At 39.6% G+C, this 72,089-nt stretch overlaps 1 protein-coding gene and 1 pseudogene across 1 annotated transcript; both read right to left on the bottom strand.

Moving 5' to 3' along the window:
• Window positions 1-3,599: 3,599 nt before the first annotated feature.
• Window positions 3,600-5,301, bottom strand: LOC148027589 (endochitinase 4-like). The gene is made up of 3 exons (XM_087688921.1): window positions 4,631-5,301; window positions 4,321-4,429; window positions 3,600-4,146 (listed from the first exon to the last, which is right to left on the bottom strand). Exons 1-3 carry the CDS (start codon window positions 5,112-5,114, stop codon window positions 3,837-3,839), a joined length of 903 nt encoding a protein of 300 aa, XP_087545047.1. The 5' UTR covers window positions 5,115-5,301; the 3' UTR covers window positions 3,600-3,836.
• A 33,972-nt stretch (window positions 5,302-39,273) lies between these two features.
• On the bottom strand, window positions 39,274-39,688 carry LOC148027588 (elongation factor 1-alpha pseudogene; annotated as a pseudogene).
• Between the last annotated feature and the right edge of the window lie 32,401 nt (window positions 39,689-72,089).

Raw genomic sequence — 72,089 nt, 5'->3', positions numbered from 1 at the left:
TGTGTCCTCGAATTAAAAGATGCTCTGCCCGTCTTCCAAAGGTTCACACACGGGGGATTCACTAGTAGTAATAAGGAGACGTCACCTGCGTGCAAGAAATATATGAAAATACCCCTTATCTACCCCTATTTATGGGACCTTACCTTATAAAATGTACCTTCCTTCCCTTAATAAACCCCCCTTCCTTACACTCACGTGGTACCATACGGTAAACCCTAGTGGATCCCTTGGGGGTTCACCAACCACTTATGGAACCATGATTATTGCTTATCAATGTTGTACTTGGGCCATACTGTGATGATGGAAATGTACCTGCACCTAAATTTGAAAATAGCATGGGCTCCAAGATAAGAGGGGTGTGCAAAGTTCCACCTCAAGCTGAGTTGTGCACCCCTTCAAGGTCTTAATTGGGAAGGGAGGGTCACTTCTCTTTTGTCTTTCCAACTTGCCTAGCATCCGCTTTTCCTCGCGCGGACCAACATGGCAAGTACATTATAATGGCTAATCAAACAAGGATGCTATGCATTGATTGAAAAAGCCTTTGAACTTTTAATGAAATGAAAGTGGGTATTGGGAAATGACTGAATTGAAAAGGCTGTGAATAGGACATAACCTAGATATGAGTAAAAGCTTATAGATGATTTGCATGACATAGATTAGTGATTTGCATATCCAAAAATTGAAGAGAGTTTTGGAATGTATGTATTGAACTCATCTATTTTTTGCATAATATAACTTTATATTAAGTCCTTGGATTTTCGTGACTTAACTTTAAGTCTTCTTTTAAAGGATTGCAACATGGAGAATGTGAAGTTCTAACATGCATAGGATTCTCTTTCATGGAATACCAATCTATTTATATTACACCGTTTGGGGTATATTTGGAAGCTTGATTTTGATAGACATATAGTGTACATAGACTTGTACAGTTTGGCTATGTAATGAGGTTGGAAAGGCAAACTAGTCTATCTTCAAATGCTTGTAAATAATGATGGTGGATCAAGCTTGTACCTTACTTTATCGATGCCTATCATTGAGTGGGTTTAAGTGAGTGGTGGGTCTCAACTACAATAATAAATTACATTATTAATTCCTTACCCCCTTCCTTGGATGTTAAGACACACAATCATATCAATGATTGCCCAATTCCCTTGGATCTTAAATCTGAGGAAGAGTTTCAAGAGTTTAACACTACAATAAATGGCATTGATCATGAAGACCTATTGAATTGGGATGCATAGTTTGTATTTCATGCATAGGTATAAAATAACACTTTTAGTTCTAGCACAATTTGGTACTTAATTGTAATTTTGAAATATTTGAGATAATGTACTTCTTAATCGCATTATGTTCTTTTTCATATTGTTGATAGGTAAGATGTCTCATTTGTGTAGGTAGAAGATATTGAAGCAGGAGACTTGAAAGTTGGTGGAAGGGAATCAAATGGTTTTGCCAAGAGAGTTGTGGATGGTCAACAGTATGCTAGTTTGCAAAATTTGTACTTTGTAATCCAAGTTAGGATTTGGGAGCATTAAGTTTCCATATATTGCATACAAGCCAAACCTTGGGTTCCAAAATTTTGTTTGTACTCATATATATATTTGATATAAAAAGCAATATTATTTAGTCTTTCAACATTTCATTATCTCAACTATCTTATTGTGTGTAGTCTTTCATAATCTATAGATCATTATCTCAACTATATTTGATAATGAAATTATCTTTTAATGATCTTTCATATCCATCAAGCATGGAAGGGACAAATTAGGAAACCCTAGGGAGCTACTAGTTGCAGAACTGTGGCTCCAAGCATTGTTTGCAATTAGTAGCTCCCTTTTTATTTTTCTCTATACTTGGTGTGTTTAAAATCTCACAATATCTCCTAAATATTGTGTTAAAATGGTAGTTTTAGTGCATTTATATGCACGTTTAAAAGACTTGAAAATTACAAACCAAGATCATTAAAAGTATGCATGAATTCATGCTTCATTTTTGTATTGCAAAAAAAATTTTAAAGTTCAAGAGATGCATCTACAAGGCTATCTACAAGTGTTATCCGTTGTAGTGAGTGCAGGTGATGGGGGTGTTGTAACTGGCCTCTACTTTTACTCCCACCACGGTGTTCAAAAACAATAAAACACCCATTCTTCCTCCATCTTTAAAGTTCCTTATTCTGCCATGGAGGTTGATTTCTTACCCCTTTTTTGGAGGATTCATAAGCACCATGTGCTTGTTGGATGGTCAGTACACTACTTCAAGAAAAATGTTGCCAAGGCTCTTCTTATGAAGAAACAAGAGCATGGGTATACACGTGTTCCAACTCTTGCATCAACATTTTTAGAAAGTTGTCATGTGGGAGGTGAACAAGGACATCAAAATTGCATGCTTGGTGTTGAAGTTAGAGATCCAATGGCCTTTCCTTTCATAGTCCATCCCTATCTTTCAAACTATTTTTTCTTGCTAGTACTAAATGGTTTAGACACTTTTGACCAATATGGGTTTATGCTTGTTTTAGCCAAGACTTCCAATTCTCAGGTTGTGGAACACTTACTATAGTGAGTTGTACAAGTGAGTAACGTATCTGACATGTCTCATTAAAAGTATTATCTATTGCTCGAAGCATGACAGTTGTCAGTTAGCTCATTATTTATGTAACCTCAATACTATCTTGCATAGTATAAAGCAAGTGCCATGGTGAATGCTTTGTGATGTAACATGCATCTGAATATATTGGATTGTTTAATTGTTACAAATGTATGCACTTATGTTGTATCCTTTACAATCGGTTATTATTTTGTCTATGTAATTGAGAATGTAATGTTCTCTATCCATTCTTATATATTTGCCAATAATACATTAGCGCGTTAGATCAAGATGTGGTATACCATATACAAGAGTGGCATTTAAATAAGGGTTAAGAAAGGGGATGTGCCAAGTTACTCTAATTCAAACTTGTCACTTTCCATGTGGCCTCTCCAATTAGAAGTCTTTTGGGCTGCTTTGGTGTGAGAACTTTTCATGATGTTGTTAATGATGATGTAGTTAGCTCTTTGTTTCGTTGTGTCGAAATTTGTAATAAACAACATTATTTAATTAAAAGAAAGATTGTAATATGAATAACCATTGGGACTATTGATTATTGAGCCTTTATTTAGTTACATAACTTTTGTTTTATACTTTATTATCTAGCAGGTCACTTTGTATGTTGCTTTATCATTGTTGACCCAACCATTGAATTCCTTAAAATTTTTAAATTCTAAATCATATTGAAAATTGAATTTGTAAACAATTCATTGACTTGGGCAATTGTTGAAAGTGTTGAATAAGCAAAATCAAAGTACTTTGAGACACTCTTACCCCCAAAAGAAAAAGAAGGGCTTTGCTCTTGCACAGAATAGTGTGCCCTTGTTCTATATGATGAGATGTAGGAAGTGCCATAGCGATCTAGTTTATAGGTTTCCCAAAGTGCAAAATGGAGGCTAGCATATCCTTTGTTGGACATGTTGGCTTTTGATAAACATTTTGGTCCCTAATAAGAGCAACTTTCCCATGGCTTCAACTTGCCTTAAAAAGCCTTAAAGTATAGTGTTCTTAGGAAATTTAAAAAAGATCCCGAACTTTTAAACTCGTTTCTTTTATATTTGAGCAAATGCATGGTTACAGCGCACTGTCGCGAAAAGAAACGCTTTGCAGTGAGATCGAGGTTAATTATTAGGCATCCAAACAACGACAACCTGTAGGCTGCGCATGGGGCCATCACATGCCATGTCCATTGTCTATAGTTAGTTACACATTGTACTGCGCCAAGATGAACAGCTAACTAGGTAATGTTTTCATTAGCAGGTCAGATTGCTGCCTGGGTCAACCCCCAGGATGGAGCAGAAGGACTGGTAGCGGGAGATGCGATCTTGCTGCTGGGCAACATTGGCCGAGCTGCCGCACTCCAGCCCGCCGTTGATGGCCCTGATGGTGGCGCCGAAGCCGCCCTGGTTGTTGGCCATGGCGTCGTGGCACGTGGGCGATTGCTGCGTCATCCAGAACCACAATGCCGTCTTGAAGGAGATGGTGGGGTCTTGGGCGACGACGCCTGGGTTGTTGATGCCGTCGAAGCCTACAGCCTGTCCTGCTGCCTGGTAATTGTAGTTCCTGCCACATATATTTGTGCGCCAAGAGATCATCAGATAATGTATAGCAATCTTCCATATATTGTGCAGTATGACAGCGTAAGATTTACTACGTTTGCTCGGCACCTTAGTAGCTAGCTGGTCAACCATAGAGTTATATAATACTGGCTCTACGTTATATGGAATGAGGCTTTACCATGTGAGCTGCAGAGGGCCACGGCCGTAGTACTGCTGCCCGGATGCGCAGGGTACTGTCGAGGGGTCACAGTATGTGCCCTTATTAATCTCCTCCACATAGCACCCACCTGTTAATCATGCAGCGTGCCGATACTCTTAATTAGTTAATGACGATGGTGACGATGATTGTGTTCATGGCAGCTATATTGTCAATGCAATACATATTCGTGATCAGAGTTCGACATTACAATAAGGGCACTACTCTACTTATAGGGTAAAGGGAAGCTAAGCTGTATCAATTTCAAGATGTATAAGCCACAGATGCTTACTGCCAGTCTCGTGAGCGACGTTTGCAAAGAAGGCTGCCAGCTCCTGCTTCTGCACGTCCGAGCCGCCTGTGGTGCCGAAACCGCTGAACGAGGCTGCAGCTGCGATGAAGGCGTCGTAGGTGTAGAAGCCGTTAGAGGGACAGCCGGAGGCGCTGTTCTGTGACAAGAACTGCGAGAACACGTCGCTGGTCACGATGGACGACACGCCGCCGCCGCCGGCGCTACCACCACCGGTGCTGCCGGTGCAAGGGCCGCTCTGGCAGCCGTTGCCGCAGTAGTCGCTGGTGCTGCCACAGAAGCCGTACTGGCTGCAGCACAGGTTGTTGGCGCACGTGGCGCCTCCGGCATCCGTCCCACACTGCGCCTGCGCCCGCACAGCCGTCCAGCTGGCGCTGCTGTAGCAGCAAAGGATAAGCAGCAAGAGAGCTGCAGCCGATCCCAGCTGCAGCTGCGAGAAGTTATTGTGATTACAAGTCTTGTGCATGATTATATCTGCTGCGCACCGCCTCCTGCTAATTGGCCGATTCTTTCTCCAATAATAGAGAGATGGAATGGAGATAAAGGAATAGAATCTACTGTATAACTGAACTTGATTCAAAGTAAGCTAAGTCGGAGCAACTGAGAGCTGGTAATCTGTTGTCCGAGAGCCCGCTCTATCTAGGTTTATGTAGAGAGAGCTGATCGAATCGTGGACGGAGTAGAAGATCTGAGTCAAATTATTGGATTCAACGTTACAAAAAGCAACTAAATGGTTTCTTTCATCATCCTTTCTTTCTCCGCAAGTCTCAAAGAGCATCCTGCGTCGAGACAAATTCAACGCGCAAAATCCTTTTTGTTATTGAAAAGCTAGTTCATATCACTTGGACTTCGCATGAGACGTGGGAATTCTGTAGAGACCAGGTCAACTTGGGTTCTAGAACTCCCAACCACCCCATGGAAGAAAGGAAATGGCTTCAAGTGGGAAACCAGGCTCAGCTAGCACTTGCATCTTCTTTCTTCATCGTTTTATTAAGCTACAGCTTATACAATAACCATGAAAACTGCACTTAAGAATCGTTTTCTATAAACACTAGCCACACACTGGTAACCATAAACATGCAGCCCAATCGCATGAAGGCATGCAACTGCCATGTCCTCAAGTATGGACATCACACATGTAACACATGCCTAGAATGCACCAGGTGGTCGTCTTTTGATCCAACCTATGTGAAGGACATCTTTGGCACCACAAATACAAAAATCACTTACTTCTTTGGAGGGATTCCTAAATGTATTTGCCATCTTTATGGCTAAGTTGGTCAAACCTAATGTTTTGAACTTTTCTTTATGAACACTAAACAATTCTCGGTAAAGTGTGCATCCATTTTACATTGGATACTGCCATGAATGATGAAAAACCTTGAAGTTTCTTGAGTCCAATTATTAATTTATAATTTTCTTGTGACCTTATTGTGTGTTTGTGCAACTTCTAGTGTGGAAGGCCCCTAAATTATATCTAATCGAAGGAAACAATTATAAATCAGAAGCCTCTATTAAGAAAACCTTTTGAGAAAATATTTGAAAGGCATACTAAAGATGATGATAAACTAAGACTACAATGGTGAGGTGGAGGAAATTAATAACAGTTTTGTAAGATATTCCACCTTTGACTAGGCCATAGGTGGTGACCTTTGGTAGTCAACCAGCTTGATGCCACCATGGCTCTCTCAAGCACATGTACTTAACCACCTAGGAGATACTTGATTCTACCACATAGTTGAATGTGGCATTGTAACTACCCCTAATCATGGATCTTACATGTCATCAACTTGGGTCAATCCTAAGGCTATCTGGACTCATCAAACACTTTACTATTGAGGCTTTTGGGGGATCACACAAGATGGCCAAACTTGCACTTGCTTTATAGAGAGTGTGACATAAGGAGTAGAAGACATGTTCCCTTAATACAAAATCGGCAATTGTGTTCCCTACCTATTTGCTAGCGATACTACAACTTTGGAAAACTACTAGACTTATCACATTGACCCATGGGAGGATGTGCAACTTTTGAAATCATATCCAATCACTTTTCAATCTTATGCACTTCTTAACACAATCTTAGTTTTCTACAACGTTACGCACTTCCTAACACAATCTTAGCTTTCTAAACGAGCATGCTACTACACTACAAAACACATAAAGACAAAGTGCTCAATCAATCTTCTCACTACACATGGTTCCCTTCATGATCTTTAAGAAAAATTGTAGTATTGAGTAATCCATTTTTAGATCATAACTCGCCTTCCCTTGCAAGCTCTAAAATGAGCAAACAATCATCAACCAGTGTTATTCCAACCCTTCTATCATCATTGGTTACAAATCTTTTCTATTGAAGGTTCCAAATCTTTAGCAATATTGATCCAAATCTGAATGAAGGATCGATCCAAACCTACTCTTGATTATTCCAATCTTTTTATTGGCGTACTTAATTCAAATGTTTACCACAATTGGTATATACCAACCATTGTTGACAAATAGCAAAGTAATCATCTTTAGGTGGTATCTCCTTGGATAGAGCAATGTTGCTTAGTCAATTAAGATGCGCATATACACCTAGGAGGAGACCCAAACATCCCTGATGTAGATAGATGAATTAAGCTATCATTGAGCAACACAAGAGATAGACCATGAGGCATCTGAACCACACAAAGCAACATTTCCACTTGAGAGAAATACTTCACTAAGGGTGAGAAAACTTCTAGCAGTTCTCTTTTCTCATATTTTCTAGTAGTATTATGTAACTTTGGACCATGGATATATTCTTGCATAAAACATTACCTAGCATCTAGTTTCATAGGTCTATCTTTTACCCTTTCTAAGTGTATTGGTTTGTTCTATATACTCTTTCTAGGCTTTGTGTGTGTGTGTGTGTGTGTGTGTATCATCAACAAAAATTTCCTTCACAAATCCCTAAGACATAGCTACATTGCATAATACTTCATGTGCAAGCAAGAAACAACCAAGAAGGGGAGAGAGAGAGAGAGAGAGGGAGAGAGAGAATTCAACCATAAATTTGTGAAGAGTTTGTGCACTTACCTTGAAAGATGGCACCAAAAGAATGAGCATACTTAGGGGAAACTGTCACATTTATGTAATTTTTAGTAGTGTCGCTATGATCGTTAGTAATGTCATTGATATGTGTGCTGATAGGGTTAAAAAATTCTATGAGTATATTCACTGATACATATTGACATCTGCACTAATGGTAAATAGTAATGATGTGAAATGTTTTCTAATCACATTGGAATCTAATGTCATAATAAGATTCATCTATTATAGTGTTTGAAAGGGAGTCAATAATTGTGGTATAGATATGCTCACTAAGAGCAAAGCTAACTATCCTTATCTTAATTTATTCATAAATAAAATTTATTGGTAACTCCTTATGAGGAGAATGAAGCATTCTAACTCATTTTGAACATCAAGTATTTTTGTTCTTCTTGATCTTCCTAGGGATTTCTAAGTTGGTTTGATAAAATATATTGCCCAACCTCATCTATGATTTTACTATTGATTGTACAAGGTCTGAGGATAGATAGTTTCACTTATACTAGAGAAAAAAAATCACATGCTACCTCATAATTTGCTTCATATCTCGATAAAGAGATAATAGTTTTCTCCTTAATTCTCCATGAAACTACCCCTCCAGCTATTATAAGAAAATATATGCTCCTAGTGTGAGCCTTGTTGCTAGATCAAAGTCCCAATCCACATCACAATAACCTTCAAGGGTAATGACATAATGAGTATTGCCATCATAAGTAATGCCAAGAGATTTTGTGTGTTTAATATAATAGACTAACATATTCACAACCACAATATGCTTATACTACACTTCTAAGAATCTATCTATTCTGAGTTGATATATGTATCCTTATCATTTGATTATACTTGAGAAACCATTATGTAGATGCTTGATATTTTAAGGAAATGGTGACTACAAGGATATACCGGAATAGGGATGGGCAGTTGTGACATAAATTAGTGGCGTTAGCAATGGTACTCAAACAAAAAAAATGTGGTCGAAACCCAAGCATGCCATTTTGGGAAATAGAGAGCGAAATAGATCATGCTTTTTGGAGGGAGAGGGAGAGAAATAGAGAGAAGGAGAGGTTCTCATCGCCGAGTGTACAAAGGGTGAAGAGGAGCCATCGTGAAGAGGAGGTAAATAATCTATCCTCCGGCCTTTGTGGTGAGTACATTGCTCCCTCTTGGTTTGTTCTTGTTCTCTTCTACCACTGGAACAACCCATGGCCACTCTAATCTACTGTCCTTGCATCAAATCAAGAAGAGGAAGATTTGGATTTGAATGAATTTGAAGGATTTTGCAAATTTGGAAGACTCAAGGAAAAAACATACTGTCCATTGACACTCATTTAGTTCTCTTAGCACTTATGTCTTTTGACACATCTCAACCAACTCTTCTACTACTCAAATGTGATAAGTTTGAAGTTGATCTTCTGTTGTTCCCACAACTCTAACATGGGAAAAAACTCTCCAAATGCTCACTTCAAAGGAGTCAGGTTTCATACCTTGCACACCCGCATCAAACTCATCCTGATGAAGAAGGGCCTCTGGGCCATTACCACTGGAAAAGAAAAGAAGCATTGTGATGCGGATCTTGCTATGACTTGGCAAAAGAACGATGATAAGGCTTAGGCCATTATCAAACTGGAGCTAGATTATAGCTATATTCACCATGTGGATAACTATGAGACCTCACAGGATACATGGAAGAGATTTGTTCCTGCACAGTCTAAATCATCAAAGTATGGTCTCTTGATTGAGTTTTTCAAGCTTGAAATGAAGTCTAGCACATCACATGCCACACATCTAAATTACATGGAAGTACTTCTAACCCAACTTGTAGGAATCAAAATGGAAGAAGATGTTTGCATCGGTGTTCTACTTAAGAGTTTGCCTCCTAAATATAATAATGTATCAACAACTTTAATCAACATGCCAAATCCTGAACTTGTTGATATTGAGGAATCACTGTTAGAGGAGGAAAAGAAGCTAAAAACTAAGGAATAACCAAGCACCTCTAGAGATGAACATGCATTATGTGTTGGCAACATGTACAAATGCAAGAGGGATCGTATCTTCTGTGACTTATGCAAAAGGACCGAACACACTGAGAAGTTCTGCCACGCCAAAAAAAGTTCCAAAAGGCCTATCTAGTTGCAGTCAAAGAAGAAGAAGAAAACGGAACAAAGGAAGAAGAAGAAGAAGAGAAAGACCACCAGGAGAAGGACAAACCTCATCAGTTCTTCTATTCAGATAGACATTTTTAGCTTAGCATTTCCTAGTCCTAATGCCTTAGACATAAACTTGTAAACTCCTCAGTTAGCCATGTACTATAACCTCTGTACACTTTGTCAGGCCCCTGCTACAGCCTCTAGATGTCCATCATGTTTTTTGGTACCCACACTTAGCCTCTTTTGCAATAGCCTCTAGAGTTTTGCTATGTTTATGGTGTGCCCACACTTTGCAGGTGTTGCTTTCACTAAAGCCTCTACACACTTTGTACTTTTGGTTATGATTGAGGAGGGGTGTTGAGATATTTGCAATCACACCTACTTCAGTCCCTTTGTAAGGAGTAGTGAGGGCTCAGAACCAGAATCCCATATGCACAGTAGGAAAAAGTACCACCACTCAATTCCTATAAATCATTATACTTGCACTCTTTTTCTAAGGAAATGATAATACTCTTTTCTTTCCAATAAAGTGTCATGTCACTGTCAATACACAAGATTGTGTTTATGAGTCCAAGTCTCAATCTTGGAACCTCATTCACTTGTGTAAAAATTTGTCATTGTCAGGGTCAATGTCTTCATGAGTTTCTTTTTCCTCTTTCAACCTCCACAGCTTCCGCATTTGCCATGCTTTAAATCCCACATATTTTAACAATATGACAAGTAGGTAAATTGACTAAGGTTATCATAGCATCCTCATGGATCATATGGACAAATCAAAGTAAGCATGTTTTCGTATATCATCACAACATGCCGATCTTCTTTGGCTGGTTGTTCATCAGACAATCTTATGACTCCCAATTCTCTTCCCTTCTTCAATGGAGAAAATCTTGTTTGTGCCTTGACCACATTGAAGTTTATCTCCATATCCATCTCCATAAATGGCATAAACATTGGCAAATTATCATCATCCCTTCTAATGTAAGAGGACACATCATCCATTTGATATGATAACCCCACTCAGAATCTGAATAACTGCTTGTACAACATTTGTGCTATGTGAAAAATCCTTTAGAACCTCTGCAAGCATCTGCATCAACTCTTCATCATCCTCTTGTCCCTGTTGCATTAAATCTCGTTTGTCTTTACATTGACTGTTACTCTTATCATCTAGAATGAAAAACCCTTCTAAAGCTTTATAGAGAGCCAAAATTTTCATGTCTTCCTTCACTGCCAAAGAATCCTATAAGTCACCTCTATGATGACCAAAAGAAACCTCATCACATATATCATGCATATGGGTATTATGACTTGCAAAAAACTCATTCTCCTTGTTACCCTCCATAAGATATTTGTGAACTGTAGCATTACAAGACTAAACATGCATCATAAGAAAAGCAATACTTTTTCTTTTCATAGCATCATCATACCAATCCTTCTCACTGAATGCATCAAGAGACTCCATAGTAAAATCACAAGCATATGAACCATAATCAAAAACTTGAGAATAGTCCATGTAGATAATATTTTCCTTTGAGCTAGTCATAAGATAGTCTACACCTTCATCTCCATCCTCAATGGAATAGCTCTTGGAAGTAGTTGTGACATTCATCACCTTTGAAAAATTTTGTTCAGTTTCAATTCAGTCTATATCTTCAACCTATGTAGAATTGTCCATAACGTGGTTTTCCAATTGTGCATAGAGAACTTTGTCCTCATCATGAGGTTCGAGAACATCACCATCTTTGATAAGGAATGCATCTTGATCTTCTTGTTCTTCTAAAACACTTGCATCACCAAAAGATTCCCCTATCTCTAATTCCAAATAACAGTCACCAACATGTATAACAACATCTTCAAAATATGTCCAACTGTCTACATATACTCTGACCGATTCATGTATTTGCTCATGCAAATCCAGAATCACTAGTTGTTTAAATTCTTTGATCATGCATTCATCTGGGACACCTCTAAGTTTCATCTCTGCCTTGTAGCATGCAAGATAACCTTTAGGATCATAACCATCAAATATACACCTTTCCTCATACACTGCATCTAGTGCATGTTCCACTGCTTCATCCTTCGCTTGCTATTTGAGTGCTATCTGAGTTCTGGCTTTCATGTCGGGTTCATGAGGTGTGAGATAGATCTAGGATTCTCATCTTGTGGGTCGATTGCCGGAAGGTGTCGAGCCTCTGATCAAGCATGAAGGAAGCAAAAACTTAAAGAACTCAAAAGGATTTGATTCAAAAAGTTGTTTACCCAAATTTGACTTCGTTTGGCTACTCAATGCTTGGAACAAATTCTAAACACAATTTAGAGCTATGATCCCACTCCATGATACCCGCTTCCAACTCTTTGACTTCAATGCACATATCATGGTAGTCCACTCCAGTCACTCTTGAAGCATTCAAATCTGTTTGATTTCTCACAAGTGCCATGACAATGTTTGTTAGGATCTCCTTATAACCTCCAATGCTATTCCTCCTCCTGGATGGTTGTTAGATGGCTGCAATTTGACACTTCATTGTTGATCATGTGCTTCTAATCATCATCTATATTAGTAGTACATTTGCTATACAGTCTTCAGCTCCTCTTTTTAGCCCTTTGGGTTTAAGCGTGTTGTTGCTCTATGGACAAAAATCTGTTGTAAATGCAAAGCTCTCTAGTCCACAAGAGTTGAATGTATGCGTAATCAATCTATCCTTGAAGCTGCGTACTATCAAAATTTTTGTTGTTGATGGGCAAACACCATCCTTCAAATCCAACGTAGCCTCGACTTGAACATCATCAAATTGCATTGTTCAATGCGATAGTAATAGAAACTCGAGGCTTCGGATTTAATTCTTGGTACTAGTAAAGCTCCACTTAGGGCACCATCTCTTCTTGCTTGATGACCATCCTTCCCAACGTCATCATAGGTGATAGAAAAAAAACATTTAAAAAAACTGGTTTTTTTTTTCTTTTTTAGTCCTGAACTTCCTTTTTTAAAAAATCATCATCGTCCTCCCAAAAAGCTCGTCAACCCTTTTCATGATCAGCTAATAATTATTTCCATCTTGCCAAGCTCGACATTACCCCATTTGCGGCAAGCACCCAAGAGGGCATTCCATACAAGGAGATGATTAGAAGATGAAAACTTCTCAATCACTCTTTTAGTGCCTTCTCAAAGTGGACTACACGGACATAAAGACCCACTATGCATGTGTAATGCTCTAAAGTTGGAATAATCCCATAGGATGTGTTCATAGTTTAAAACCCTCATTTAGAAGACGTGACTTGTGACTACATGCATGTAGCGTAACAGTGAGTGTGACAAGATTTGGCATTATAGCTTCACTTATCATTTTATTGAAGAAATAAAAAAAACAACATCATCCTTTCCAAACTGAGCATACCCAACAACTAGTGTATTCCATGAGATTATATCATGGATTGGAAGCTCATCATGTACTTCTTGAGCTCTTTCAAGCATGCTGCCACATTTGGCATACATATCCACTAACCCATTGCCAATGAAACAATATTTCTCTACCAAACCCTCTCTCACTATTTCAACATGAATGACTTTTCCATTTTTGTGCATATCATGCGATTAATGCATTCCATGTCACAAGGTCTGGACTTAGCATTGCATCAACCTTCTGAGAATCTTTCATATTGCCACACTTGTCATACATGTCTATCAGAGTATTTGCGAGAAGCACTTCATCAGGATCCAAAGTTGGATTTGTATTATAATCCTTTTCCATATAATACCCATGGAAATTTAAGAGGTCCCATTTCATAGCTTTGGCATGTATTTCCTAGCCTCTATCAATCATTCCTTTTGTAGTACAAGCTTTCAAGATGAAAACATACATGAGTGTATCCACAATGTCATCTTCCAATAGCATTTCTTTGAAAACCATGAGCACCTCATCATCAAGAACATATTCGGCATATCCTGCAATCAATGTAGTTCATGAGACTGTGTTTCAAACTAACAGCCTCTCAAGCACACAGTGTGTTGCTTTAAGCAAACCACATTTCTAGTACATGTCTAATAATGAGCTTCCCACATAAAGCTCTCTATGAACTCCTCTGTTGGGTATTTCATCATGTAAAAGATGGCCTATCTCTAAATCTTTTGTAATACCATTTTTAAGCACAAAAAAAAAGTCACAGAATTAGGAGACTTCAAAGTGACTTCACAGTGGTGAATATGTAGCGTCACGACATTGTATACTTCAAATGTTTCGTACATTGGGCATGGTGATCTTGACAACGTGGCATGGGCATAATAGATCCATTGATGGAGTCCAATGAATATATGCGAATTCACGTGCATGGAGCCACATTGACTCTACCTTTCATGTGATGGTTGAAAATGGGGTAGAAAAAAGAATGGATGTTGCAATGGAGGATAAAGTGAATCGTTTTTATATGTTGCACGACACCTCCATGGAGACGTGGCTTGCTAAGTACAAGAAATCCAGGAAATATTGGGAAGAAGCGCGATCCAAATTTTGATGTAGTACGCACCATCGACAGATTCGATAATCCGAGGGCATGGAGGAGATGCCTTGGTTTATGTCTATGCGATGGTTACATGGAGCTTTGATTGCAGCCTCTCACAAAGGGATGCAGGTCTCTATTGAGGAGTGGGAATTCTCGAGGGGACTTTTTCCAAAGGTGACCACATGTTTTATAAGCTATCATATCTAGATTTTATATGTGACAACTAATTAATTGTTTCAATGTACATTACAAAATATACAGTGCGGACAACATTTTCGTGTGAAGCTTATCGACAAAATGTGCTCAACGGATCATGGTGTCATGGCAAAGTTCGCGCAAGAGATCCGACGGCGAGCCACGGATCCAAACACCATTATAGATGAGATGGATTATTTTGGGAACTTGCAAAGTATTATCGCAGTGGATTACCGTAACTTCTCCATGATCCTATTCGATATGTTGTGGTTCAAAGTGATATTGGAAGGAGCCATGGCAACTATTCGATGAGGTCCATCTAGATTTCTCAAAATAGATTCTGAAAAAAGATGGACAGATTTGTATGCACATTTGTCCTACCACCCCATTGTGAACAGGTACATTAACTATTTTTTAAAATTTTATTACAACATGGTATATGTCACAAATGTTAAATCTCTCTTGTATGTGATTTTGAACAAGTAATTTTCTATCCAAATCCCCAACAACCTCAATGGTGGTATGTTGTGCCTTCAGCTCCCCAAAGTCCAAGAGTACAGGATGAAAGAAATGTTCCCAGCATAGATGAGGATAGTATGCAAATAGAGGGGTTGATATTGCAAGGGGTGGAGGTTGCCCAAAGCTTGGAGCATGTAGAGGAGGCAGAATCCGGTAACGATGAATGCCAAGAATTCTTTGAGAACGAGGTGGACTCATCCTTTTGTGGTGACCTTTCTATCGACATTCTAGTGTATGCAGAGTTGTGTTAGGAGATTGACATGGGACCATAGGCTACGCCATACTTGTAGCATCCACCTACTCAATTCGTTGATGAATCGCTTATAATAAGGGTACTCTAGAATATGCACTTTAAGTAATATCATTTTTTTTCGAGTTATATTACCGTGCTTTGCTTGAATCTTCATATTGATTATGTTAACATCAATTTTGGTATGTGTAGGTGACCTTTGTGGATATTTGGACAGCATGATGAGTCGAAGGATGAGCAATGAGGAGTTATAGGATATCTTCACATGTATATCTCCAAATCAGATGGCTCGATTCAAAGATATGATGGACCAAGAGTTATCTTAGACACCATCAGGCCATTCCATTAGATCTACTTCGACACGTTTCGATGGTTCGGTTTCCAGTAGAGGAGGTTGATGCTCCAAACTTGGGCCAGACGAAGGGAGTGGTTTTGGGGAATGCTTTGGAGACGTGGATGTAGTGAGCCCGCAGTCAGCTCAAGATACAGATGCTACTCCTTGCTCTTGTGTAGGTTTAAAACAGAGGGTGGCTCAGGTGGTTATTGTGGAGTTACTGACACAGTATCTCCACCTTGTCGTTTTGCTAGAGTTACATCACCTGTAGGATTTGTCACACCTGTGGGGATGTCTACTCCAATCACTCCCTCAGCCGCCCGCAGGTGGCATCCCTATGGGTGCTACTCTGAGAGATACCATGCACGTGGGTACACTAGATGTATAGGGGTCTCCTAGATATGCTTAGAAGCACGGTCGTAAGTGGGAGAGGACTCATCTTAGACATACTCTAGAGGGGTATAGATACCTTGTAGATGATACAATATGAGCCATCATCATGAATGATGAGGGGAAGAGGGTGATGGCTCATCCGAGAGAGCTATACCAACAAGTTTTTCAGCACAACATCTTGGATCATTGGAAGAACATACCACCGAAGGGAAGCAAGGACTACATAGTAGCATCCTTGCATAAATAGTTTCTGGTACCCACCGTGGCAAATAGGTTTTCCACAAGTTGGATGATGGAGTGCATGCATGCATGCATGTCACAGAGACGATCAGACACATGCAAGGTACTTAAGAGTGGGGCCTCAAAGCCCAAGTGGCTAGATGCGGATGACTAGTGAGAGTTGGATTTTAGGACCCGATTTAGACCCGTTCTTGAAGCCTTGAAGCTCGTTTTGGAGCCGAAAAGTGCTGGAGAGGTGTTAAATAGCCAATTTTCATGAAAAATTAAACGGTGGCGGATGACCAAGCTAGAGTTTTTTGAGATGCATTTCGACATCAGGGATCCAACACAAGTCTCGAGTCGTCAATTGGAGGTCGTTTGACCCTCCATTTAATCCCTGCAAGGTTCGGCGTTATAAAGAAGCTACCAGATTGGGAAGCCGTAAAGTGCGTGGAAGATGGATTTTAACGCCACGAAATCGCCTGTCCGATTGGATTGCAAATCGGAGTTCGTTTGGGCCTTCAAAATTGAAAAATCCACTTGCGGGACAGTGTGAACACAAAAAGATGAACCAGTTATTTTAATGTTTTAAACCTTAGGCTTAATAAAAGCCTTGAAACTAATGCAAAAACTGTCGAACAGAGGGAAGCGTCAATGCGACTCCTCATTTTTGCTCGTTGCCTCTCTGATTCAAACCCGTTTGGAGAGAGAAAGGGAGATTCTCAATCGGAGCAGGGAGAGAAACAAGATGGCTACAAGCTTGCCCGTTTTAATGGAGGATTTAAAAATCTCATTTTTTTTCTTTCTCTCTCCTACAAGGGGCAGTTCCTGCATATTAAGAAGAATGAAGCTCGGTTGGTGAATGCTTGTCCAACATGGTATCGGAATACTTCTAAGCTGAAAATGGGCTGAAGTTGGCAATGTGGAGGCAGGTTGAGCATCAAATAGGGCCTGGTTTGTAGATCCGCAATAAGTTTCAAAACCCAAAATAATAAAAAATACACGGTAATGGCATTTTTACAAAGAAAATGATTTTTTTCGCATTTGATGAGGTTAATAATGTTCGTATGGGATGAAAATTGATGGACATGTTGTTTGTTGTTGGTTTTAGTCTGTCATAATAAAAAAACTTAGCAAATATACACTTAAAGTGTAGAAAATAAATGAAAAAAAACCCGAAAAGCATGGTTTTTAAAGTAAAAATGGGATTTTTGGGCTTAAAATAAAAATATTATGAAACAAAACACCAATAAAATCTACATGGTTGTTGTTTAAAGACTCAAGAGCCATAGATCTAAAATAATGCTAATTTTATTTCATTTTTATTGATGAAAAATAAGGAAAAATAGGAAAAATGTTCTTTAAAAGAGGAAAAAATAAAAAACGAACGAGAAAAATTATGGAAAATTATGGATGTGTCTGTGGGTATACAATGAGGATAAATCATGAGGGTTTGCCTTAGGTTATTCCCATTTATATGTTTTTGTGAGTATTTACTACTTATTTTGTGCGAAATACACATGAAATCACCCCTTTACCTATGTAACGAGGCAAAACCTTAAACGGTAGGAGAGAGGGGAGTTTGAGCATTGAAATATGACATAAATATGATGTATTTGCTGCATTATTCATATAGGATGACATTAAGTTAAATAAAGGGAAGTACAGCACGAGTGTAAGGCTCGGTGTCTTCTCTCATCTCAGCAATTATGCATTAGTATATGGAAACATGAAAATAATGGATTTGCACAATGTACGAGGCTTTTTTAAATTATTTGAGCACTTAATCATATACAAATTTTCATCAAGCACCGTTAAATGTATCAATTACAAGCTCATGGATACATAACACTTGGTTTCTTTAGGACTTAACCCACGTAGAGAGAGTGAGCAACCTGGCTGTAGGACTAGACGGTGGGTTAAAGGGACGGATAAGTGAGGATAAGTGCATTCCTGGAATGTTAAGTATATTGGCAGTAAGAGGGGAGTTTGTTTCAAATGTGTATATGTGTGGAAGTAGTACATCGAGGGGCCAATCCCCAAGATGTAGGAGAGTTGCAGTAGGGCCATGGCAATTAGCAAGTGGGATGCCCTTGTGTCTGTGATATGTGGCATTTATTCCCAATATATGTGTAATCTCCTTGTGAGGAGACGGGAAAGGGAACATTCATTGGACTACAGACTATAAACGTGCAGAGATTAGTGTTTAGGATAGTGTATCCCTCGAGAGATGCTCCTTGTCCACGAGGCCATGTGGTGGGGTTGTCTGTTGAGAGCGTGAGATTCGGCTAGTGCCTTAGCCAGTGCCGGCCCATTTTTGGTCCCATCAACCATCGCCAACTCAGGGAGGAAGCTATAGATTCCCTACGATGTTGGAGACAGTAGTGCGAGATAGCGAGGGCACAACTGAAGGCAGGAGTGGTCCATCATCTTGGGAGTGGCGGCAACATGACTTATCTAGAGGACTTTATATGCTTTTCTTCTGTTCTTCTCACTTATTTTTTTGCAATATCGCTTGTATTGATAATCATGTTTCTAACAGTTGTATTTTTTTTCTTTACAGCACTCCATTACAAACTGCGATCCCACCAGCCTAGAGACTCGATATGCAGAGAGATACGATCTCACTGTATTGATCAATAGACTATATGCACGTGGTGGCTGAGTAAGTTACTCATCTTTCCTATTTGTAGTTACTGTTTTTAATTAAAATGCATTATTCTATAGTGGACTAATGTGTAGGTGTTTCTTTTTTTGTAGAGTCTGTTCAATGGTCCTTTGCATCAACATGAGCTTTCAAATGGCAAGAATCTATAGCTCGTTCTTAGATTCGTGGAGCGCACATCCTCTTATTTTTTGGTCTTGTGATTTATGTAGACATTTTTCTATGCACTATGTTACTATTATCATTTGTATCTTGCCATGATTCCATGAGCGCTTTCGTTAAGCAATCTTGTATTTATTTGATGTATCAGTCTTATGGATTTAAGTATCCTTTACCTTCGTTTTAATGACCATTGTACACTTTACATGTAATCCATTTGTAGAATGTAAATACAGCACATAGTGCTACATGTGGCAGGAAAGCTTTCTGCCCTGCCACTGAGAGCTGAAAAGATGAATGGGTTGCCTCTTACCCACCCAGCCTCGAATCCTCACTAAGAGAGCTAAAGAGAGGCATCACCTAGCCAAAGGGAGGATGGGCTAGGACATTGCTTTCCTCAAAGATAATGGAAAGAACCAAAAATACCATTTTACGAGAGAGAATTTATAGCCCATCTTAATAGAAATGAATATGATGGAAGGTTAAGAGAGGTGATGGCTCCTAAATTCTCCCATGAACATATATATAACATAAGGAAATAAGGATTCCCTACCAATAGAGCATATGGCAAGTCTTACTTAATAAGTTTAAGTATGAATGTAGAAAGAGAATTAGAAGAGAGTACATATGATTTGGACACCATATTAGAATATGAGAGAGAGAGAGAGAGAGAGAGAGAGAGAGAGAGAAAGAGGGAGACAAGAGGAGAAGAGATAGAGGAAGTTTGCCATTATGCTACATAATAAAAGAAACTCACTCATAGCTTACCTCAAAGAGATGGACTAGCATGAGGTATTCTAGAGTGCTCTCATATGCTTGTCATTGTGTTTGTTTCTTTACATCTCCATGGGCTCCTTATATAGCCTCCATAAGGGATTAGATTAAGCTAATCTTTTTAATTAGCATAATCTTATATTATGTATGGCATCTTTGAAAATATGGAGAATAGTGGATGGGACAAGTCCCCACCTTGGTCATCATGGAAGAAGCCAAGGGTGGTGGTAAACAAGCTAGAGAAAGGGTGCTAGATTACAAGAGGTGGGTGCCCAAAGCACATTATTATAGTTATTTACAAGAAGGATAAAATGGGAAGCGGATGTGGTGAATGAGAGAATAAATTTTCATGTAGCCAGCAATGTGCGCTTTCCTAACTTCAAATCGGTGAAGAATCTGAAAAAACATTTCTTCTGCAACTTTGTAGGACCAAGGCAAAACCGATTGGGTCATGCAGGAATTTTCTTGAAATTCGCTTTCCTTTGGGACTCATTGAAATGATAAAAAATATCTTCCAAAAGCTGCTTTGACTTTAGTTCTTGATATATATATATAAATACATATAAGCATGTGATAGAGGGAGTCCATATTTGTAAGCTTTTGTGTAAGATCCAAATGACACCATCATGTGGATATTAACTTGTGTACAAGGGTGAGGTGTCATGTAATGATGGTGATAGATTCCAAATCTTAGTGATGTAGGTGGAACCCACGTGTAGTTGGAGACTAGTCCTTTGTAAAAATCTATGCACTCACTCAATCCCTAGGTGTAATCCATTTCAATCTTCACTAAGATAACCCATCTTTTTACCCTTTACATTGACATTGCTCCTAAGAACTTGTTCTGCCACTTGTTAGAGTTATCATAAATGAGAAGAAATAATGTAGCATACCTAGTGCTTGAAGAGTAAACCCAAAGTGATATGGTAAGGCTCTTAATAGGGGTTTTGGCCAAATTTTGTGGTAGAAATTGGGTTTGTAAAGAACCCGGATCATTAGCCCTCCCCTTAGGCTAGAGTCATTGATGCCTCTAGCTTACTAATGATGGTCCAATAGAGTAAGGAGGACTGCAACCCCTCATTGGTGGCTCTTCGTTGAATGACTGCTTCAAAATGTCCATATTTCTTTGAAAATAAGGCTTGAGTCGCCATCCATTTACCCTTGTCTTGTGAACCCTCCCATCCATGTCACGTAGCTTATAGCTGCCATTTGGATATCTCCTCATTACCATGAATGGCTCTTCCCAATTGAACACAAGTTTAGCATCCTTTCTGTTATCAAAGGGGTTATCATAGCATAGCACAAGTGATCCTTCCCTTATGTGTTTGCTAGCCAGCTTCTTATTAAATGTCTTCCTCCTCTCTTCAGCTTGCATAGAATAGTGTTGGATTGCTGCTTCTCTGTCTAACTCTAGCCTCTCTAGATCATCCAAGATCCTTTCCTCTAACTTCTTATCTTGATTCTTCTCTCGATCGGCTACTAAAATACGTAAGCTAGCCAATTCTACCTCTATAGAAAGCAAAGCATCTTGGCCATAAATGAGGTGGAATGGAGTATAGCCAAGTGAGATTCTGAATGAAGTCATGTAGGCCAAAAGAGCTGCACTCAATTTTTTATCCCACTGCTTGGAGTGCATGTGTACTTTCTTGGTAATTATCTTACAAATCAATCCATTCACCTTTTCGACCAAACCATTATATTATGGGTAGTAGGGAGTAGAATGCCTACGCTTGATTTTTAGCCTTTCCATTAACTCCCTCACTAGATTGGCCCTAGAACCAGGACCTCCGTCAGAGATAATTTCTAAATGTGTGCCAAACCTACAATAAATGTTTTCAAACACACATTTTTCCACTTCTTGGGTTGTGATCCTACTAGTTGTTGAAGCCTCTGCCCACCTCGTCATGTAGTCCACACCCATTATGATGTATTCCTTGCCAGACTAAGTTCGTGGGAGTGGCCCTGTTGCATCAATCCCCCATTTCTCAAATGGGCCATATGTAGTTATGGGATTTTGTTCCTCATGAACTAGCTTCCTTGGTCCTGACCTTTTGGCAAGCATCACAAGTGCGGCACCAATGTTGCACATCTCGATGTAGACTAGGCCACACAAAGCTGGCTTGGAGAATCTTTCAACTGGTTATTTCTTGAGAAAAATGTCCGCCACAAACCCCCTAATGGTAGCTCTTAATCACATCCATCATCTCCTTTGCTGTTGGCACCCTTCTAAGCACTGCATTCTTTCATTTGCAATACAACACATCATTTATGAAGTGGTATTTAGTGGCCTTAGTAGCCAACCATCTTTTCTCACTCTTACTCATATGTGTAGGTGCCTCACCATGCTCAAGAAAATAAAGCACATCTTGTAGTTGAACCTTACCCTAAAACAGGGGGAGCTCTACTACAATGATGCCCACCATTATCTCTTTCAAATTTTCAGTCACTAGAGCATCTGCGTCGTCGTTTATGCACCTTGGAAAAAAATAGATTTAGGCTTTCTCTAGCTTCCTCATGAGAGTTTTAGCTTCTCTCATTTTCACGGCTAAGTTATTATTTTTACAAGCCTAGATTCCTTTCATTTGCTTAACAATTAGCATAGAATCCGCAAAGACATTAAGTCGAGTGACACCATGTGAGAGACACCACCTCAAACCTGAAAACAAGGCTTGATATTCTGCCTCATTGTCAGAATGGACATCCTCCAAGCTGATACCTTCTCCATAAAGTTTTTTACCTTCCGGACTGAACACCACTATTCCTACTGCCGCTCTGTCTTTAATATGCTTGTAGGCCCCATGGAAGTAGAGGGCATGGGCATTCTCCACCCGTGGCGGGTCCTTAAGAGGAGATATCTCCTCTTTTACCTTTCCCTTCTCTTTTTCCTTGTTTTGATGGCATCTATGGGTCAACAAATCAGCTAGGCATGCCCGAATAGAGTCCTCCACCTTGAAGGTGTAGTCAAACTCTTAGATTTGTATCATCCACTTAGCAATTATGGCTGAAATATCCATGTGTTGTAAGTCATTGGGAAAAGGCTCTTCTATTGTGATCACTGTGAACGGCCTAGGGAGAAGATAAGGACGAGAATTTCTTATAGCAAACATTAGAGACAAAACCATCACCTCCATCATCTTGTACCCTCATTCTAATTCTATCATCATTGTGCTAGAAAACTAAACCGGCCGCATCAGGTCAGTTTTAGCATCCTTTTGTATTAGTGCTGCCCCTAGAGCTTCTTCCCCAAAACTTGGGTTGACAAAAAACTCTTCATCCCAACAAGGCTATAAAATTATGAAAAGGGTGTTGAGAGCCTTCTTCACCTCGTGAAAGCATCTTTCACTTTTGTCACTCCACAGGAGCTCCTCAGAGTGGGCCAACTGTTGTAGTGGAAACACTGATTGGGAAAGGAGATGAATGAACCACCCCATATATCGCACCTTCTAAATGAAAGAGGTTAGTTGCTTCATAGAAGATGGTGATGGTGCCATCAATAGGGCCTTAATTTTGTTTGGATCCGCTTCAATGCCCCTGTCACTTACAACATGCCCTAACAAAGTTACACTATTTTCACCAATACGATACTTCTCATGGTTTAGCTACCCCCCATTTGTGCGAGGTGGTTGAAACCTTCATCCACCTTCCCTAGATGTAGAGGCTTAGAACTATAAATACAAAAATAATCAATAAATACCCTAATGGACTTTCCAAAATATGGCTAGAAGACATAATTCATGAATCACTGGAAGGTAGCTGGGGCATTTGTTAATCCAAATGGCATTACTTTGTAAGCAAAAAATCCCCTAGGCGTGATAAAGGTGGTCTTCTATTGATCCTCCTCAACTATTTGGATCTAGAAATAACCTGAATACCCATCACAAACAGTGTATCTCTCATGCCCGGCCACCTCATTGAGTATTTCATCTTGAAAGAGAAGAGAAAAGTGATATCTCTTTGTTGCAGCATTTAGCGGCTTGTAGTCCACATAAATCTACCATTTTCTATTCTTCTTGGGTGCGACACTATAGGTGAAACCCACTCTGAGTCCCCTACTAGATAGATGAAACCTACCTTCAAAAGTCACTGCACCTCAATGAGTAGAGCGTTTTGTTGAACTACTCCCAACCATCAAAGTCGTTGTACCACTGGCCTTGCTCCAACTTTTAGATTAATGTGATGTTGTACTGCTATCACACATGTGATATCTCTTTGTTGCAGCATTTAGCGGCTTGTAGTCCACACAAATCCACCATTTTCCGTTCTTTTTGGGTGCCACTACTACAGCTGAAACCTACTCTAAGTCCCCTACTAGATAGATGACACCTGCCTTCAAAAGTCGCTGCATCTCAGTGAGTAGAGCATTTTGTTGAACTACTCCCAACCGTCATAGTTGTTGTACCACTGGCCTTGCTCCAACTTTTAGATTAATGTGATATACTGCTGTCACACCTGTGATGCGTTCATAATCAGAAATAAAAAGTGCAGAGTGTTTTATCACTACTTCCATGTAGGTTGCCTTCTCCTCAGCTGATAGATCCTTAGCCAATATTTTTTCTAACCCCTACTTCCATGTAGGTTGCCTTCTCCTTAGCTGATAGATCCATCACTTCTAGAGAGCTTTCTTCCTCCTCATTAGAAAACTTGCCCTCTGTCATCGATGACCAATCCTCTTGCTGGAACTCCATTCATAAGTGGTGGTCTCTAACACGAGATCCTCATGTCAGCCCTCCTTCATGTTGTAGATAGTGCTCTTTTTTATTTTTTTTGCAGCCCCTTCTATGGCCTTAGCTCTAAAGCCCTTGTCTCCCAATATTGTTTGGCTTTCATTCCCATTACCCATGGTTGCCCGAGAATGAGTGGATAGTCATCCCCCTTCACTGGCATCACATACATGTCAAGCTCCAATTGCACTCCACACACCTTTACATGGACTTTCTTTATAACTCCCAAATAATTTACCACTATATTGTAAGCCATTTTGGTTCCAAATTCAGTAGTTTCATTTACCTTTAATCCCAAATGATGAGTTAAATTTTCTAACATGACACAAATCTCTACACCTCCATCCATATATGTCTTTGGTACTCTCTACCCATTGATTTTGGCTTCCAATAGAGGCGCAATATCTTTCGTCTTTCTAGTCTGGATTGCATTCACGTGTCTATCCTTCATGGGTCTAATGCTTACCATCTTTGACCATTGTCACCGCACTGTTGAAGATAGATGTAGTAATTGTGGCCATGAAATTTTTGGCCCTTGATCCCTTACATCAACAAGCAAATCATAAGCTCTAGTACCTTTACCCAAGGAAAATTCATTTGGCTCAATGCATCGGCGTGAGTGAGCCCTCCTCTTTTTACTGCTGCATATCTTTGCAACCTTTGAAGACTTTGTCTCTTCTTTCATATTTTCAACCTCCTATGGTGGTGTAGGCTCCATCCTCTCAATTCTAGAGTATTTCTTCATTGTCATTGCTTCAAACTCTACTACTTTGGCCTTTCCTTTGACATCACACTCATCCAAACCGATCATCCTAACGTCACGATTCTCTAGCAGGTGGACATGCATGGCACCTCTGCAAGTGGTCGAGGATGCTGGATAACTTGAACCAACGGTGGAGGCCTTGGATTTGGTGGAACAACCCTCTCCCTAGGTGGTGTCACTTGTCCCCTCCTTCTTTGTTGAAACCCATTTCCTAGCAGACACCTCGTATGAAGACAAAATTACATACTATGGCCAGTCGGGACCCCATAATTATAGCAAACATACTCTCTTTCTTGTCTCCTTGGACCTCCATTTCCTTCATTTGAGGCACTAAAATCATGAAGAGAAAGAGTGAGCCAAGCTTGCAATGTAAAAAAATGAAGGGAAAACACTACGACTTGGCTTGCTTTCGTGTTTCAACATGAAATTGGAGAAGTGTATCAAATTGGTGATTTGAACTTTGAGGAGAACTTGATTCTATGTTGGCTCCATCTTCTTATCCAAACAAAAGTTACCCTTAGTTCATGAACTTACTTTGAGTATTCTCCTTGTATCTAGTCTTCTTCTTCTGTGTATTTTCCTTGATTTGAGTACTCTTCATAATCCTTTGCTCCCATCTCGTATAGTGTCCATGTGACGAGCGACTTTGCAAACTCCTATGCATATTCTGTGTGGCAATGGATGTATTATTTTGTGAGATTTGAGTTCACACATTGTATCTATCTCCCACATTGTATCACACGATGTTGTTACATGGGTTGTACATATGTATTCGCCATTATAACAGTGTAGACATGGCATAATAAGACCAAGATACAAGCATACTTCAAGGAAGGACTAGCTTACAGTCCACAAAGTAGGTAGGATATCCAAGAGAGGGTGCAAAACCTAATTCACAATTGTGAAAACTCTAAAATGCAAAATAGATACAAATCTCCCACCCTAGAGAAATGACCTAATAGTAGCCCTAATTTCTATTTACATAAGGGTGAGGGATCTTAGTTGTATTCACCCTTTTGGTGCATCCATGCTACAGAAGCTCTATCATTGCAGCTATGGAAGCTTTCTAATCTCTTCTTATATTCTATCATCTTGCCTGCATTGTTGAGAATGACTGAGAGAGAGTAAGTGAGAGGTGTGTTGAGTGAGGGACTGAGAGAAGGTAAAGCTGTTTGTCATCTTCTTTCTCTTCTTCTTTTTCTCTACTAGCTTTTGGACTTATTTGTGTGCTCAATGGTGGATGCAAAGAAGGAGTATCATGTTTCTTGGGTCATGGAACCATCTTCCAATCTTCAAGCTTTCACACTAGAATACGAGAAGGTAAGTTGGTGAGTTTACTATACCTCAAGGCTAGTCTTGTATTCCTTGATAGAGAGAGATGATTTTTAGTTAGAGTGAAGTGTGGAGAGAAAAGGTAAGATATTGTCCCCACAGTGAGTTGCAACTTCTGAAACAATAGAAGTCAGTCCAATGTCTTGATTGTTGTGTGTTTAGCTCAGCACTTTGGTTGCATTGTTGGGACCTGGGATGGTGCAAGATTCGAGGTTCTCTCGCTTCTACCATGTGGTAGAATAGGAGGCTTGTGCATAAGCGTGGATAGGATTGGTGGTATGTCGATCATTTGCATTTATGGATAGCATACTTTGAAACCCATGTGACTACTTTAGGAAGGCCAAATTAAGAGGGACCCATTTGTTAGAGTGAGGTTGCAGAGATACAAATTGTTAAAGTAGAAAAAACCACAAAACATAAAGTTAAAAAAATAAGAAACTCAAACTCAAAACGCAAAATGCAAAATGCAAAGCACAACAATCATACTCTTCTTGCTTGGACATGTGTGGTGAAATTAAGACTACTCAATGCATATTTCTTGTTATGGAAAAATATGTGGTGTGTGCATGGAGGAAAGAGACATTGGATAAACTTTAAATCCTAAAAACATAACACCCATAAGCCTAGCCCCACAAGGTAAGTCTAACCACATCTTTGATTTGTTTTTTGAAAAGCTTGATACATGATGAAGATTTGGATATGTTGCATATAGGGTTGCATTGCTGATGGTTGTGGGGAAAATAGGGCATTGCTTGTGCCTTGCATTGCATCACCGTTTCTTTTGATACTTGCATGCTTGCAATAATTTGGGGGGCTATGGATTTAGGGGGATTCTTCTTGCATCTAACTTGATTGAGAGGTTATATGGAGTTGAAGTTCATTACATTTTGAGCTAGCTATCAAGACTATCATCTTTTTCATTTGTGATTCTAGTAATTATTGACTTATTTGGCTCATTTATATTGGTAGGCTGATGTTGCTAGGGAAGTCATCATTATACTAGACATGGTGCCATTTTTCTACCTCTCTTGGAACACAAGCCTATGACCTCAAGTGCCATTGAAGCTCTCATTGTCTTGAGCAGTGATCTTTGAAGTGCTTTGAGTAGCAATCTTGTTTATCTGAAAGGTAACTACTCAAATGAGCCATTGCCAAAGATCAAATAGGGGCCATCGCTTATTTTGATATGATATGGACAATGTCATGGTTGGTAGATTCATTCTCATTCAAAATGTGCTCTCTTGAGTTGTTTCCTATGAGAAGACTTTCAGAGGACATCACCGCCTATGAAGTTGCATAAGTTGGGGAAGATATAACTGAACTTGCACATCAGGTACATTTGGAGTTGTAACATTATAGGCGATGGTTGGCAGGCTCATAGGCAGCAATTGCATTCTGCTCAATGATAGCTACCAAATCAGGTGGTGTGCAACTTGTGCAGTAGGCAATTCGGGGGCTGTGCGGTGATGTTCAATTTGCAATGAACTTGCAGATCAAGTGCATTTGGAGTTGTAACATTACAGGTGGCAGTTGGGAGGCTCCTAGGCAGTGATTGCATTATTGTGCTCAATCATAGCTAGCAGATTGGGTGGTGTGCAGCTTGTGCAGCGGGCAATTCGAGGGCTATGCAGTGATGTTCAATTTGCTAGCATTAGCATGCAAGATACATATTTCTTTCTTTCTTTCTTTTTAAATTTATTTATTTATTTGTTTCTAAAATAAAAACAAAAAATACCCCTTAAGATATACCACCACCATACAAGCACATCACCCACGTAACACATATACCCCCTACCCCTATAAGGGCTTTGTAACTATACCATGGCATTACTGCTAGAAAACACATATTTACAGAGTAGTAGTGACTTTGAGCCTTGCTTAGCTTACACTCTACATCCTTATGCCCAATGGTAAACCCTCACATGTGTAGCGTCACGAGGGTATAGTCCCTAGGATGTGCCTATGTTATACTATTTCTTTCATTGAATGATACAAGAGTGTAGCTTGTTCTTATATATCGTGTTACCTTTATGTGCCATGTTGAGTGACTGATTGATCAGTGCAAGTGCATTACACTTGGTATCAGAGCAACTTTATAGGAGAGAACTAGTGTCTCGAAATCATATTGTGACAACCCATGTCATGACACCCCAATCACGATATCCTATGTCATGTTGCCCCACATTGCATCACCCCACATCGCATCAATCCCAATCACGATGCCCCTAGTGTGATAATTTCTGGTAAAAGTCATCATCTGAAGACATGACATGGATTTCAACAAAAACAACCATTATCGAAAGGTAGATACTTGAGGTATGCTAGAGTCACTAAAGATAGGAAGGGAGAAATGGCAATCATCTACCTAGAGGAGGACACTATTAGTTGGCACCTACTAGAATAGGAGAAAGGACGCACTATCTTTTCATGGGAAGAACTTCAAGAGGAGCTCAAAGACTACTTCATCCTAAATATGGATAAATTCAAAGGTACATATGAGTGGAGGAATCTCAAGCAAACACAAGGAAAGATGAAGGAGTGTGTTAGCAAGTATAGGCAATTGATGCTGCAACTATCCAACAAGGACACAGAAACAAAGTTATATGGATTTCTATTCAGCATGCTAGAGTGGACCAAGGGAGACATTGAAAGACAAGGACCAACTAGTTTGTTAGAGGCCATGAGGACAGCTAAAATATTGGTCGACTTAGAAGGGAGGAGGGTAGCCGAAGAGAGTCAAGCTATATTCAACACCAACCTTACCACCAACTATTGGACCTCAAGACCCAATCCCCCAAGGGCCTCCATCTCAAAGATTCAAGGTCAAATCTCAAGAATAACCCTAGCCACATCACATTCAACCTTGAAACCAAGAGGAGCAGTTGGATATTGGAAAAACAACCACTATAGACCAACCCCTAGTGCATCTTATAGGTCTACAAGATCAAATACATCACGTGGAGACCCCAAGCCTCAACCATAGGGGCTAGATGTTTCAAGTGCATGGGATCCTATTACCAAAATAGATGCCCCCCCATGGAAGACATCCTCAATAAGTGGGTCCAAGGTAATAGTCACAAGTGCTACTGAGGAGAAGAGTCACAACCCCTGCACATCTAGGAAATCCCTAATGGAAGTGAAGAGAGCCTAGACCACCCAAGATTGATGACAATTAGTGCACATCCCCAATGCATGGTGGCTCGAGTAGCAACAATACATCACTTATACCTCAAGGGAAGAGTGAGTGAAGGGAATCAAGCAATCATGATAGACACAAGAGCCACTAATAGTTTAATTACACCACATTGTGCAGCAAAACATGGACTCCAACTGTTTAAGGCCCCACAAGGATTAACAGTGACCTTTGCACAAGGAGAAGCAAAGGAGGTCAAGCAAGTCTTTGTAGTGCAAGTGAAAGTAGGTAAATGGAAGGCCAAGCTCAACTTTCTAATCATGGATGACTTTGAAGTCATTTTGGGCCTAGAGTTCTATGACAAATATGCAATTGTAATGTTTGGAAAATAAGGTAATGAAATGCTACTAGATATGCAAGGAGAGGGCATAAGAGTACCATGGAAAGAATGCAAGTCCCACATAGGACATCAATCAAAGTGTAGATGAAGGAGACCAAGCTTGGAGTCTTATGCCAAGCTGCAAAGTCAGCACCTAATAAACTAGGAGCACTAGTCCAAGTAATGCCTAAGCAAGTTACCAATATTGGGCCCTGCATCATGACTTGTAGTGCCAAACAAGTGGAGAAATCATTGGTTAGGTTAGCATTATGTTTTGATTCTATTGTAGTTTTATGTAGTTATCTATGTTACTCAATGAATAATGGAAAAGATTATTGAGAGCACTCCCCTCTCTGAGATTTCCTCACTCAGTGTCTCTCTCTCTCTCCCTCTACATCTTGAACATGTTAGATATGATCAATGCCCCACCCTCATTAGGTACTACCAATGATCCATGGTGCTCAAAGTTGTAAGGCCCCCATTATGAGGAGAAGCCAAGTGTGAGCCCGGACATTGGTGGAGTCCTGACTTGTATATCAGATGAGGTCTATGTGACCGGATGGCAAAAAGGTGACCATTGTGGGTCTAATCTTTGGGTTAGACAGAGTGGTTAAGCTGGTAGCAACTCGAGGCACATTGCATTGAGTTGCGTAGTAAGGGAGTTAAAAGGGGCCCCTATTGTGGGGTCCGGGGGCCGCGGAAGCGGCCCCTGGCTGGGGGGTCCCAGGGGGGCCAGCGGCCCCCCTGGCGGGGGTCCGGGGGCAGCGCCCCCGGCCCGATGGTAAAGGGAATATTCCCTGGAATATTCCCTGGCCGACTAGTGGAGGCTCATATGGTAGGTCGGTCAGCAGGCCGACCTAACAACCTTCGCGGGCTATAAAAGCTAAACCCCTTCGCAGCCATCTTACACTCATCTTTCACCCAGTCAGAGTTGTTGTTCCAGCTAGCCTTAAGCTCTTCGCCTATCTTCTGTCTAGATCTCCATCTAAGCTTCACTCAGTGGAAGCGCACGGGTGGACAGAGCCATCTTTGTATCAGTTGTTTGGAGTTAAAGAATTTTACTGATTCTCCTCTTATCTGTTGTGTACTCTCTATCTCTTTCTCAGATTCTGTTCGCTGCGCCGTGTAATATTTTACATGGTATCAGAGCCCAGGGGGCTCTAGAGATCGGAGAGAGTGCAAGAGGCAAAGGCTTCAACAGCAAAGAGAAACGATGTCGACTCCGGGAAGCAGTTCTGGTGCATCAGGAAGCGGTGCAGGAGGTGGTGCTGCTGTACCGGCTATTCAAACACTAAGGATTCGTCCACCAACCTTCAGCGAAGGCAAGTTAGATGGTACAAACTACACCTTGTGGAAGTTCAAAATTACAACTATCCTTGATTCTTATGAGCTTCTGGAGACTGTGCTGGGGACTGACGCAGAACCACAGCCTATCCCCGACCCATCAAATCCTAGTGTGATGATTCCTCCGAATGCAGATCTTCTACGAGCTTGGAAACGAAGGAATGCAGATGCATTGTGTGCCTTAGTTACAAGCTGTTCTGACAGTGTTTTGACTCTGATTCAGCATACAACCAAAGCGTCAGAGGCTTGGAATGTACTAAGGAGTTAGTATGAAACACGAAACCAAACAAGGATTCAAAACTTGGAGAATCAACTAGCAGCGGAGAAGTTTGCTGAAGGAGAGACGGTTGAAGCATTCATCACTCGGATTAAGAATCTGCGCGACCAGATGGCTGGCGCTGGGATACAAAAGACTAGCGAAGAGCTAGCTCGGAGGTGTCTTCGGATTTGTCCACAAAAGTTTGATGGACTAGTAACTGCCCTTAATACTCAGGTGAGACCTCAAGCTTTGACTTTTGAGGAGTTTTGTGCATTATTAATGGAGGAGGAGTTGAGGCTGAAAGCCCGAGAAGGAAGCAACAATGGAGATGCTGCATTCTCTGCCAATGCAAAAGGCAAAGGTGTTTCCTCCACCAAAAATGATGGTGACAAAAAGAAAAAGGGCGGCAAGAAGAGGTTTCAAGGAGAGTGCTTCTACTGTAAGAAGAAAGGACATGCAATTGCAGATTGTCGTGTCAAGAAGGCAGATGAAAAGAATGGTACCCTTAAAACTAAAGGGAAAGAGACAGCCAATACGGCTGAAGCAGAGTTGGAATTATTCATGGCGACCATTGAGGAAGTGTGCTCCTCGGCGCAAGAAGAATCTACCACTGACTCTTGGGTGTTGGATAGTGGGGCCTCCCGTCACATGACCAACAAGAAAGGTCTATACAGTTCTATGCAGCCTCTACAAGAATCCATCACTGTGACGGTTGGAAATGATGCTAAATGCCCTGCTGCGGGCACAGGTACTATTTCTTTTGTTGCTGCAAATGGTGAAGTCAAAAAGCTTTCAAATGTGTTGTATGTTCCCGAAATCAGAAGAAATCTCTTATCAGTTGCTGCCATAACTGATCTTGGTCATGAAGTGAGGTTCAAGAAGACAGGTGCAGAAATTATTGATAGTGCTGGCACAATTGTTGGCAAAGGAGAAAGAAGGAACAACCTGTATGAGCTAAGTGCTCTTACAGCCACCGCTGGAGTGGGCACAAGTAAGCTTTGGCATGAAAGGTTTGGACACATCGGATTTGCAGTATTGAAGGAGATGCAAAAGCAAGGTATGGTTGCTCACCTACCTACAATAACTGAATTGAAGGAACCATGTGAAGCTTGTATGATGGGCAAGCAACAGAGAAAGGCATTTCCACAAGAAAGCAAGAATAGAGCACATGCTCCTCTAGAGTTGGTGCATGCTGACTTGTGTGGTAAGATGCCTACACAGGCCTTGGGGGGATCTTCTTATTTTATGTTGATTGTCGACGACTACAGTAGGAAGATGTGGGTGTACTTCCTTCGTGATAAGGCTCAAGCTTTTGGTAAGTTTAAAGAATGGCTAATACTTGTTGAGAATGAAACAGGGAAAAGTGTGAAGAAATTTAGAACAGATGGTGGTGGTGAGTTCAACTCAAAGGAGTTTGAAGGCTTTTGCAAGAGCAAAGGGATCAAGCGTCAATTGACGACGCCTCACACACCTCAGCAGAATGGTGTTGTGGAACGCAGGAATCGTACCATTGTGGAGATGGCAAGATGCATGCTAAAGGGCAAGGGATTGCCTAACCATTTTTGGGCTGAAGCTGTTAATACTGCAGTCTACATTCTAAATCGGAGCTACACAAAGGCTCTCAAGGGAAAAACACCTCATGAGGCTTACACTGGTAAGAAACCATCTGTTTCACATTTCAGAATTTTTGGATGTGAATGTTATGCACATGTTCCAGATGAGAAGAGAAACAAGTTACAACCAAAAAGCAGAAAATGTATCTTCTTGGGTTATAGTGATGAGCAGAAGGCTTACAAGTTATATGACCAAGAGGCAAAGAAGATCATCGCGAGCCGTGATGTGGTGTTCAAGGAGGAGCCGCATACAGTGGAGGAGGAGAAGGCAAGGTCTTCCACTTTATCATCAAGCGAAGAAGTAGTCCACTATGAACCTGTCCCGAGAGCTATCCCTATCCTTAAGGAGGAGGAAGCATCATCTTCAGATGATGAGGAAAAAGTTCACCAACCTGACATCACCCCACCGGAAAAGCCATTGCCGCGCTGGGTGAAGCAGCTCTATGACCACAATAATCCTATGCCTGCATCTGTTGAGGAGAAGGCAGACGGACCAAGGAGGTCTCAGAGAATAGAGGAGCAAAGGAGGGCTTCTGCTCACATAGTCAACATGGCCTTGATGGTTGAGATTATGAGAGAAGTAAAGGAGCCAACTGACTTAGAAGAAGCACTTGCAGATCCATCATGGAAGGCTGCTATGCAGGCGGAGTATGACAGCATAATGAAGAATGACACTTGGGAGCTAGTGGATCGGCCAGCAAAGCGGAAGATTATTGGCACCAAGTGGATCTGGAAGGTAAAGTACAAGGCTGATGGTACCTTAGAAAAGTACAAAGCTAGACTGGTTGCCCAAGGATTTTCACAAGTTGAAGGGTTTGATTTTCAAGAGTCATTTGCCCCAACTGCCAGAATGACCACTATTCGCACGGTACTTGCAGTGGCTGCCCACAAGAAGTGGCCAGTGTACCAAATGGATGTTAAGTCAGCGTTCTTAAATGGTGACCTCAAGGAGGAGGTGTACGTGGCTCAGCCACCAGGGTTTGAGGCCCCCCATTCTGAGAACAAAGTGTGTAAACTAAAGAAGGCATTGTATGGGCTGAAACAAGCCCCCAGAGCATGGTACCAGCGGATAGATAGGTTCTTTTTAAACCTAAACTTCAAAAGATGTGCCTCAGATGCTAACTTGTATGTTTACAGGGATGGTAAAAAGTCTGTAGTGATTGTCCTATATGTGGACGACCTTCTTATTACAGGTGACTATGAAGATATGATCAACGAAACTCGAAAGGCTTTGAGTTTTGAGTTTGAAATGACAGACTTGGGCTTGCTGCACTATTGTTTGGGGATTGAAGTCTGGCAAGAGCCAGGAAAGATCTTCATCTCTCAGAAGAAGTATGCATGGGAGATCTTGAAGGCATTTGGCATGACCGAGTGCAAGGAGATAGCTACACCTATGGAGGTGAATGTAAAGTTATCCGTTGAGGATACATCAGCACTAGCAGACATTGGGAGGTATAGGAGGTTGGTCGGCAGTCTAATCTACTTGTGTAACACCAGACCAGATATCAGTTTTGCTGTTGGTGTTTTGAGCAGGTTCTCAAACAAACCTCATGAGAGTCATTGGAATGCTGGGATGCGGGTGCTCAGATACTTGAAGAAAACTCTTGACTATGGTATCACATACAGTTTCAGAACTTCTCTTGTGGGGAACTGTGACTCAGATTGGGCTATAAAAGCTAAACCCCTTCGCAGCCATCTTACACTCATCTTTCACCCAGTCAGAGTTGTTGTTCCAGCTAGCCTTAAGCTCTTCGCCTATCTTCTGTCTAGATCGCCATCTAAGCTTCACTCAGTGGAAGCGCACGGGTGGACAGAGCCATCTTTGTATCAGTTGTTTGGAGTTAAAGAATTTTACTGATTCTCCTCTTATCTGTTGTGTACTCTCTATCTCTTTCTCAGATTCTGTTCGCTGCGCCGTGTAATATTTTACAGAACATGCCTCACTATCACCCACAATGATCGAATCATTCACATATATGGTAATGACCCACAATACTAGCATCACTCTCACATACATAGAGAGTGAGTGATCAACCTGTACTCTACAAAACCCAATGCTGACAAGGTATTCTGCAATCCTATCCTTCCATGCTCTAGGTGCTTGGTTCAATCCATACAAGACTTTACAAAGCATGCATAAATAATCTGGATGATTCTTATTCACATAACCACGTGACTACTCCACATAAAATTCCTCTCATAATTCTCCATACAAGAAGCCATTTTTTACATCCATTTGATGCATGGTCCCACCCTTTGATATATCCATTGCTATCAAGCAAGGAGACATGGTGCATTTATACATTATTTGACCTATAGAGCAGGAGGTTGCCAAGAAGGCCAAACCACAAGTTGGCAACAAAGAAGTGGAATTGATACTTGAGGAATATGTAGATATGATGCTAGCAGAATTTCCCAAAGGCCTTATGAATCCAATAAGTTCACATATATAAAAACTAGATGGGCCACACATAAGAAGGAAATGATAGCAATAATTCACTACCTTAGAAAATGGAAGCACTGTGTACAAGATAAACACACAATTGTGTTCACGGACAACATATCACACACTCCAAGCCAATATGCTTACTTCAACCAATGTCGGTACCTAGCCAACCATGGGATGTCATTAGCATGGATTTCATTGTGGAACTCCTCAAATCCCAAAGCTATACCATCATCTTTGTAGTGATGGACTATTTTTCCAAACAAACCCACTTTGCCAAGCCACCATTGAATGCCGAGGTAGCCCGCCTCTTCTTTATGCATGTCTTCAAGTTAATGGGATACCCTTAGCCATTGTATCATATCAAGATGGTTGCTTCATGAGTGACATGTAAAATGAACTCTTTACGACTTCGGAAAGACAATTGAGATTCTCATCATCCTTCCACCTTGAGAAAGGTGGACCAAGAGAAAGAGTGAAGCAAGGCATTGAACATTGAAGACAATCTTAGAACCTATGCAAGGATGGACCAAACAGATTGGACCTTGTATCTTGATATACTCGAGCTCCACTATAATAGCTCAATTTATTCAACAATAGGTTACACACTCTTTGATTTAGCCACAAGGAAAGAGGTCATCACACTCTTGGCCTTATCTTTAGGAGCTGCCAAAGTCGAAGATCCGGATGCAAAAGACTTCTTGAAGAAATGGAGAGAAAGAAATGTGGTTGTCAAGTAAATTTTGGAAAAGAGAAAATTTACCATGACCAAAAAAACCAACAAGAAATGCAAAGCAGTCCTCTTCACCAAAGGAGACATGATTTTGATCAACTCCAAGCATATTTCCCTTCCAAAGAATATAAGGCCCAAGTTTAACCATTGCTACTATGAACCCTACCGCATCACCTAGGTCCTGAATGAGGTCACATACAAGCTACACTTTCCAAAAATCATTTGTGTCTACAATGCATTCCATGTATGCCTTTTGTGTAGGTTTTACCTTGACACCTAATGGGGGCGGCATTTTTCATTGCTTCATTCCAATGGTCCCTTAAAAGTAGAAGCAATCATTCGATGTTGAAAACACAAAGATTACCTTGAGTACCTCACGAAGTGGAAAGGGTTCCCTCTCAAAGAATCCACCTAGATTTCGGAAGTGGAGGCCCATGAATGTGGCAATGAGGCCTTTACTACCTAGCTCAAGGAGAATCCCAATAATACTTCCAATGTACCTTGAGTCATAACTTAACTTACCATAGGACTTGCAAACCTCCACTCCTCAAATGTAATTTAGTCAAGGGTGGACTAGCACAATAATAAGAATAAAAGAAAAAATGAGCCTAGATGGGTAGACAATGGCCAAATTGATAGGAAAATCTATGTGAAGACCCCCAAGTTCTAGTGCAACATGCATTGACCAGCTTAATAGAAAAGGTTGCATTAAGAGCCTACTAATGCATCAAGTCCTACACTGGCACAGACGTTGACCAACTTTTTAGATGGAGCTATCTTAAGACCTCAAAATGAGTCAATAAGCACTACCCTTAGATTACTAAGGACGTCAATTAATTATGTGGGAGTAAGTGTAAGGGCTTTGTAGCTATACCATAGCATTATTGCCAGAAATACCTATATAGAGAGTAATAGTGACTCTGACCACCTACTTACTTTTCACTCTACGTATAATCCTCTATATCCAATGGTGGTGAACCCTCACATGTGTAACATCATGAGGGTGTAGTCCTAGGATATGCGGATTTTTTACTGTTTCTCTCATGGAATAATAAGGTATTTGTAGCTATACCATGGCATTACTACCAGAAATACCTATATAGAGAGTAGTAGTGACTCTAAGCCCTACTTAGTTTTTACTCTATGTGTAATTCCCTATATCTAGTGGCGGTCAACCCTCACATGTGTAATGTCACGAGAGTGTAGGCCTGGATGTGCCTATGTTGTACCATTTCTTTCATGGAATAATACAAGAATATACCTTGTTCTCACATATCATGCTACCTTTTTGCACTGTGTCGAGTGATTGAGTGCAAGTGCATTGTAGACCTCCTTCACACGCATAGATTTAGAAAAAATGTTCAACAAACACACATCATACATACCTATCCACACATGGCACTCCACTAGCTCATACCCACACACACACACATTTACCCCACAAAAACCCCTTTCACATGACCACTCCATCAAATACACTAACCACCACCCTACCCTAATCATCACCACAAACCACTTAGCCCTCTCACTCAAACATCCCTACCTACCTCACACTATCTAGGCTCAACACTCCCACTTTGTTTCCCTAATACTTAGATTTATACTTGCACCTCATCACTTTCAAACTTCCACCTAGGCCCACTCTAGCACCATTCATACCACTCATTGGAACTTACTTTTTTGCACTTAGCCCACATCAATCTTTTTCCCTATAATCCTAGCTAATAGCCATACTTATACATTAGGTCTTAACACATGTACTTGTGTACTAGGATCACAAACTTCCACCTCTCCGATCCCACTCATCTAAACACAACTCATTCTAATGTATGTACTATATCACTCACCACCACTCACACACTAGGTCATACACACTAGACCCTAGCCCTTGTACTCTACCCCTTAGTAGCACACCAGAACCTAGCCTACATACACTCATACACTAGTTTACTCACACACTAGAGCTCATCCACTTGCACACTAACCCACCCCTTGTACTTGCACACTAGACTGAGGTCTACCCCTTGCATGCTATAGCACTTACACACTATGCCATTTGGACTCACACTCAAATACTATATCCTAAAAATTTGCATAGTAGCCCTATCGTTTGTACTCTAGGATTCATGCGCTAGGATTATTACCGTTGTCGTAGAGATTGTCCAAGAGCTACAGAACACGGGGTTCAAGGAACAACAAGGAAAGAAACTCACAAGAAGAACTCAAATATTTGATGCCAAAGTTCACTATATTCCTTGTTAAGTGAGTTACTTGAAGTTCATGTTCAGAAAAATCTGAAGTATCTCATAAACTGTTTACATTCAGATGTATGATGACATTTACATTGAACGGAATAATGGGCATTAACTAATAATCCAATCAAGCATATCCTTTAGTGAAGAGAACCTTCTGTTGTTCCACACATCTGATTTCAGATGCTCTCAGATATTTCTATCAAATTTGGATCACATCAGCATGTACATTCTATAACCAGACCCGCAGAAGCTTTCAGCAATCCAACTCCTGTTTTTGAGTATCAAGGGTTCACAACTGGAATTGTGTATGCATAAGAATAGCCATTCTCTGTTTTCCAGCATGACCTCTATAATCAAAGATGGTATGAGTTCATCATCAGCAATCTGCTTTATAAACTGTTTTATTGTATATGATTCATGTTTCTAAGAGTTAAACACCTTGATGACACCCATAGCCACTGTTTGCCTCATATCACGGACAGCAAAACGTCCAAGCGGAGGATATTCAGCAAAGGTCTCTACAGTCATTGGCTTGGTAGGAATCATTTTCACAAACTCAGCATCTCCATTCTTCAAAAACTTAGGCTCCTTCTCCAGCTCTTTGCCAGAACGCCGATCAATTTTTGGTCAGAATCTCAGCAAACTTCACAGCTATGTGTGAAGTGTGACAGTCAAGAACAGGAGCATATCTATTTCCAATCGGACCAGAATGTTTCATAATGATCACTTGAGACGTGAAATTGGCAGCCTCCTTAGCAGGATCGTTCTTTGAGTCCGAGTCAACAGAGAATCGAGTCGATGTAGTTCCAAAGGGAGCGTGGGTTGTCCGATTCCTCATATTGATTTGTAACTATCTGGCAACGATCAATGTTCCAAAAGGCATAACGTCGGAACTGTTGAGATATCGAGCTCCACTCGTGATACGCCAGGGTGACCGTTGTATATTTATGTCACCGACTTGTCAGTTGCAGACGCGGTTGGTACACCGCTCATGAATAATAGCTACATGATAGCTATCCTTATCTACTCTAGTTCGTGGCTCAGTTTGTATGCCACCTTAGTTAGTTGAGTTTGGTTTGAGACCCATATATAGGGTTCTTCTATTTCTTTGTACTTGAGTTCTTTTGGCTTACACAACTAAGAAGAGGAAAACTGTTTTCAGCCTCCACCCTTGTGTGTCTTCCCCCATTGTGCAATCAAGAAAGCTTCAAGCGAGACTCCTTCCTTCTCTCCCACAATCTTGACATGGTATCAGAGCCTTGTTCGTGGTAAGGAGCTCAAGAAAGCAAGCCAAGCTCGCGGTGGTCTGGTAAGAGGAGCAGTGTTGCTTTCATTTCCTGTTTTGGGAGCAGATCTCTGCAGGTAGCACAGCCGGAAATTGCAGGAGTGCATTGTCTCAGGTTGAGACGCCCTTCGCGGTGAAGCAAGAGGGGAGCAGATCTCTGCAGGTAGCACAGCCGGAAATTGCAGGAGTGCATTGTCTCAGGTTGAGACGCCCTTCGCGGTGAAGCAAGAGGGGAGTATATGCTGCGGACCTTGTTTTTTTGATTTGAGGCCATTTCAGGGCCTGTTTTGCAGACGGAAGATTTCTGCATGCACTCAAGAAAAGGCTCAGTTTTATGCTGTGCGACCACTGTTCTACAGGTCGGTGAAAAGTTACTGTAGAAATTGCATCGTATGCTTGTGCGCAGAGACATTGGGAGTTTCAGAATCATCCTTGGTTCCTGTTTATGCAAAATCGTCACTAGGAAGTGACTGTGTGGTCAAATACCACTTTCGCCAGTTTTGCAGATTTGCCCTTGTGAGGGTGAAGCTGTGTTTTTTGCAGTGACAGAATTTCTTGTAGTATTCTGTAATGGCGTCTGATTCTCTTTCACAGATTGTCACTGAAAAGCTTGACAAGAACAACTTCCAGGCATGGAAGTTTAGAATGACGAATTTCCTTATGGGAAAAGGATATTGGGAATTTGTTGTAGGAAATGAAGAAGAACCAGTTCTTCCTGATGTTCCCAATCAACAACAAATGCAGGCATTTAAAACATGGCATGAGAGAGCCAGGAAAGTTATGTATTGGCTGTCTATCAGTATTTCAGACTCTATGATTGTGCATATTCAGGATGCAAGTACGCCAAAGGAGGCATGGGATACTTTGTCAAAAATGTATAGCACAAATACGCAAGCCAGGAAAATGCAGCTCAAGCAAGAGTTGCATAATGTGCAAAGAGAAAGTATGAGCATCAACGACTACCACATGAAGGTGAAGAAGATTGCAGATGCACTTGCTTCCATTGGGTCGCCAGTGGAAGATGATGATTTAGTTTCCGTGACCTTGAATGGTCTAGGAAAGGATTATGCACAGTTTCGGACATCCATTTCAGTTCGTGAAAGATTTCCTGATTTTGAGGAGTTGATTGCTCTTCTAATTTCTGAGGAACAGAGAAATGGTGGTGCATCTTCTTCAGGAGGAACTTCAAAAGAAGCTGTCTTCTACTCAAATGCTGGAAGAGGTAGAGGCAGAGGTAGAGGAGGCCGATTTGGAGGCCGTGGCAGAAATCAGAATATGCAGCAAACTCAAGAAAACCAGTCCTATGGAGGAGGACGTGGTAACTCTAGAGGCAGGGGGAGCCAAAGAGGTCGTGGTGGATGGCAAAGAGGCCAAAATGCAAACAGTAATGTTGAATGCTACTACTGTGGTAAAATGGGTCATATGGCTAAAGACTGCTATAAAAAGCAGAATGACATCATGAATGGAAAACTGCAACAAGGGAATTATGCATCTTCTAGTAGACAGGGTGATGACAGAAATGAGCATTTGTTCATGGTGCAGCACATGAACAATTCTATGACAAGTGCAGAAGAAAGCAATGATGTATGGTATGTTGACTCAGGTGCATCAAACCACATGACAGGTCATGCAGAATGGATGGAGGATGCAAGGAAAATGGAAAAACCAGGATTTGTGGAGACTGGTGATGATACTGCACATCCTATTGTGCAGATTGAAAAAATTCCCTTGTCTATGCAGGGAGGGAAAAAGAAATACCTGTCCGATGTATTTCATGTCCCGAATATTACCAAGAATCTGGTTTCAGTTGGTCAAATGGTTGAACAGGGCTTGCAGGTCAGATTTAATCCTCATGGATGCTTTGTTGAGGATATGAAAAATAAAGGTCGCTTGATAGCAAAAGGAAAGAAGAAGGGCAGAATGTTTACATTGGATGCAGACATGTCTGAATTGAGTGCAGCAATGTTTGCACATGGGACCGGTGTAGTTGCAGATATTGATATCTGGCATAAACGCATTGGTCATGTTAATGTACAACGACTTAAATCAATGCAGGCCCAAAATATTGTTGCAGGATTGCCCAAATTCAAGGTTGCAGAAATGCATAAGGTATGTGAAGCCTGTCAGTTTGGAAAACAGGCAAGGAAACCATTTCCTAGACATGTTCAAGAGAGTGAGAAGCCATTGGAATTAATTCACTCTGATGTGTGGACAACTAAAGCTGCATCTCTTGGAGGCTGTCATTATTTTGTCAGTTTTATTGATGACTATAGCAGAAAAGTTTGGGTGTATTTTATGAAAAAGAAAAGTGAAGTTTTTGGGCATTTCAAAACTCTTAAAGCTATGGTTGAAAAAGAAACAGGCTTGCAGATAAAATGCCTAAGGTCAGATGGAGGGGGAGAGTACCTCTCAAATGAGTTTGCAAAGTTCTTGCAGGAGCATGGCATAAAGCAGCAATATTCATGCAGTTATACCCCACAACAAAATGGAATTGCAGAAAGGAAAAACAGGCATATTGGAGAGGTATCTCGTGCCATGCTCAATGAAAAAGACTTGCCAGATTTTTATTGGGCTGAAGCAGTTGCTACAGCAGTCTACATAATGAACAGGACTCCCACTGCAGCAATACATGGAATGACTCCAGAGGAGAGGTATACTGGTAGGAAACCAGATATTTCTCATTTGAAAATTTTTGGTTGCATTGCCTATGTACATGTGCCAGATGAGCTGAGATCCAAGTTGGATCCAAAAGCTGAGAAGTGCATCTTTATTGGTTACTCTCTGCAACAAAAAGGGTATAGATGCTATAACCCTTCTACTCGTAAGTTTACAGTGAGCAGAGATGTTGTTTTTTATGAGATGAGTAGCTGGTATAGACCAGTAAATGTGATTGATGATGAAGATGCACAAAATGGTAATGCTACACAGAATTCACAGCAGCAGTCACAAAATATTAGTGGACCTGGAGCGTCCTCTAGCAGTGGTTCACATTCTTCGCCATGGACAGGCAGATTGAGATCAGGAGAATCTTCTCAAAGCAATGCAGATAGTGGTATGCAGGTATCACGAAAAGGAAAAGAGAAGGTTGATCAGCCCATGTTTGATGTGAATGCAGGTCACTCTTATGTGGATGGTGAATCCAGTGGCTCAGAACAGAGCATTGATGATGAGTTGGGTATTCCTTCTATTGTTACACCTGGAGTAAGGAAGACCAGGGATGTTTTGAGAGCACCTGGGAGTGAACCTACTTTGCGCAGGTCTACAAGAGCTAGGTATCCTGTGGATAGGCTGAAATATGATGGATTTACAGCCATTCACTATGCATATATGGTCAAAGTGATACAGGAACCAGAACCCACTTCTTTTGAGCAAGCCATGGGAAAAGAAAAATGGGAGAAAGCCATGGATGAAGAAATGGATGCCTTGGAAGCAAATGCTACATGGGAGTTAGTACCTTTGCCTAAAGGTAAGAATGCAATTGGCTGTAAGTGGGTTTATAAGGTGAAGCACAATGCTGATGGTTCTGTGAATAGATACAAGGCAAGATTAGTAGTCAAGGGGTATGCACAAACATATGGCATTGACTATGAAGAAACATTTAGTCCGGTTTTCAAGGATGGCAACCGTAAGAGCAGTCATTGCTATGGCTGCATCAAAGGGATGGTCTTTACATCAGATGGATGTAAAGAATGCCTTCTTGCATGGTGATTTGCAAGAAGAGGTCTATATGGAGCAGCCACCAGGTTATGTGCATGATGTTCATCCTCAGTTTGTTTGCAGGTTGAAGAAAGCCTTGTATGGCTTGAAGCAAGCACCTAGAGCATGGTCTGACAAGATAGGACAGTATCTTGTCACTATTGGCTTTCAGATTTCCAAGGCAGATTTCTCACTTTATGTGAGAAAAACAGAGAAAGGTATTATGCTACTTGTCATTTATGTTGATGATTTGATTATGACAGGTGACAGTGATGAAGATATCCTTCATGTGAAAATGCTATTGAAGCAAAAGTTTGAGATGAAGGATTTGGGAGAGCTGCGTTATTTCTTGGGCATCGAGGTGATTAGATCACCAAGTGGGATACAGCTCTTGCAGAGGCAGTATGGATTGGACATGCTGTCCAAATATGGGATGACAGGCTGTAAGCCTATTTCAGTTCCTTTAGAGCAAAATGTGAAGCTGAGCACAGATGCAGGTGAGCTTCTAGAAGACCCTACTATGTACAGACGCATAGTAGGAAGTTTGATTTATATGACTATTACCAGGCCAGATTTGAGCTATGCTGTTGGATTGGTAAGTCAGTTTATGCAGGCTCCAAGGAAACCACATTTGGATGCGGCTAGACGCATACTTAGGTATGTGAAGTCCACATTGCAGTATGGACTATTTTATGAGACTGGGGTTCAGATACAGTTGCATGGATACACTGATGCTGATTGGGCTGGTAGTATTTCTGATAGACGATCTACCAGTGGATATGTATTCTCTTTTGGGAGTGCTGCAATCACTTGGAGCAGCAAGAAACAGCCTACAGTTGCCTTGTCGAGCACAGAGGCTGAGTACAGGGGTGCAGCAATGGCTGCATGTGAGGTAGCTTGGTTGCATAAGCTACTTTATGATATGCATCAGTCTACAGATGGGCCAGTTGTCATTTATTGTGACAACATGAGTAGTATACACTTGGCAAATAACCCAGTCTATCATGCTAGAACAAAGCACATTGAGGTGCATTATCACTATGTGCGAGAGAGGGTTTTACTAGGTCTTATTGATCTAGTTTATGTCAGCACAGAGGATCAGGTAGCTGACATATTCACGAAGGCATTGGGTGCAGAGAAGCTGCGCAAGTTCAGAGACCTGCTTGGTGTGCAGGAATTGGGATTGAGCTCGAGGGGGAGTGTTGAGATATCGAGCTCCACTCGTGATACGCCAGGGTGACCGTTGTATATTTATGTCACCGACTTGTCAGTTGCAGACGCGGTTGGTACACCACTCATGAATAATAGCTACATGATAGCTATCCTTATCTACTCTAGTTCGTGGCTCAGTTAGTATGCCACCTTAGTTAGTTGAGTTTGGTTTGAGACCCATATATAGGGTTCTTCTATTTCTTTGTACTTGAGTTCTTTTGGCTTACACAACTAAGAAGAGGAAAACTGTTTTCAGCCTCCACCCTTGTGTGTCTTCCCCCATTGTGCAAGCAAGAAAGCTTCAAGCGAGACTCCTTCCTTCTCTCCCACAATCTTGACAGGAACAAGGTTCACAATGGTTTCTTCTCCGTGCACTGGTCAATATGAGGGTAAAATCAATACCCTACGGCCGGTTTGCACACAGTACCGCACCTTCCCTGCGCAGCTCCTTAACCATAACAGCCAGAGCCTCCGGATTGACCCCATGCTCATACAGAACGATGAGGATGGCTAGGTTTTGATTATCAAGGCCCGTTTTGAGGAGATTGGACATGAGATAGGCCCAATCCAGAGCTTCCCTTGCTCTCTGCAACCTTGCGCTCTGCAACTGAGTATATCCTCTAGGCGCGCTCTCTCCTTAGACGTGATTTGTGTGTAGACTTCCAAAGCAATGCAAAGGATGAAACCTCAAGACCTGAAGCTTCTTATTCTCGGGCCGTCGAGAGTTGGAAATCAGCGATCAGAAACCAATTTTACTGGTTCTAACTAAGTCTCCGTAAATCCTTTACTGCACCAGCACATCGAAAGCAAGCTTTGCACTAATGAAGTGCTTTTGATACTGAAAAGGCGCATCCCAGGATCAGAGAAGATGAGCGAGAACAACTATGCCGCATAATGGATTGCCAAAAGCTTTTACTCAAAGCTTGTACTCATGCTATTCAAATTGAGCGTCTTCTCCTTCGCATTATAGTGCCCTGATACCGAGATGGCTTGCGGCGAGAGGCCGTCTTTCCATTTTGCCCCCTTTGTATGCAAAGTTCCTCCCCTTTTCGCCTTGTTTTCTGATTCTTTCTTGCTTCCTGATTCCTGAATCTCCTTAGTCTCCTCTTTTTTCTTCCCTTTTTCCGATCTCTCCTGGTCTTCTGTTATTAGTTTTCTTTTCATGCCGTTCACTGCGTGCCAAAAAAAACTCATTCCAGCCCTCCCGAATCAAAAACCATTCTTCCCCTCCAAAACAGCCTGCTTTTTTCCCTCCAAAAGCGGTTGAAAAACCCAAAAATAGGTTTCCCCTCTTCATCCTTGAATAACCTCTTATACCTTTAGCTTTGGCGATAATCTTTAATTATGCCAGTTTGCTCTTTGAGAGATCCAAATGGAGATCAGTGCATGGTTTTAGATCTGAAGATTCAGCACCAGATTCATGACTCAACAACTTCTTGCTGTCTGATTTAGGACTTGTTTCGTCGTCTTCTTTTCCCATGCATTGCCACTTCTCTTTACGATCTCTTTCATTTCTTTCTGTAGGCTAACCTTCAAGACCCCTTTTACTACTTTTTCTGCAGCACCATCCACCTTTGAGCCTTTCTTTTAGGGTATCTTTGGAGTCATCAATTGCCCCATTAACAGACAGCTTTGTGATGGGTGATCTATACACAAACTGTGAATTCGGCCTTGAAGATTGGATGGCAAAGTACTCCCTCGGTGCTTCACTAGCACTTTGCTCGCTTCAGAACTTTTGAGAGACTTCCTTCAACTCTATGTCATGGGAACTTTTGAACTAAGATGATCGCTTCCACAAACCTTCCTTTGATTCCATAATTCCCTGCACTTTTCTTAGAGATCATCATTGAAATTATCAGCTTGATAATGTCCTTTGGCATCAGTTTTTCATATTTTTCTAACACACAGACATCATGCATCCAAACAAAATCATACACATGCACTAAGGGAATATATACATTGGATGCGGATTATCGTAATGCATCACACACACAATGAATCACACACAGAAAATAACACAAATGCACAACAAAAAAAAGAGGTGTATACGACTCGGATGCGCAGCAGCACGACATCCACCCCCTCTAAACCTGCGCATCCTCCAGATGTGCCAACTATCCAGGATCATTCAAGTCCACAAACAGGTCGAGTCCATCTTCTGTTTCTAGTAGACCTATTTCTCCATCAACTTCATTATCTACATTCTCTGCTTCTTCTGCTTGTGTTTCTTCTACCTGCTCTTCTTTTGTCAAGGCTTCAAGTGCATATTCTTCATCTTCTCTTCTCTTGAAAATCTTGACTCGTTTTCCAGCAATGGGCACCCTCAATACTGTTCCATCTAATTCAGCCAACTCATAGGTACCATTGTCAAAAACTTGTTTCACCTCATACGGTCCAAACCATCTTTGAACCATTTTTCTCATGCTACTATGCTGATTTTCTAGACTACTGTCGTAGACTAGAATCCAATCTCCTTCTTTTATGGCTCTAGGTCTCAAGCGATGCCTTAAATCAAACATGTCCTTGTTTCTGAGTCGGGCTGCCTTCAAACGATCAACTGCTAGCTGCACATCTTCTGTCCTTCTCTCTAGTTGACGAATCCGAAGAGCTAGAAGCTCTTCCCTTGATAAATTCTCATGCCACGGAAGAACACTCCAAGTGAGAGCACAAATTTTTGTAGGCATGACAGGTTTTTTCCCATACATCAACTCTGCAGGCATGTATCCAGTAGTCACACTATGTGTAGAGCGATCAGCCCACAACGCAAAAGGTAGTAATCTTGGCCAATCCCCAATCTGACCTCTACAAGCTTTTGCCAATACTTTAACTATCCGCGGATTTCCTCTTTCACTCTTGCCATTTCTCTCTGGATTATAGGCAATAGTAAGAGCCAATTTAATCCCAAGCCATGAGAAAAATTCTCTAGCTTCATCTGCATCTAGCTCTCCACGATCAGCTGTAATCTTGCCTATACATCCATACCTGCAAAATATTTCTTCCAACAAGAATTTACATACTGTAGTGGTGGTCTTTGTCCGCAAAGATCTGCCTTCAACATAGTTTGTAAGATCCTCCCTAGCCAAGACAAGATATCTCATCTGCCAAAGTCCCAGTGGCAAAGTAACCAAGTCTACCACCCACTTATAATGCATACATAGTGGATAAGTCGGATGCAACTCATCACGATGTCGCACTAAAGAGTAAAGCTGGCAGTCCTTGCAAGTCTCCACAAAGTGAGAAACATCTTTATACATCCCTTTCCACCAGTATCTTTCTTTGATTTTCTCATAGGTAGCCCACACACCTCTATGTCCAGTCCATGAGCTCTCATGAAACTCTCGCATAATCTGTATCTGCATCGCTACATCACAAACTACTCTCAAGGGCAAGCCTCCTCTCTTCTTTGGATGCTTCCAAAGAAAACCATCTTTCAAGAAATACCCATAAGCCTTCCTTCTGATTTTCTTGAATTCATCATCTGTCCAATCAGCTCTTCGAGTCAATGAACTTAGATACTGTCCAATTTGCAGCCACTCGTCAACATAAAGTTCTTCAATAAAGGTTTCAACAGTAGATACATGACAATCATGAACAAAAACAGAAGCTGCAAGCTCTGTCTCATCATCTTCTGCAAACATTGACTCCTCATCCTCATATCTCGCTCTAGATAGCATGTCAGCAACTGGATTATCTTTCCCTGCTATATGTCAAAATTCTAGATTCAATGATTTGATATAGGCAATCCACCGAAGCATCGCTATATTTGGAGTCGAGCAACTAGTAATCATACCAAGCAAAGGCAAACAATCTGTTTCCACAACAACTGAAGCTCCAATAAAATACCCTTTGTCACATTTCAGTGCAGTGACTACTCCCCACAACTCTCTTTTAATCTGCGGATATCTCCTCTATCGCTCATTAAGAACTTTAGCTCCAAAGCGAATTGCATACCTATTTCCATCAGCATCATTCTGTCCCACAGCCCAACCTATGCCAATAGGGCTAGTATCAACTGTCAACATGATCGGCCGTCCACACTGATAATCCGGCTTGCGTAGAGTAGGAGCTGACTGCAACAGCTTCTTGCGCTTACGCATGGCTTTTGAATGCTTCTCATCCCAATGAAATTTTTGCCCCTTTCAAAGCAGCTGATAGAGAACATCTGCTATATGAGCAAAATGAGGAATCCAAATCATGTAAAATACACAAGCTCCCACAAATCTCCGCACCTCTGAAGTAGTCGAGCAATACTCTGCAATCCTATTTATGGCATCCACCTTTGCAGATGAAGGTTTCCTGCCATAATATCCAACCATATGCCCAACTATGATAACTTCATTAACACCAAAAACAGATTTCAGCCCTGAAAGTGTCAAATTTACCTCCTCTAATCGTGTCAATATTTGCTCACAAGCAACCAAGTGGTCAGCCACAAACTGTCTACATCCACGAAAATCAAGACTTTCATTCTTTTCTTCTTCTGCACAACCCTTAATAGGCACATCATCTAGAAAAGGCATGGTATACTGCGGAATATAGTCTCGTAGAACTCTATGCATAGCATTCATCATATGAGCAACTGAGTTTGTGGCACCTTGAGGCAAGGTACACATCCTCACAAGACCAATAGGTGTCCGCATAGTAGTAATATCCCTGCTTTCCAAGGCAAGATGAAACTGATCATAACCTGAATACAAGTCACCTAGAGAATAGATGGCTCGTCCTGCAAAAGCCTCAGCAAATTCATCCACAACTGGACCTGTTCCCACATTCCTGATTGTCACTTTGTTCACGGGCCGCATATCCTGAATAAATCTCAAAGTACAATTCTTCTTTGGTACAGTAAACCACCTGTTAGAATAGGGTGCAGAAGAGGGTTCCAAAATCCCCATTTTAATCTTCTCATTCAGCAACTCTATCAGCTTTGGCAAGTGTGCTTTAGGCACAGGTATAGGATGTATATTCCATGGTACATGAGGAACAGTGAAGATGACCATAGGTGCAACCAATTCGGGACTAATGCAACCAATTTCATGTGGAAAGAAAGCAAATGCCTTACCATGACGTCCAAGCATCTCTCTAAAACATTCTTTTTCCACTAGAAGCAAAAATTCATCATTTCCAATCTTCAATTCTGCAAGAGTTTCAGCTGTAAACTTATGTCCAATATTTGCAGGATCTCTCAACATAGGCTGCTTCATAGCTTTTTCAATCTGCTCATCACTATCAGAAGGAAGCGGCCCAGCAACAGGCTTAACCTTCTTATCAACTATTTTATATTTTGTGTCAACCTTGGCATCATTCAAGCACTCTTTTCTTTGCTGCAATTTCTGCAAATTTTCAGCAACTTTCAACTCTGTTGGCTGAAAAATTTCAGCCTTTCGCTCTATGGACTGCATGGGTGCAGCCTGAAACTCTGTATGCAGAAATTTTTCTGCATTCAACTCTGTTGGCTGAATGGATTCAGCCCTCGGCTCTATGGACTGCATAGGTGCATCCTGAAACTCTGTATGCAGAAATTTTTCTACATTCAACTCTGTTGGCTGAATGGATTCAGCCCTCTGCAATTCTATTAGCTGATCAAGATCAGCCATAAATTCAGTTTGCTGAGTTTTTTCAGCCTCTAACTCTGTTTTCAGCATAAAACCAAAAATTTCCTGAAACATATCCAAGGTTTGCATAGGTATGATCTTTGAACCCTTACATATATCAGTTTTCAGCATTGCTCCCATCTCAAACAAAGTATCTGCATAAGACATTCCTTCATACAATCCATCTACATGCTCTTTTGCTTGCAAAATACCTGCATTCTTCAACTCTTTCTCCTTACGACCAATGTACTGCCTGGCAACTCTAGGCAAATCTGAAATTTTCTGATAACTCACTGAACTATCTGAAGAAAAACCAACAAAATTATTGGAGAAAGACTGGCTGCCAGGAGGCGAGATCTCCTCTTTTCTCCGCTCCGTACCACTGGCGTCTCGCAAGACAGCGGTACCTAATGAAAATCCAACTCCTTTGCAGGTAGTGGTGCCTCACGCAAGGAGTCCCTGTTTCTCGGATGATTTACCCCAACATTCATAAATTGAACAGCACGCATACCATCTTTACTGCGTATCCGTGCATAAGCTGACCCGTCATCCATCACTTTCGTTTCCATTCTTGCTTCTATAATGAAAGGCTGTCCAAGAATAATCGGATAAGAGCATGAATCCTGAACAAAGAAATGATAATCCTCTTCAACATTACCAATAGAAATTCTGATACTCGGACAAGCAGCATACATATCACCAGAAGTATTATTGGCGGCTCTCATGCGCCAGCCATGCTCTGCATCCATAGGCAACTTGCCACTCTCATAAACACCTCGAGCAATAAGATTAATCTCAGAACCATGATCGACTAAAGCGACCAATGGAATTTGTTTCTCTCCAATCCTTACCACTGTCTCAGTGGTTGCTCTAGCCCAATGACTTCGTGAAAAATGGCTACGAGGAATGAGAATAGGGGTATCATCATCTTCATACTGCATAGGCTGAACTATTTTCTCCAATTGCGAATTAACAGAAGCATTCTCAACTATCACTGCATCATCATGTTCTTCCCCAAGAGCTCCATGCCACAATCCCTGTAAAGCAGGTCCTTCCATCGCATGTCATTTCCTCTGCAAAAGATCCTGCATCTGATCCTGTATTTCTCTTCTAGCAATCCCAAGAGCTTCTCCAACAGTAAAAGTAACTTCACTATTCAAAATTCTTTCATGAAAAATCTTACTCATATCCGTCTGCATATCAAGGTCTGACAAGAGCTTGAATCCTGGCTCCTTTCTTGGTTGCCTCTTTTCTTTCATCTGCTTATCTCCCATAGGTTGTTCAGGACCTGTTTGAGTTGGAGAACTTGACATAGGTGGAGCTGTAACAGGTGGTGAAACAAAGTCACCCCCTCTAGCCTTTTTGGAGGTGCTGGGACCCTCCTCATCTCTTCTTCTCTTTTCCTCAACGATGGCATCTAAACCCTGTGTTTTAGCCATATAAGCAAAAATAGAATACCTATCAACAGGAGAATCCCATCCTGTTTCTCCTCGGATGCTGGAGCCCACACAAGTCATAGTAGATGCCTGAACTTTTTCTCTTCTCGCTATCTCCAAGGCAGAGGACCATAAAGCAGAGTCTCCATCATATTTCTGCTCAAGCTGGACTCCATAAGCTGAAGCATCTCCTCTAACACTCACATAAGCTGATCGCGCAGCCATATCATCAACAAGCTTCTTCATGCCTCCCTTACCGAAGTTCGTGTCAAGAGGAGCGCCAGTCTCTGTCAGCCATATCTTCCCATCTTGTCCCCAGAACACTACATTCTTCTTACGTGCTTCCTGAAAAGCATCACAATCTCTGCAGTGTTGGTGCTATGTACTATCGCACCAAATACATCGTCGCCCTTTTCTTTGACCAGCTGAAAAAGCAGTCGCTGGAGCAGGTGCTACAACAGGTACTGACATAAGTTGCTCCTTTAACTTACCAACTTCAGCTTTGACTGCTTCAATCGTCAAATCTGCCAAGCCTTTAATAACATCATCTACAGATAAGGGCACTGGAGCAGCAGGAACTGGTGGATTCATAGCAGGAGGAGTAGGCTTAGGCAAAGAAGTTGCAGCAGGGGTAGAAGAAGAAGTCTCCAAGGATTTTTCAGGAACTGATCCTGTATTATGATGCAATCTTACTCTCCTGCGCTGCTTCTTAACAAGAGCATTCATAGCATCAATGACATGTCTCCACTCGGTCTTTAAACCTGAATCAGCAGCTTGATCTTCCAAAAGATCATCCAACTTTTCCTGTAAATCAGCATCAGCAGCTTGTAAAAATAACTCCACTTTGTGCATCTCCAAAGCTTGCTGCTCAGTCCCATCCAACTGATCATAGCGGCTTTCAAACTCTCGCAGAAGAGCGGTAACAGAAAGTCCCTTATTAGGCATAGAAACCCATGCTAAAAAATTCCTGCGATTCATAAGACCTGTATCCTCCAGGAAATATTCATCTTTTAATGCCTTCTTAAATTCAGCCCAACCTGCATGTGTTTCTTGAATTTCTGCAATTCGGCCTTCAAGAGCGCGCACCACGATCCGCAAGAAGTAGCGGCTCCAAACATCTTGAGAAACCCCAAAAAAATTCATCTTTTCTTCATACAAATGCAGGTAATTTGACACTTGCTGGCCATTAAACTGCTTCATCTCCTGTTGGACAGCTTTCAAGGCATCCATAGCATCACTGTCACATTTTGCGTGAGCTTGCTGCTGCATATACATGGTAAATGACTGAAACAGGTTCTTCATGACATTATCATCTGTCATCTCTTCTTGCGAGTCTCCCATCTTGCTGAAAAATGACGCAGCACTTTCACGTCGGGTTCACCAGAAGTGTCGTAGAGATTGTGCAAGAGCTGCAGAACACGGGGTTCAAGGAACAGCAAGGAAAGAAACTCACAAGAAGAACTCAAATATTTGATGCCAAAGTTCACTATATTCCTTGTTAAGTGAGTTACTTGAAGTTCATGTTCAAAAAAATCTGAAGTATCTCATAAACTGTTTACATTCAGATGTATGATGACATTTACATTGAACGGAATAATGGGCATTAACTAATAATCCAGTCAAGCATGTCCTTTAGTGCAGAGAACCTTCTGTTGTTCCACACATCTGATTTCAGATGCTCTCAGAGATTTCTATCAAATTTGGATCACATCAGCATGTACATTCTATAACCAGACCAGCAGAAGCTTTCAGCAATCCAACTCCTGTTTTTGAGTATCAAGGGTTCACAACTGGAATTGTGTATGCATAAGAATAGCCATTCTCTGTTTTCCAGCATAACCTCTATAATCAAAGATGGTATGAGTTCATCATCAGCAATCTGCTTTATAAACTATTTTATTGTATATGATTCATGTTTCTAAGAGTTAAACACCTTGATGACACCCATAGCCACTGTTTGCCTCATATCACGGACAGCAAAACGTCCAAGCGGAGGATATTCAGCAAAGGTCTCTACAGTCATTAGCTTGGTAGGAATCATTTTCACAAACTCAGCATCTCCATTCTTCAAAAACTTAGGCTCCTTCTCCAGCTCTTTGCCAGAACGCCGATCAATTTTTGGTCAGAATCTCAGCAAACTTCACAGCTATGTGTGAAGTGTGACAGTCAAGAACAGGAGCATATCTATTTCCAATCGGACCAGAATGTTTCATAATGATCACTTGAGACGTGAAATTGGCAGCCTCCTTAGCAGGATCGTTCTTTGAGTCCGAGTCAACAGAGAATCGAGTCGATGTAGTTCCAAAGGGAGCATGGGTTGTCCGATTCCTCATATTGATTTGTAACTGTCTGGCAACGATCAATGTTCCAAAAGGCATAGCGTCGGAACGAGGTTTACAATGGTTTCTTCTCCATGCACCGGTCAATATGAGGGTAAAATCAATGCCCTACGGCCAGTTTGCACACAGTACCGCACCTTCCCTGCGCAGCTCCTTAACCATAGTAGCCAGAGCCTCCGGATTGACCCCATGCTCATACAGAACGATGAGGATGGCTAGGTTTTGATGATCAAGGCCCGTTTTGAGGAGATTGGACATGAGATAGGCCCGATCCAGAGCTTCCCTTGCTCTCTGCAACCTTGCGCTCTGCAACTGAGTATATCCTCTATGCGCGCTCTCTCCTTAGACGTGATTTGTCTGTAGACTTCCAAAGCAATGCAAAGGATGAAACCTCAAGACCTGAAGCTTTTGATTCTCGGGCCGTCGAGAGTTGGAAATCAGCGATCAGAAACCAATTTTACTGGTTCTAACTAAGTCTCCATAAAACCTTTACTGCACCAGCACATCGAAAGCAAGCTTTGCACTAATGAAGTGCTTTTGATATTGAAAAGGCGCATCCCAGGATCAGAGAAGATGAGCAAGAACAACTATGCCGCATAAGGGATTGCCAAAAGCTTTTACTCAAAGCTTGTACTCATGCTATTCAAATTGAGCGTCTTCTCCTTCGCATTATAGTGCCCTGATAGCGAGATGGCTTGCGGCGAGAGGCCGTCTTTCCATTTTGCCCCATTTGTATGCAAAGTTCCTCCCCTTTTCGCCTTGTTTTCTGATTCTTTCTTGCTTCCTGATTCCTGAATCTCCTTAGTATCCTCTTTTTTCTTCCCTTTTTCCGATCTCTCCTCGTCTTCTGTTATTAGTTTTCTTTTCATGTCGTTCACTGCGTGCCAAAAAAAACTCATTCTAGCCCTCCCGAATCAAAAACCATTCTTCCCCTCCAAAATAGCCTGCTTTTTTCCCTCCAAAAGCGGTTGAAAAACCCAAAAATAGGTTTCCCCTCTTCATCCTTGAATAACCTCTTATACCTTTAGCTTTGGCGATAATCTTTAATTATGCCAGTTTGCTCTTTGAGAGATCCAAATGGAGATCAGTGCATGGTTTTAGATCTGAAGATTCAGCACCAGATTCATGACTCAACAACTTCTTGCTGTCTGATTTAGGACTTGTTTCGTCGTCTTCTTTTCCCATGCATTGCCACTTCTCTTTACGGTCTCTTTCATTTCTTTCTGTAGGCTAACCTTCAAGACCCTTTTACTACTTTTTCTGCAGCACCATCCACCTTTGAGCCTTTCTTTTAGGGTATCTTTGGAGTCATCAATTGCCCCATTAACAGACAGCTTTGTGATGGGTGATCTACACACAAACTGCGAATTCGGCCTTGAAGATTGGATGGCAAAGTACTCCCTCGGTGCTTCACTAGCACTTTGCTCGCTTCAGAACTTTTGAGAGACTTCCTTCAACTCTATGTCATGGGAACTTTTGAACTAAGATGGTCGCTTCCACAAACCTTCCTTTGATTCCATAATTCCCTGCACTTTTCTTAGAGATCATCATTGAAATTATCAGCTTGATAATGTCCTTTGGCATCAGTTTTTCATATTTTTCTAACACATAGACATCATGCATCCAAACAAAATCATACACATGCACTAAGGGAATATATACATTGGATGCGGATTATCGTAATGCATCACACACACAATGAATCACACACAGAAAATAACACAAATGCACAACAAAAAAAAGAGGTGTATACGACTCGGATGCGCAGCAGCACGACACCGTAGCACTCACTTCTATTCACTCACTCACTTCTACCCAACCCCCACCCACTTCCACTTCTACCCACATAATTCCATCCAATCACCCCTACTCACCTACTTCTACCAACCCACCTCTACTCACCTACACATGTGTACCATAGACCCTAAACCCCACCACTTCCACCCACTACTACCCACTCCCACCCATCTACTTCTACTAGTCACTTCTACTCACCTGCATTAAACCTATCTACTCACTTCTAGAACTTCCTCCACTATCCTCAACCCTAACCCACTTCTACACAACCTAGTCACTTCTATCCTACACATAACCCAACCCACTACTACCCTTGGTCCACTTCTACACTAAATCCTAGACCCTAACCACCCTAAACCCTTGCATACCATTCATTCCATTTAATTGCATCACATTTATATAGCCCTTGCATTAAGAAAAGTTTTTTTGACTCAATGCCATCTTAAGGATTGTGATATAATCGAGGCATTGTTTGCACACGCGCATTGTGATTTTGAAGACAAGAAGCCTCATTTTGCACCACTAACTATTGCATTTTTTTTTTGAAGGAAACATGTTACAAACTGCCATAAAGAACTTCTATGTTTTGCAATCAAGTAATTTCCATAATTCTTTATGGACTCAACAAGGGTGTGTTGAACCAAGTGCAAGGAAAGGAAGAACACTTTGTCCCAGCACAAGGACTTGGTACACATAACACCTAGGACTACTTCAACTCACTTGGATCCACACACACACACACACACATGTCACTTAGGTATTTAGGTTTAGGACACACTACAAGTCCATTGGGGAGGGGGGAATCATCTAAGCCATCATAAGTCCTAAGCCCACTTCAAATCATTTTCAATCTTATATGCAATTGAGTAGAGAAGCCAACCAGTAGGTCAAGAATTCTAACACTTGCCCTTAGTGCATGATCACAAGGAATATTGACAAAAAAAAAAATTTGAAGGATAGAAACTTCAAGAAATAAATTGAGAGTACCCACACAAGAAACCACAAACAAAAGCACCCACACAAGAAACCATAAAGGAACTTAAATTGCGTGAAGAGTCTTAAGATCTGTTACTCTATTGACATGCCTTACTCTAGACTAGGCTATATAGTCTATGAGTCCACACACCTTATGAGTTAACAATAAAGAGAGACCAATACTATCAATTTGTCCATTGTTATTCTGATTGAGCTAGCAACTCATGAGCCAAGGCCACGATTAGCAAACTAGATGGAGATAGGCATATCTACACAAGTTGACCTGCAATGCATTAAGTATGGTATCACTCATATGCATCATAATTTTCCAACATGCAACTCATCCATAGTATGCTCACACAGTCTAAAAGCTATTAGGAATATTATCAGAGCCTCTCACACTATTAGGAATAGAAATTCATCCAAAAGAAAGAGGATACCCAAGGCATATGATTGAAAGTGTTTGTTGAGAGATCACACAAAGCCGTGATGGGTTCCAAAAGCATTGTTGGATGCTCAAGGGTTTTATGTAGGAAATTATACGATTTGGTTGCCAAAACTACTTGCAAAGCCACCTTCACTAAGGCATTTCCCAAGTCCCATCAAAGTCATAAGCATAGAGAAGGAGATACAATTGCAAATCTAGGTCATAGACCATGTTACTTATGGAGACAAAAACTAATAAGCTAGTAATTAAACATCTAGTTCTTGAGATATCCATATCCACAGTTCTAGAAGTGCAACAACCTAAAGTAGTTGCTAATCTACAAGAGGAACTAGCAATGACTTAGCCATCACTAAGTCAATAATAGGTCACAAAGAAGTCACTACCCAGTGATGTTGCTCATGCCTGAAATAGAAAGCCCAAGAAAGGTGAATATAGATCCCTCCAATGTTGATGAGAAACAACCCATAGAGTTATTGGTGCTTAGAAATAGTCAATGTCTCCTAACAACCAAGAACTTCTATCACCCAAACCAACATAAAAGATTGAGTAGCACCAACCTAGTGCAATTGCTCACTCCACTAAAAAGGATCCAGAAGGGACAACTCAAAAAACATCACAAGATTGATGACCTTCCTCCGAGAGTGTTGTCAATAACAAATCTAAATATTTGAAGACAAAGAATACCTCGCATAAGTTTGAGGATCCTAGTATTCTATCATCTTTGATTGACATAATTGACCAATTCACTACTTCAGAAATTATTATTTCCAATTTTGAGGTGGAATCCAGATAGTCCCAACTCTTGGCTCTGCACGACCAAACCTATAATTTCAGCTAAGGGGCAAGCCTCTAGTGCTTCAACCTCACAAAAAAATACTAACTCTAGCCTAAAGAAAACATTGAATCAAATGGTTTACAAATCTTGTTCTTTTTGTTTAGGAGCTCTACTACATTTAATGCTAGTTAAGAGATCTTTCATGGTGGAGGCTTTAGACAATATGGGGCAACAAAAAAATCAATCAAGGTTACAAGTTCCAAGGAACAAGATGTAAGAGTATTGACTTCACTCCCTCATGCACATGTTCATACAATATTAGAATTGGGACTATTAAGGATGATAAGCTCTTAGAAAGGCCTCTGACATGGTCAAAGAAATCACAAATTTGTTAGTGTTATCTAACCACCATCATGGGAGAGGTCATGAAGAAAATGACCAAGATAGAGCAAGAGAAGCATTGTTTGATTCTTGTGTTCCACCTTTGACAATGTCAAACAAGTAGGGAGGAAGTTGCAGCATTAGCTAAGAAAGCTAAAGGACAAAGTGAGTTGCAACAAAAGAAATGGCCCTCATAGATCATTTTTCTCTAACAAAATATTGTCTACTTGGCATGTAAATTACATCTTATCATACTAACAAAGCTAAACCAAAGTGACATAAGGTCTGAGAACTAGTCTCATACCACATATGCATGCCAGCTAATTATAATTCCGTCAATGAGTTTTAAACTTAGATTTTTTGTATATCCACAAGTCCAAGCCTTCCCACCAATATAACCTTAGTACATGCTATTCACTTTTGTGTGCTATTAGCTGAAAGCATGACCTCGCTAGGCTCAAATATCTTACCTTTCAAATAGACTAGTTGTTCTAGCTTCCCAAAGGCCTCTCCTACATCGAGATTCGTGGATTTTGGCTCATTTGACCCTTCCCTATTTGGATTTATGAATATGTCATTGCTACTACCCAAACTAGATAGGGATTCAATCATAGGCCCATCACAATGATGCATGCTAGAGCGATGTGTCAAGAATCACGTGAATTTCCCAAACTGTCAAGCACTAACCCTTGTATATTCCTAACTCAAGCTCCCTTGTATATATTTTCTTCTATCATTCTATGTGTTGCACTACCATCTTTCTAAGTCCTTTGCTTGTTCCATTTGCAAGCTAGGTAACTTTCTAGTCTTCATTGTTTGCAGGGCCCAATATATTTTTGACATTCATGATACTTTGAAGCTTATTAAATGGTTCCTAATGGTTTTGAAAGGTTTTACTTGAGGTAAATGCTTTCTAATGACTTTTTGTAGACCCTTTGTTGATCGTCTGTAGAGCCTCTGTCTTTGTTCTATTTCTATTTTGTATACCTCTGTAAGTGTTTTGTGGGATGGATGTATACCTTGGGGAAGTTTTCTAATCTTTGAAAGAGATTAATACAAACTCAAAATAGCTCAAAGAAGTGGAAGAAGTAGCTGTTGAAGACTCAAGTAAATACTAAAGTAACAGTGACATTGTTGAGCTATGAAAGGTCATTATACTGGCTCTAATGACCCTTCATATCAGACATATCTTTTGGGAGGGTATCCATGACCAAAGTGGGGTTATGGATAATTATTCTTCATTATTTCAATGTAATAAAGCATATGCTACTACATATGACAACACTACTGAATAATTGTGTGAGTTATTCTATCTCTCCCAAACGGATACTTCATGTTCGTGGAATCCCTTTTATTATTGATTCTGGTGCTAAAACATGATATATTAGTCTCAATGGTTACATAATTATCATTCTATTCCTAGCAAGAAATTGGTTTATCTTTCTAATTACACAACCTGTCAAGTCAAACGTATAGGTGATTCATATCTTGGTACTCTTTCTTCAACAAGAATTTTGTGTGGAGTTTCACGTACACCATATCTACAAAGGAATCTTCTTTCAATTTTGCACAACTTGTGGATCTTGGTCTCTTTGTCAATTTGACCCAAGCGTCGCACTAAGAAAGACGGCCAAAACCATAGCTCTTGCTCCTAGAAATGGTATTCTTTTTGACTTATCATTAAATGAAGATGCAACACTATATTAGGGAATTTGAGAATTCTCATATAGTTTGGGAATTCCCATTATAGTTTATATGTAACCACATGATCAAATCTAGTCCCCTCAAAAGTGGAGTCTACCCTAATTACTATATAGGTTGTCTTTCCAAGTCCCGCTTTAAAGCATGCGTCAAGATTTAGCCACATGGCTAAATCATTACTCCTTACTTGAATGTGAGACTTGGGAGATTCCAAATTCTCTAATTTGGTGTTATGTTAAAAATGTTGTTACAACTCCTCTGGAAATCTTAACAACAAAATATGGCATCATCACTTTGTTCACTCTAAATTTTCTAAGCTTATTGATCTTTATCGATGTGACCTTGTTTAAGGTATAGAATTCAATGCTCCTCCTCACATTGGTATTTGTGAAAATTGTGCACTTAGAAAGCATTTTTGCAAATCCTTTTCTCTTTCCACCACAACTCATTCAAGATATTTTCTTGATCTTATTCACACTAATATTTGTAGACATTTTTCTCCATCAAAATCTCAATATCGGTATTTCCTAACTTTTATTGGTAACTTTTTAGGATACACCATAGTTTTTCTCTTGCAACACAAATAAAAAGCTTTATTACCTTTTAAACAATATCAAAAAGTTTTAGAACTTTATACTAGTCATCGCATAAAAAAACTTCACAATGATAATGGTGGAGAATACATTTTCAATTATCTTGATATTTATTGTAATAATCAGGGTATTCATCATGATTATACTATTCCCTACTCTCCTCAACACAGAATGGTATTGCTAAATGTAAAAACACGACTATCCTCAATGCCATGTGATGGATGCTCATGACACCATCGTTCAATTCACAACTTCACATGGCCAAGGTAAACCTAATCTTAAGGTAACCTTACATTATAATGAGGATTCTCCTCCCCATAAAGAAGTGTTGAGTACATCTCTTGCAACATGTTAAGCAAGGCATGAATATTTTGCTTCGGCTATCTTACCCAGCATAAGTGAAATTTCTAAAAGAAATATATTGTGCCAATAACTCAATGAGATGACTTACAAATCCTTTAAATAGAGTTTCACTTTTTAAGTGTTAGTCAACACTTAACCTTGTCACATTTGACCATAACTATATCGAATGCGCATAAAGAAATATGTGCAATAACCTCTGGCAATTATTTCCAACATGATTCCACGATTTAGAATCTCAATTAATCTAGCTACAATTCATAGCAATTAATCATTTATGCTTGTACTAGTATGCTTTCTAGATGAAGTTATCAATAAGTGAAAAATATGGAAGCTAATATTTTATGTAACTTTGAGAAATCCACCATGGAAGCTTCAAGCAATCTGAAAAGAGGATGAACAAAGCTCTACCCCAAAAAGTAACTGAGATTTTAGACTTCTCCAAGTCTAGTTACCTCTTCTTTCTCAAAGTTACCTCCAAAATGACAAATGACCTATAATGGATGCACAACCTACCATTTTAACCAGGGTTTGGCCAAATCTCTTCAAGATCTTTATCAGAGCCCCAAGTTTAGTCTCTACTCCAAGTAGAATACCTACAAAATAAGCGATGAAATAATAACCTAGTAGTGAATAACCTAGTTTGGCAGGACGACATTGGGAATTTCATCTTTGCACGTGCTTACGCTCTCCACACCCGATATTCAGCTTGGTAGTGGCAACTCCGACAACCTCGGGCACTCCCATGTCTCTGGCAATACCCGCTCCTTGACCGGTTGTGGTGGTTCTTGTGGTCTTTCCACTTCATCACTTTGAAGCCATCATCCACGAGCGTATTCAAGAGATAGGGAAGGCGGAATAAATTTGAGATAGGAGAGAGTAAGAGAAGATGGCTTATCGAATACTAAAACATGTTGGAATTGAGCTAACTCTCCCCCTCACAGCCTCTTGGGGTAACTCCTCTCTCTCTCTCTCTCTCTCTCTCTCTCTCTCTCTCTCTCTCTCTCTCTAGGTCCTTCTCACAGCCTCTTGGAGTGGTATCCTTCCACCTCCCTCTCTCTACCTCTCTCTCGCAACCTCTCAGGGTCTCCTTGTGCCTCCTCTAAACTACTCCCCATGCCTCATATTTATAGCTGAATTGGAGAAGAAGGGTTGTGGCTAAGAAGAAGAGCCCTTGGCAAAATCAGTGGATCAGAAACTTCTAGGATGCAATCTAATGCTCAAATAACAAATCTGATTGTTCTGTTGGCTCCGAAAGGGGGGGTAAAACTCCAAAACACTTGCTTAGAAATCTTTTGGATCACTTATTCTACTTCTTCATGTTTGAAGTGTTGTTTTCTACCTATAAACTACGATTGTGATGTGCACGATTTTGCCAATCCTTCTTTTTTTACATTAAATCTCCAAAATTGGCTGAAATAAACACTTGCTTTTTTAAACATGATATCCTGTTCTAGAAAATTTCATATCTTTTTAGGATATTTACAATAAATAATATCTAAAATATCTAAAATATGCTAGTCTTGTCCAAAAATCTAATATTTTTAGACCATCCATACTATACACATTGACATTAATGACTAATATGGCTCATAAATCTCATTCACATGGTAATTTTCGTGATAGGTGGCTACAATCTTTGTCAATCTGGAAAAAATATCAGGTTACGACTTTTGATTTTTTTAATTAAATAAAAATTGTTAGTTATTAACGTTAGTTAGTTTTTACTTTAGTTAGTCTTTAGTTAGTAACCTTACTAGCTTATTAATTAACTAACTAACTTTTATTGCATGGAAGTATTACAAAACTTATCTTTAAGGGAAATTCTAGTCAAACAACCAGTCCATGATATTGACATTTTTTGGGTCCTTTTTCTTACTTTTAGAATTTAATGTGACTTTTTGAAAATTCGGGATCTTAACTCACCTGAAAATTAAAAAATTAAAAAAACTTTTATCTTGATCTAAGAGATATTTTAAAAGTTTTGGTAACTTTCATCATTTTTTGTGTATTTTTCTCATAACTCTCAATATCTTATCATTTTAGATCCTTCAAACTCATTTTTGCATTAGCTCTACTTTATTCTAATCTCATTTCACATCAATACTCAAGACTTGTTTTTTCATAAGTTCTTCTCAATAACATCAAATTCTATATAGGTGCATAATGCTACAATGCAAGAGAGGATGATATTTGGCATCTAATAACCTACAAGCTCCATGATTGAATAAAAAGGCTTTTCTCTTTGTAATGTCCTCCCCCTCACACACGTGAATGGGGGACTTCACGAGGGAAATTTAATTAAGGTTAATAAAAGAAAAAAACAGCTTTAAAGAAACAAAGCTTACTTGCCATTTCCTTATTGAACAAGCCGTTGCCATGCAAACATCGCCATCCATCTCGAGCTCACCACCAACTTTGTGTTGCGATTGAATAACTAGATCTTTGCGTTGTCAATATCTTCATGGCATCAAAGACTATACGCATTGCATAGTTGGACACTGCTAGATCTACCTTGAGAGCATCATTATAAGAGGGAGGAAGCTTGTGACGACAATAATGAGAGAAATAAAGGACTATTAGCCTTATTAAGGATATATAATCCTTATTTAAGGCTTAAGAAAAAAACTTTTGTCTTTGCCATTTCATTTGTATTAGGGGAGTTTTGAGGTCTTGAAAATGACTTTTAGGAGGTAGAGTATACTCTAAACCAATAGGAGCAAAGCCTTCGTAATGGAACTTCTATTTAAAAAAATGTAAAAAAATCAATTTATAAATATAAATAAATATATAAATATATATATATATATATATATATATATATTACAAATTTGTATTAACAATATCTATTTTAGTCTCTTATAATCGTGATTATGGTATTCTTTGCATTAACGATATATAGTCTCGACCACTTTTATCTAATGATATGTCTAGATTAATGATAATAATCAATTTAATCTAAATTAAAATTAGTAAAAATCTTGGCACTCATTTTTTCTCTTTTTTCTTTTATCCCTCTCATGTTTTTCCCTCCTTTGAGGTAGCCTAGCTCTCTCTCTCTCTCTCTCTCTCTCTCTCTCTCTCTCTCTCTCTCTCTCTCTCTCTCTCTCTCTCTCTCTCTCTCTCTCTCTCTCTCTCTCTCTCTCTCTGCCATGGATATAGAAATTTGACCTTCAACAAGGTATCCAAGCTCCCAAATCACATTCATATTAGTGTTTAAATCATTCCAAATAAATGGAAGATGGATTCCTACTATCATTAGCAAAGGTAGTTGGATCACATCGCAGCCGGCAAGTAAAACATAGGAAAAGATGAAGATATGGCAGTGTATTCATCTCTGCTTGAAAGGGTAGAATCGGAGATTTCAATCTTGGAGTAAATAAGAATAGCATAAAAGAGATACTGGTACAACATTTATTTATGTTTAGATAGCTATATTTAGAACCTGGAATCTCAAATCTTCCAATGAATATACCAAATTGTAAGAATTTGATTCTTAAAGTTTTTCTTTTCTTAAACTTGGTTTAAGGTTTTTCATTATAGCATTTATTTATCTTGTAGATATCTACCCCTCTAACAAAGGTAGAAAGAAGACAGACCTTGGAGAGAATTAAATATTCTTTTATGACCATTCTTATATTTTCCCCATGCAGCACAACTAATGGGGATCAATATCCCCCCTTCCTTTGTCAAAATTTTCAAGCTTTGAGTGGCCTTTGCCAAGTCCAATAAACTAGTGAGGGCTATAGATGTAAAATATTTTTTGAGATACAAAGAGCATTAGAACCTAATATCTCAAGTATGCTAAGCAAAGTTACTTTGTTTATGCCTATTAATATATTTATCGATGTCTTTTCTAATGTTGAGATAAGAAGATCAAAGGTCGTGCTTTTAGTGAAGAGACTAATGTATCATCATGTCATACAATTTGTTGATGAAGGATGGGACACTAGGACAGAAGGAAAAATTATATGTAAGATAGATCAAGACTCTATAGCTTGTAAATATATGCTTACTACTCAAATTTTCATTCTTATCTTTTATTATAGTAGATGGCATTATGTTGGTGGTAGTCTGGTTCTTTAGACCGAAATCTTGATCATTTTAGCAAAGATCCTATAGTGGATCTTGATGTTTGGTTCAATGAGGACATTATTGCAATCCTAAAGGTTAGATCATCATGTACGCTACATCAAGTGAGGATGGATTTACAGAATGAAGATATTGAACTACCATGCTCATCTATATTTTAACTTAATAACAAACGAGTAAGTTTTTATATCATATTATATCTGCTTAGGTGTATATCTGATTTCACTTCCTGATTAACAAACATTTATAACATATTTTTTGTAGATATTAACAAGGAGAGAAAATAATATACAATGCAAAGATATTGAAGAAATGATCTCTTTACTATCAATATAAAATACATGTACAAATTTTATGGTAAAATTTTGCTAGCCATCTCCATGACTTATACACACAAAGACTTACAAGAAATGAGGCAAAGCTACTTCTTTTTTTTAGGACTTTTCTTAGGAGAAGGGACATCCTTTGTAGGATTCCTTTTGCCTTTCTTTGATGCTTTGGTTTCCTTAAGGGTTGAAGACATAGCTTCACCTATTATAGTTACATGCACCTCCTCTCCTTCATTATCCAAGGCCTCACTACTATCCATTCTTGGTTTCATACAATTGATTATTATGTACTTTATGACCTTTGCTCTTATATAGCAAACATGCTCAATTGTATATCAATCCCTTGAAAACTATTGTACACTTTTATGAAAAGATTTTTAGTTCATTGTTATTTTTTACAATGGAATATATTATTATCATCAATGGACTATTTTGCAATGAACCTCTATTTTAAAGTTTAGTATCTTTTACATTACCTTTACAAGTTTATCATCATTGAGATAAATAAACATAACCAATCTTTTGGAATTTGTAATTACTCTCTAGCCACACAAGAGTAACTATCATCCTAATGAGGACACTGCAACCAATAATATAAAATAAAAATATGAAACTTTTTTATGATAATTTATAGAATAAATTGTCTTATTATGTTCCAACCATATTAATCAATACCTTACATAACTTGTCTATATTGCATTGTTACAAGTAAATTAGAAGGTATGGGAGGCTTTTTCTCTAGTACTCAATCAAATTTTTTTACAAATATGTACCAAAAAGACAAAAAATCTAGAGTAATTGCAAAAAAATAATCAAAACATTTAGAGTACTTACAAAAAAAAAAGATCAAAATATCAAGGAGACCCTGGATTATACAACTTACAACTTAGCATTTCCATGACTTTCTTTCAAAGAATTGATGAGAAAACATTGCTTTTCCACATAGTCTATTCCCATTAGGCTCCAATGAGAACAAAAAAAATCATACTTCAATAATTAAGCAAAACAAAATATCAAATTACTTACTTTTTATTGTATAGAATTAGAAGGACCTCCAAAGTTTCAAAGTCAATAGGTTTGAATCAACGATCAAATGCACTTTCATCAAGCTCAGTTCTCATATAGTATGAGATAGATAAATCAAGAACCTCAAAATTTTTTTAATATCAAAGGGGAGCTCATGACACACTGGCAAAGGAATGGAGATAGTGAGCATAAACATGAAAGCTTATTGCTAGAAAAATATAGTGAGTAAAAATAAATTTTGGTATATTATACCTCATCCAAGTAAGAAGAATAAAGTCATTTACTTCTCTCATTTTGTTCTTGAGGATTTAAACACAGTCAGAGTCAAAAAATATCATATCTGATATTTTATTAGTATCACCAAGTAAAAAGCAACAAACATTGACTCCCTTAGGATTAGCCCTTTCAAGAAGGGCAGACAACTCTTTTTCAAAAGATGCTAACTACTCTACTTCCTTTTCTTCTCCCTTCGTCCTTCTGTACTCCCTCCATTTATCTGCCTTGTGTGGCCTTTTTCTCTTTCTCGTGTAGCGTTGTATCTTTTTCATGGGTGACATCTTCAACCTTAGGACCTAGATCACCTTTATTTTTTCTATATGGAGGCACATTTAAAATATTAAAAGTATTCACATTAGTAAGGGACATTGGCTCAAGGACCTTTAAAAATCTATATCTTGACCTCTAAAAAATTATAATGTCTTTGTCCATAAGTGTAAGCCTATGTGCATGAGTAGCACATATATAGGAATCTTGAAAAATCTCAATCTAAAAATCTTTTGTAGTCTATTGGATGCAATGGAGAGTTGTCCTTGTCCATCTAAAACTATCAAGATTATGCTTGTCACAAATTTCTTTGACAAGCCTTTGAAAGGGAAATTTTGAAATTGCATTGAGCCTTCAAAATTCCAATCTCCTTCAGGATCTAACATGCTATGAAAAATTTCTCCTTGGCTTTGATTTCCTTGCAAGTTTAGAAGGCTTGGAGGACTAATGGATTTTTAAAGCAAGGCCTCTAGGATCCACTTTCCACTTTCTTGCAATAGCCTTAGTTCTAGCCATCTGAAATCTCTAGAGGAAATTAAAAACTCAAAATTAGGAACCCCAAGTCAAAACAAGAGAAAGATTGAGTTTCTTTTTCTTTAGTCGCATTCAGAGTGTAGTAGTGTATACCATTAGAACAAATATGTAGATATGAAATTAAAGTATTGTTTAGGAGTGGTCATGCACAACTTTATCCCAATAACAATCCACTAAGGATTGTGGTTTTCAAAGTGTAAACTGTTAGTGATAAAATATTTACAAAATGACAATTAGTTTTTTTTCCCCAAAATAATAGCACCCTTAATCCATGAGGGTTCCATGCTATTTCTTCTTTTCTTTGATCCAACAATATCTTTTCTAATGTGCCTTTATATGATAGTAATTAGATCTATATTTGATATAGAGGATGCATTTTCTCTAACATGAATATATCCATCTCTTATGTTAACCCTTTTGCCATGAAGTTCAAAGAAAAAATCAAAAGCGACTATCAAAAGCACATTAGTCACATAAAAATGATAAACTTCAAAGCCAAGAGTGAGTGCTTTACAAAATGCCAAAAAGCTAAAAATGGCATGAAGGCATTAATGAGAGTTTTCTAGCAACCCAGATTTCATCTTGTACATATGTAAAATGATGTGGTTTTGATGTTCTATGTGCATCAACTTACACAAATTTCAATTGCTTATTTGGATATAAGCAAATGTGGATTGATACTTTGTATTCCTAACTTGTCTTGTTGTTTTAGGATTTAGTACTGTGAGTAATCGGGATGACTAAAAGGAAGATTTCTCTAAAGGGAATAGAGGAAGATGATTTGGAGGATACGTATGATGAGAAGCTCTTTGATTTTCTCCATGCAACTAAAAATTCATCCAGATTCATTTACATCATAGATATTCTCAATGTTCTCTTTGATTTGCAAGAGCTCTTGAGGATCTTGAAGACAAACTGAAGGATTATAGGAGGTGTTATGATAAACATGTGCAAGACTTAGAGATTGAGGAATTTATCCATTACAATGATTTAGTGGAAGTTACCTGCTGATAGAACAACTTTGCAAAAAAGGTTCAACCTCATTGATGAGGAATTCAAGAAGTGGGAAGCAAATTGCCATTTTCATCAAAATCAACATCAATGTCTTCTTGTCCACAAGGATGTTGGATTTCCTATGTATCTTCAATATATGGATAATTGTTCTTCAAATACAATACAAGAGAAGAAGACAAAGGATATTGTAAGTAAAGATAAAGAGGTTGAAGAGAAGGGGAAAATGTTTTAGGAAGATGTTGAGAACCAACTAGTGCAAGGATTTGATGTTTCTTTGTTTAAAAGTGAGAACTTTGCAAAAGTGGAAGAAACAGAGATAAAGTTTAGTGCAGAGATTGAAGAAGGTCCTCTTGATTGTGTCCCAACATTGTCTAGTTACCTCATCAACAAAAAGAGATATGTATTGCTAAATGATATTCAACACCTTTTTTATCTTCGAGAAGATTACTAATTAGCAATCCTTGCACGATGGGCCCAAAATGATAATAATTATATAGGTTATGAATATGAACTACTAGCAAGTCTTGATGTTAAGGGAGATAATTTTCAAGACAACTCTATAGCCTTGTAATCATATATTAATTGAATTGTGGAATATGAAAAGGAGGGGCTACCTATAGAGAAAGAGTTCTCATAAGCTCAACAGAAACTTAATATTCATGGCATGGGGTATGAACAGAAACTGAAGTCTCCATTAGAGGAGAAATAAAAAAGTTCAATAAATCTTTATGATGATAGCCTTCTTGAAGAAGATGAAAACCTTAAGGTATGGAAGATTATTTTAAGATATCCATTGAGGTTTGTATTAGAGTTTGTTATATATTATAAATAAATATTATAGGATATTTATCTATTAACATCTTACACTATTGTGGTTTATTGTGCCTATAGAAATTGAGATCCATACAACTTTCTTGGAAGAGCCAAGGGATCAAGGCCATTGAAGCTTGGCAAAAGTCAAGGCCTTGGTCATTATATTGGAAGCTTAAATAATCAAACAGTTGAAATTTATCATGCAGGTTATCAAGCTCTCCAAGCCTGCCAATGATGGCTTTGAAAGCTAGCTCCAAGGTCATTGGATCCCAATTTTTCAATAGAGGATCAAATAATACTATTTTGGTGGAGAAGGAAGAAGTTGTAAGAGTTTTTTGCTTCATGCCTGGATATAGTGGATCTATGACATGATACTTTGGAGTTCTTGGCTCTTATTTTCTCTCGCATATAGAAGGTGCTAAGAATTTGAAGTTCCTTCCAAGCTATTGGAAATAAGAGTTCTTGAAATATAGAGGTCTTATGGAGTGGGATGAAACAAAAGATTCCTCTAGTAGCCCTAGTGAGTTGCTTGAAACTAGAGACTCTTTTACATAGAGTCAAACTAAAAGATGTCAAGGGTTTCTTGAAACCCATCTTTTTTCATATCTTTGTCTACTTTGTAACCATTCTAAAAATCTTTGCTTTGCACAAGAGTTTAAACATCTCTCTTTTCTTCTTTGGGTGACAGTTTGTATAGTCCTTGCAAAATATGATATATTACATGATATGGTTGTGTCTTTGAGCTTGAATTTATATCAAATTGTCTATAGAACCATTGAAAGATCTATAATAAGTTGTATAGACAAATAAGATTTTCCATTTGTTCTATACAATTCCACTTTCAAATAGGAGTAAATATTTGACCAAGTGGCTAAATCTTAACCCCATATTTGAGAGTGGGACTCGGGGGATTGCTTATATACCATCTAGGAAAAATGTCACCTTCAAGTAAGGGGATAAGATTTGACCTTGTGTCCAAATATTAATCACATTAGCAATTCCAAAACTTTATGAAAATTTTGCAAATTTCTAAATATGTGATTTTTGTATCTTCCATCTCCATATCTTGTGTATCTAAAGTATTTTGTTCTTGCTTGATAATGTGATTTTTCCATACCTTGGGTTGATCAGATAGATAGAGATCCATATTTCTTGATAAAATATGGAGCATGGTTGTATAAAATATACTGGATAGTTAAAAAATAAAGAAATTTAATTTAAAAACTTATATGAGAGGCAATGAAGAGACATACATATGCAAACTTCTTACCATATAGTGAGTGAAGTGTTGATCGCCCCAAGCTTCTGTCATTGCCTTTTTAAAAAGGTTCAAGTGGTTTTTGAAGTCTTTGAGATCATCATCATTCCATTCAATTTTATCACAATAAAATAATACTTTATCTAGTGTTTCCCAAACATTGAATTTTCTATTTTGAGCTTATCCATTATCAAAATGATCCTTAATTGCATTATGTAGGACTTCCACTAATTGTATTTAATAGTTGAGCCACCATTCCTAGAGTTTATCTTACCAAGTCTCCCATGATATCTTAGGAACCTTCTATCCTTCACTCCACCAATAGATGGCTTTTTGGGGACACAATTGCCATCCTTAGACTTTTGTAGATTCCATTCAATAACAACATTACCACCATGCAAACCAATTATAGATAAGACTTTTTCAATCTTTGTTATAGCATCTATTCTATCTAGTAATGGCTTCAACTTCCATGCAAACCCTATATAAAAATGAATAAGCTTTTCAATTATTCTAAAAAGCACATGAAGTGTACCAATATAGGCATTCACTAAAGGAATATCTAGGATTGGCTTAAACTATAGATCTTTGCGCCTAGAGGGAGCTCTATTCCAATTGTTCAGTTCAACTCTTTGGCTAGGGACATGTAATACAGGCAAGGAGATTTGGATTTGGCTCCCTTTGATACATTGTACATACATTTGAATATCTTTAAGTCACTAGCTATGTGCCACTCAATCTCATGGTTTCCAAATCCTTCAACAAATAGCTCTTCTCTTACCTATTGTTTCTTAATAACATCAAGTATTGGTATTTGATAAAAACCTAATACAATATATCAAAATCCTCTATATCTACTTTGAATGCTCCTTGCCACCAGATGTTGTGTTTAGATTGAACATTAAATGATATTGAGTGATTGCAATGACTTGATAAAAGTGCTCTATTCATCAAGGTAATAGAGACCCTCTCTAATTTTGTGCATTTCAAAATCTCACATTCATCAAGTTTAATCACAAATCTAGCCACTCCTTATGCCTA

The sequence above is a fragment of the Lygodium microphyllum genome, chromosome 12, assembly GCF_053477565.2.
Source record: "Lygodium microphyllum isolate KBCC chromosome 12, Lygodium_microphyllum_v1.1.10, whole genome shotgun sequence".
NCBI lineage: Eukaryota > Viridiplantae > Streptophyta > Polypodiopsida > Schizaeales > Lygodiaceae > Lygodium > Lygodium microphyllum.
This window is presented reverse-complemented; position numbering and strand designations above follow the sequence as displayed.

Bases quoted from the DNA above. Each gene is read 5' to 3' on its own strand.
- LOC148027589 (XM_087688921.1), bottom strand. From the start codon at position 5,114: ATGCACAAGACTTGTAATCACAATAACTTCTCGCAGCTGCAGCTGGGA. The intron at 4,430-4,630 runs GTAAGCATCTGT...CATGATTAACAG, and splicing joins CGTCGCTCACGAGACTGGCA to GTGGGTGCTATGTGGAGGAG. The intron at 4,147-4,320 runs GTAAAGCCTCAT...TATATGTGGCAG, and splicing joins GGCCCTCTGCAGCTCACATG to GAACTACAATTACCAGGCAG.